Raw genomic sequence first — 70382 nt, forward strand, 5'->3', positions numbered from 1 at the left:
GGGAAGCTGGGGAGGAGATTGCTGAGCCTTTGGCTTTGATCTTTAAGTCATCTTTGTCAACAGGAACAGTGCCAGAAGACTGGAGGATAGCAAATGTTGTCCCCTTGTTCAAGAAGGGGAGTAGAGACAACCCCGGTAACTACAGACCAGTGAGCCTTACTTCTGTTGTGGGCAAAATCTTGGAAAGGTTTATAAGAGATAGGGTGTATAACCATCTGGAAAGGAATAATTTGATTAGACATAGCCAACACGGTTTCATGAAGGGTAGGTTGTGCCTCACAAACCTTATTGAGTTCTTTGAGAAGGTGACCAAACAGGTGGATGAGAGTAAAGCAGTTGATGTGGTGGATGTGGATTTCAGTAAAGCGTTTGATAAGGTTCCCCATGTTAGGCTACTGCAGAAAATACAGAAGCATGGGATTCAGGGAGATTTAGCAGTTTGGATCAGAAATTGGCTAGCTGGAAGAAGACAAAGGGTAGTGGTTGATGGGGAGTGTTCAGACTGGAGTCCAGTTACTCGTGGTGTACCACAAGGATCTGTTTTGGGGCCACTGCTGTTTGTCATTTTTATAAATAACCTGGAGGAGGGCGGAGAAGGATGGGTGAGTAAATCTGCAGATGACACTAAAGTCGGTGGAGTTGTGGACAGTGCGGAAGGATGTTACAAGTTACAGGGGGACATAGATAAGCTGCAGCGCTGGGCTGAGAGGTGGCAAATGGAGTTTAATGCAGAAAAGTGTGAGGTGATTCATTTTGGAAGGAATAGCAGAAGACAGAGTGCTGGGCTAATGGTAAGTTTCTTGGCAGTGTGGATGAGCAGAGAGATCTCGGTGTCCATGTACATAGATCCCTGAAAGTTGCCACTCAGGTTGAGAGGGTTGTTAAGAAGGCGTACGGTGTGTTAGCTTTTATTGGTAGAGGGATTGAGTTTCGGAGCCATGAGGTCATGTTGCAGCTGCACAAAACTCTGGTGCAGCCGAATTTGGAGTATTGCGTGCAATTCTGGTCGCCGCATTATAGGAAGGATATGGAAGCATTGGAAAGGGTGCAGAGGAGATTTACCAGAATGTTGCCTGGTATGGAGGGAAGATCTTATGAGGAAAGGCTGAGGGACTTGAGGCTGTTTTCGTTAGAGAGAAGAAGGTTAAGAGATGACTTAATTGAGGCATACAAGGTGATCAGAGGATTAGATAGGATGGACAGTGAGAGCCTTTTTCCTCGGATGGTGATGGCTAGCATGAGGGGACATAGCTTTAAATTGAGGGGAGATAGATATAAGACAGATATCAGAGGTAGGTTCTTTACTCAGAGAGTAGTAGGAGTGTGGAATGCCCTGCCTGCAACAGTAGTGGACTCGCCAACACTAAGGGTATTCAAATGGTCATTGGATAGACATATGGACGATAACGGAATAGTGTAGAGTGGTTTCACAGGTCGGCGCAACATCGAGGGCTGAAGGGCCTGTACTGCGCTGTAATGTTCTTTGTTCTATGTTCTATATACAGAGAGGTTTAGCTTGCCCTTCGTTTAACTGGCCCTATGTGCATTTCGTTGCCCTCTGGATTGGTCTATGGTTCCCCCTCCTTCCCCAACTTATCCTGAAGTGTTGCCTCAGTTGGGTCCACGTTCTCAGCGTGGCCGCTACCACTGGGCTCGTTGTGTATCTTGTTGAGGAGGATGAGAGTGCTGCTTTGGCCAGGGCCCGGAGGATCATTCCTTTACAGGATGCCTCCTCCATTAGTACCCAATCTGTGTTGGGTTCTTGTACCCATCCCCTCACTCTTTCTGCCGTTGCTGCCCAGTGGTAGTATTGTAGGTTTGGTAAGGCCAAGCCCTCTTTGATTTTCCTTCTTTGCAGTGTCTGTTTGGGAATTCTCGGGTTACCCCCCCCCCCCCCCCCCCGCCCCCCCCCCTCCCCCCCCCCCCCCCCCCCTCCCCACACACAAACGCCATGATTAGACTGTCTACGTTTTGGAAAAAGGCCTTGGGGATGAAGATCGGAATGGATCTAAACAGGAAGAGGAACCTTGGCAGTACGTTCATCTTGATCGTCTGCACTCTCCCCGCCAGGGAGAGTGTGAGTGAGTCCCACCTTTGAAGGTCTCTTCTTACTTCCTCCATCAGGCTGGTCAGGTTCCACTTGTGGATCTGTGTCCAGTCTCTGGCTATCTGGATCCCCAGGTAGCGGAATCTGTTCTGGGCTGTTTTGAACGGGAGCCCCTCCAGCTCTGTCCCTCCCCTGCTTGGGTTCACTGGGAATGCCTCGCTTTTGCCCAGGTTAAGTTTGTAGCCCGAGAAGGTTCCAAACTCTTTCAGTATTTGTAGTATTGCCTTCAGTCCCTCCTGTGGCTTCGAGACATAGAGGAGCAGGTCATCTGCATAGAGTGAGACTCTGTGCTCTCTATCCCCTCTCCAGATTCCCTTCCAGCTTTTCGCGTCCCGCAGGGCTATCGCCAGGGATTTGATCGCTAGCACGAACAAGAGTGGGGACAGGGGGCAGCCCTGTCTTCTTCTATTCAGTCCCAATTTAATGATATACATCATAGCTTCTTATATTTCCATACTATGTTCATATTTATAATGGAATTGTCTTTGCAAGTTTGTCATGCTAATGTAATTATGCCCTCCAACCAGGTTTCCTCCCACAGTCCAATGACGTGCAGGCTAGGTGGATTGGCCATGATAAATTGCCCTTAGTGACCAAAAAGGTTAGGAGGGGTTATTGGGTTACGGGGATAGGGTGGAAGTGAGAGCTTAAGTGGGTCGGTGCAGACTTGATGGCCCGAATGGACTCCTTCTGCACTGTATGTTCTATGTTCTAATGGATGCAGTACAGTGGCAGGGTTATTTTATGATATGACATGTTTATGTAGGCAATTTGCATTACACAAGTTTTTTTTTATTCGTCCAAGGGGTGTGGGTATCACTGGCTGAGCCAGCATTTATTACCCTTAAGAGTCAACCACATTTTTGGAGTGCCCAATTCATTTTTTCCAATTAAGGGGCAATTTAGCGTGGCCAATCCACCTACCCTGCACATTTTTTGGGTTGTGGGGACGAAACTCATGCAAACATGGGGAGAATGTGCAAACTCCACACGGACAGTGACCCAGAGCCGGGATCGAACCTGGGACCTCGGTGCGGTGAGGCAACCGTGCTAACCAATTGCGCCACTGTGCTGCCCAAGAGTCAGCCACATTGCTGTGGATCTGGACTCATATGTAGGCCAGACCAGGTAAAGAACATTAGTGAACCAGATGGGTTTTTATGACAATTGACAATGGTCACCTTTTAGACTTTTATTTCCAGATTTTTTTTAAATTCAAATTTCACCATGTGCCATGACTCTGGGTCTCTGGATTACTCATCCAGAGACACTACCACTGCACCACAGACTCCCCATCTTTACAATTGCAAACATTGACAGGAATTTATGCATGGTTTTAAGACTTTTAATATATTATTGCTATACCTATTGATAATTTTCACTCAGTTGAAGAGATTTCATTTGAGCATGGCAAGGAGTTGGGAGTTTTTTTTAGAAATCAGCCAACGGCTATATAAATATAAAAAGGAAGAGAGTAGCTAAAGTAAACATTGATCCCTTAGGAGCAGAGACAGGTGAAATTTTCACGGGTATTAGGAAATGATAGAGACATTGAACAAATATTTTGTGTCTGTGTTCACAGTGGAAGACTCAAGTTCCATATCAGAAAGAAATGATAACTCGAGGTCTAAGAAGAATGAGGAAATTAATATCAGCGGAGATAAAGTATTGGAGAAACATAAGGGACTAAATTCTGAAGAAAGGCATTTGACAAGGTCCCACATGACAAATTGGGCCAAAAGGTAAAAGCCATGGGACACAGGTTAATGTGGTAAACTGGATAAAAAAGTTGGTTTAGTAACAAGAAACAAAAGGTGGTGGTCAATGGATGCCCTTGTGAATGGAAAGTTGTTTCAAGTGGTGTTCTACAGGGCTCGGTATTGGGATCCTTACTGTTTGTAATATATGGATGTGAACGTAGGTGGTCCGATTGGGAAATTGGCAGATGTCACAAATATTGTACGAGTAGTGGATAATGTAGAGAATGATATAGATGGGTTGGTGGAGTGGGTGATAAAGTGCAGATGGATTTTAACACAGAGAAGTGGGAGGTCATGCATTTAGGGGGGGGTCAAACAGTTATAGGGAGTACCCAATAAATGGGAATATACTAAGAGGGGTAGATGAAGTGAGGGATTTTGCTGGACAGGTACACAGGTCCATAAATGCAGCAGTGCAAGTAGACAAGGTTGTAAAGAAAGCATATGGAATGCTGTCCTTTATTAGCAGAGGTATAGAATATAGAAATAAGGATATAATGTTGGAATTCTATAAAACACTGGTGAGGCCACAACTGGAATATTGTGTGCAGTTCTGGTCACCACATGAATGAAATTAAATGAAATGACATCACAGGAAGGATGTAGTTGCTCTGGAGAGAGAGCAGAGGAAGGTTACAAGAATGTTGCCAGAGCTGGAAAAGTGTGTCTATGAGGAGAGATTGGTTATGTTGGGGTTATATTCCTTGGAACAAAGAAGGCTGAGGGGTGACTTAATTGAAGTGTACAAAATTATGAGGGGAAGAGGTTGAGTGGACAGGATAAAATTGTTTCCCTTGTTGGAGAATTCTAGAACCGGGGACATACAATCAAGATAAGTGGCAGAAAGTGTAGAGGGGACATAAGGAAGAACTTTTTTAAGCAGAGAGTAGCTGAAATTCACTGCCCAAAGTGGTGGTGGAGGAAAAGATGCTAAACTCTTTAAAAAGTACCTGGAGCTGCACCGTAGCTACAGGGCTATGGACAGGGTGCAGGAAGGTAGGATTAGAAAGGGTACCTGGGTATCCTTGGGCTGGTGTGGACAGGATGGGCCAAATTGCCTCCTTCTGTGCTATAACCTTTCTATGGTTCTAATTCCGAGGACCTGATGGCTTTAGGGTTATAAAAGAGATAGCTGCAGAGATATTGGCTGTGCTGGCTATGATTTTCAAAAATTCCTTTGATTCAGGAATGGTCCAACTATATTGGAAGTTGGCAAATGTTACACCACTTTTCAAGAAAGGAGGGGAGAGAAAAAACAGTAAATTACAGGCCTGTTAGCCTAATATCAGTTTCTGGGAAAATGCTGGAATCTAAGATTAAGGAAGTTTTAATAACTTAGAAAATGAATGTATGATTAGTAAAACCATATTAGTTTGTTTTAAAAGGAAATCCTGCTTCACAAATTTATTGAAGTTTTTTTAGGGCAGCAAGGTGGTGCAGTGGTTAGCACTGCTGACTCACGGTGCCCAGAGGTTCAGGTTCAATCCCGGCTCTGGGTCACTGTCCGTGTAGAGTTTCCACATTCTCCCCGTGTTTGCGCGGGTTTCGCTCCAGAACCCAAAGATGTGCAGGGTAGGTGAATTGGCCACACTAAATTGCCCCTTAATTGGAAAAAATGGATTGGGTACTCTAAATTTTATTTTTTTTAAACATTAAAGATTTTTGAGAATGTAACGAAGAGGGTGAATAAAGGGGAACCAGTAGATGTAATATACTTGGATTTCCAAAAGTCATTTGATAAGGTGCTGCACAGAAGGTTAATAGGCAGAACAAGGGCTCTTGCAGTTGGGGGTAATATATTTGCATGAATAGAGAATTAGTTAATGGATAGAAAACAGAGAGTGGACATAAATGGGGCTTTTTTAAGTTGGCAGGCAATGAATAGTGAAGGCTGCAAGGATGATTGCTGGGGCCTCTGCTGTTTAAATCTATATGAATGACTTTGATGAAGATGCAGAGAGTAATATGCCAGTTTGCTGATGATACCAAGCAGGTGGAAAGGTAAGTTGCCGGCACAGTTAGGCTGTAAAGAGATATAGACAGATTAGATAAGTGGGCACTAAGATATTGGGAAAAGTGATTATTCACTTTGTTTGTAAGAATAAAAAAACAGAATATTTTTGAAAAGGTGAGAAACTTGTGAGTATTGATGTTCAAAGAGACTTGGTGTGCTGCTCAAGGAGCGCAGAAAGTTTGCATGCAGGTGCACCAAGAAATTAGGGAGGCAAATATCATATTGGTCTTTATTGCAAGGGGATGGGAGCACAAGAATAAAGAGGTCTTGCTACAGCTCAGGGTTTTGCTGAGACCGCATCTGGAGTACTGTTTTGGTCTCTTCATTTAAGAAAAGATATACTTGCATTGGAGGTGGTATGGCGAAGGTTCACTAAATTGACCCTTGGGATGAGGGGTTGTCCTATGATGAGAGGCTGAGTGTGTAAGCACAGAATTGGGCTTACATTCACTGAAGTTTAGAAAAATGAGAGGTGATCTCATTGAAATCTATAACATTCTGAAGGGGCTTTATAGGGTGGATGCTGTGAGATTGTTTCCATTGGTTAGGGAATCTTAAACACGGGGGTGGGGGGCAGAGTCTCAAGTTAAGGGGCCGATCATTTAGGAGGGAGAGGGGGAGAAATTTTGTCACCCAAAGTGTCGTGAATCTTTTATGATTCTCTCTCTCAGAGGGTTGTGGATGCTCCATTGTTGAATATATTTAAGGCTGGGATAGACAGATTTTTGGGGCTGGATTCTCCGCCGTCGGGATGCTCCGTTTTGCTGGCAGCACCGGGATTTCCCAGCAGCATGGGGCTGCCCCCACAATGGGAAACCCCATTGACCAGCCGGTGAAACAGAGCATCCCGCCAGCGTGCTGAACCAGGAATCTGGTGCGGCGGAATGGAGAATCCAGCCCGTGGTCTCTCAGTGAATTAATGGAATCGGGGAGCGAGCAGGAAAATGCAAATGAAGCCCAAGATCACCGCGATCATATTGAATGGTGCAGCAGGTCGACCCCTGCACCTACATTTCATCTTCTTACGTTCCAGATACATATATCACAGGGTTGATGATTGTTATATTGGTATGATTTATAATCCCTATCTACCTCATTTCCTACCAATAAGAAACATTCATTTGCCGCATATTAGTGAAGCAGTAGAGATTCACCAAGCACAAATAAGTATTTTTTAAGCTTCTTGTCTGTCATTATTTCACTGGCAACCTTCATGTTACAATCCTCACATTAAAAATGCTGGAAAAAATGCCTATTTTTGATTGGTATATTTTCAAATGCCTCCGATAGATCAATAAATTAAAAAACTCCCTATGGTCCAGGTGATGAGTGTATGTCTCAGCTGGTACTGAGCCATGGCCAAGGCTTTATATGTGACTTGGGTGATTAAACAGTCCCACCTGTCTTGGAGCTAGCTTTCAGATTCCACAATTCTGAAGGGGAAACATGAAGCAACTTTCCCATTCCTGTTGACTATCCTGCACGAAAGTGGAAATCAGATGAACATAAGGATAGGTATTGTCCACCCAGTTGAAATGCCTGCCAACACTCCTGTCTAGGCTAGCATATGAAGAATTTCCACTTGGATCAGGAATTGAATGATTGTGGATAACGATGGAGTTGTACCCGAGACTAAATCAGCATTTTAAAATTCGGACAAAACAGTCCAGGATGATCAGCAGTGAATTCCCACATTGGAACAGGGTGAAATAGTGCTGTGGGATATTAAATTATTCAGTAACTGTTAAAATACCAAGGGTTAGAAACTGAGTAAAGCTCCCAGTGCAGATACAATGTCAGTTAGATACAGGGTAAATTCCCTCTACACTGTCACATTCATCACTCCTGGGGTAGGTATAGCAAGGAGTTAGATACAGAGTAAAGCTCCTCCTACACTGTCACACTGTGGGCCGATTCAGCTCAGCTGCCTGGACAGCTGATTCTCATAGAATCCTTACAGTGCAGGAGGAGGCCATTTGGCCCATCGCGTCTGCACCAGCCCTTGGACAGGGCATCCTGCTTAAGCCCATGCCTCCACCCTATCCCCGTAACCCAGTAACCCCACCTAACTTTTTGGAAATTAAGGAGCAATTTAGCATGGCCAATCCACCTAACCTGTACATCTTCGGACTATGAGAGGAAACCGGAGCACCCGGAGAAAACCCACGCAGCCACGGGACAAAGTGCAAACCCCACCCAGAATGTCAGCCGAGGCCAGAATTGAATCCGGCTCCCTGGAGTTGTAAGGCAACAGGGCTAACCACTGTGCCACCGTGTCGCCTCATGATGTAGAGTGAGGCCAACAGTGAGGGTTCAATTCCTGTACTGGCTGAAGTTATTCATGAAGGCCCCGCCTTCTCAACCTTGCCCCTCACCTGAGGTGTGATGAAAGAGGAAAGCAGCCTATGGTCATCTGGGACAATGGCGACTTTGCTTTTCTTTACATTGTCACATGGACAGGCTATAGGTTAATATTCCACATCTCAAGTGCAATCCATATAAATTACAAATATATTTATAGAGATATTTATAGTAGTGAATGTGTGGAAGCTTGCTGCAGAATGCTGTATTCAATCTCTGCTTTGTTGAGATGGGTAATAGCAAAAAGAAGGCAATCTCAAACAATGTTGAAAAGTGTAGGATTTATACACAGAGCCTGATAGCGGATAAAACTGACCAGTTGCCTTGGCCAAAGTCACTAGTCAGAAATATATTCAAATTAGCCTAGCTGGGTTCCTCTAAGCAATTGCACTTATGTTGGATTCTAACTCTATTAATCTGATGATCTATCTATTATAATATGAAATGTAAACTCATATAAAACATAAAGATATGTTTATGATTTTGCTAACAAGAGGAACCTTTCCCCAACTTATAGTAAATGTATGGAAGTATTTAACTTTACAGATAGATCTATCTCTTTCTAATTGTATTTGTGTCTCTTTGACACATATCTATATCTTTATTCTAAATTCACTTTGTAGAGAGAAAGATTATGGAGTGTTAACTGGAATGATCTCCCAAATATCTAATGGAGGTGAAAGTATTAAATACATACTTTGGTTCTGTCTCAGTAAATCAGGACACAAATCAGGTCCCAGAAATGTTGGAGAATGAAAGGTTTAGTGAGAGGGAAGAACTGAGGGAGATCAACATTAGTAGAGAAATGGTGCTGGGAAAACTGATGGGATTGAAGGTGGATAAATCCCCAGGGCCTGAGAATCTGCATCCCAGAGAGCTTAAGGAGGTGGCTCTGGAAATAGTGGATGCATTGGTGGTCATCTTCCGGGATTCTATAGACTCCGGAATTGTCCCTGCAGATTGGAGGGTAGCTCACGTCACTCCGATGTTCAAAAAGGGAGGTAGAGAGAAAGGAGAGAATTATAGACCAGTAAGCCTAACATCGGTAGTGGGGAAAATGCTTGAATCCATTATCAAGGACTTTATAGCGGAACATTTAGAAAGCAGTGGCAGGATCAGTCAGAGTCAGCATGGATTTATGAAGGGAAAATCATGCTTAACAAATCAGTTGGAATTCTTTGAAGAGGTAACCAGTACAGCCGACAAGGGGGAGCCAGTCGATGTAGTATGTTTGGACTTTCAGAAGGCGTTTGACAAAGTGCCACATAAGAGATTATTGTGCAACATTAAAGCGCATGGGATTGGGTGAAAGGTATTGAGGTGGATAGAAAACTGGTTGGCAGAGAGGAAACAAAGAGTAGGGATTAATGGGTCCTTTTCAAATTGGCAGGCAGTAACCAGTGGGGTACCACAGGGATCGGCGCTAGGACCCCAGCTATTCACAATATATCTTAATGATTTGGATGAGGGAACAAAATGTAACATCTCAAAGTGTGCAGATGATATCAAATTAGGTGGGAGGGTGAATTGTGATGAGGATGCAGGGATCCTACAGCAAGATCTGGACAGGTTGGGTGAGTGGGCAAACCAATGGCAGATGCAGTATAATTTGGGTAAGGTTATTCATTTTGGAAGCAAAAACAGGAAGGCAGATTACTACCTGAATGGTTGTAAATTGTAAGAGGGGAGTGTGCAGTGGGACCTGGATGTCCTTGTGCACCATTCGCTGAAGGTAAGCATGCAGGTGCAGCAGGCAGTAGAGAAGGCTAATGGTATGTTGGCCTTCATTGCAAGAGGTTTCGAGTATAGAGGCAGGGATGTATTGCTGCAAGTGTACAGAGCCTTGGTGAGGCCACACTTGGAGTATTGTGAGCAGTTTTGGTCTCCTTCCCTGATGAAGGATGTTCTTGCTCTCGAGGGAGTGCAGCGAAGGTTTACCAGACTGATTCCTGGGATGGCGGGACTGTCATATGAGGAAAGATTGACTAGGTTGGGATTGTCCTCGTTGGAGTGCAGATGAATGAGGGGGGATCTCATAGAGACTTATAAAATTCAAACAGGACTAGACTGGGTAGATGCAGGGAAGATGTTACCAATGATGGATGTGTCCAGAACCAGGGGTCACCTCCTGAGGATTCAGGTTAAACCATTTCAGACAGAGATAAGGAGACATTTCTTCATACAAAGAATGGTGAGTGTGTGGAATTCATTATCACAGGAAGTAGTTGGTGCTAAAACTTTGAATATATTCAAGAGGCGGCTAGATATAGCACTTGGGGAGAATGGGATCAAAGGCTATGGGGAGAAAGCAGGATTAGGCTATTGAGTTGGATGATCAGCCATGATCGTGATGAATGGCGGAGCAGGCTCGAAGGGCCAAAAGGCCTCCTCCTGCTCTTATCTTCTATGTGTCTATGTAAAAGAAATTACTCAAAATACAATAGGATTCTATGATGTGAGGGGTAATGTATGGGGGTGGGGGGTCACTCATTGATGGGCTTTAATGGAATGAGTGGCCTTTCCCATCTCTAACTTTTCTTAACCTCTTCTATCATTCTTCCCTTCTATTTATCTCATTCTATTCAATTTTCCTTGGTCATTATTTTAATCATCTTCTCTCTTTGTTTCCCTCTCTACCTGTGCTTTTTTTCTGTTTTTCTTTCTGTGCTCTCTCGGTTTTTCTGTCTAATTGCTGGTTCATTAACAGCTCACACAACAATCCCTGACACGCTGCGCTATCTTGATTCCAGTGACAGCACACAGAAATTGCTTTCTGTACTCTAATACAAATTTAATACAGTTATTAAATAAATATTTTCATCATTAGAAATTATTTTACACAATTCTCCAAAAGAAAACTGAATACAAAAAGTGTTATGCCAGTTTCTCGGGAACAATACAGTGTTGTACTAAAATAAGTAAATAAAGCAAATGAAGAATTATTAACAAGACAATTAGAGGTGAGTTTATAATCCGTTGCTGTGTGGGTCTCCTCCAAGATTCAGTAAATATAATTGGACAGTGAATGACTGGTAACAACATCCAGCGAAAGAGTTGAAGGAATAAACCCAGGTAGCTCAGATGCATTTTCGGTAACTTTCTTGGCGATTCACTCACTAGGACATCACTGTCAAGTGAAGAGTTCCAAAAGCAGCATTTGAAGAGGATCATGGAAGAATAAAAGTGAACCATCCATCTTTTATTCATCCACTCTAATACCTAATTAACTGATTATATACATTATACCAGCCTCAGACTCTCATCTCAACGTGGGGTCGATGAGCTTCTTAATGGTTTTAATGGCGTCTTAATGATTTTCTCTTCTTCTGTCACGGAATCCATGTGTGTCCTTTTGTTCTCCTCTCTTTGTGAAAACTATTTTAACTTTACTTCTGACTGAATTCCTACCCCCAACGCCTCGTGGTGTAGTCTCATCAATTGGAGTGGAGTAGAAAAATAAAGCATCTCATTTTTTTTAAAAAACGGAGCTGGTTTATCCATCCATTAGCTGTTTCAATTGTTACTGGAGAGAGATGGTGTTGGGACCATGGCTGTTTCTATCGAGGCCTGGAGTGTCTGGTGCGTTTAGTCCTGCTGGAGAAAGGGTAGTTGATGAACTCAAAGTGTCTATGGGTGTCCAAAGAGGACAGGTGGCCCTTGGGCAATCTCTTCATGAAATGCACCTCCCTCTGGTGTTGTCTGGTCTTTGACCCTTTCCTGGGTCTCCCTTTCCGGGTGAAAGCCATGAACCATCCCTCGTACTTGGCATTCTGCAGAGCCGTGTAGTTATTCTCCAGCACAATCTCGGTGAAGACACAATCCTTGCTCTTCCCGCTTCGCTGCCGAGACAAAAAGGACACTGAATAAAGCTTCCATCCAGACTGACCCGCCACGCTCAGTCCCAATGTGAGTAGCTCAGCTGAAAAGCATCTTTCTTTTTTAAAAAAGCATTGGCGACCCGATAGATGAATATCGGTGAGGAATACCGGGGACTGTTCTGACCGCGTTCTCGTTTCCAGCCTTGGGACAACGCATGGATTGCCACTAACACTAGAAAGATTGAATCGGGGAGAGAGTGAGAGAGGGAGAGAGAGAGAGCGGGAAAGGATAGACAGAGAAAGGGGGAAGTTAAGAGAAAAGTGACAGAGAGAGAGAGGGAGCAGAAGGAGAAGAGAGGTGATTTTAAAGAAGTCAGAATTCGGGGAGTTTGGGAACATAGGGTAGGTGTGAGCAGAGGACACATATTCCTGACCCATGCAGTACAGAAGCAGCCGCCTCTCCTTAAGCAGATACCAGTTTCCATCTGCGGAATACACCCCCCTCCTCCTGCAGCCCGTGTGCAGAGCTCCGCGCGGGGCACTGCCAAATACAACTTGTCACAAGGAATAATATCAGCTCCTCGACAAGCAGATGGCGGGGCAAGCGGGGGCGCGGGCTGGCGGGTATCTGTCATTGCTCTTGGTCACAGAGACTCTGCCAGGACTCGCCACTCAGTGTGACACAGGATTAGGCAAGTGGAAGGGGAGAGCGACAAGCCCCCAACTCCAACCGAACACAAGCCTTAACCTTCACATCCCAGCATCTAATTACCCCGTCCCCTCAATATTTAATACATTTCAAAAAACATCATGCCAAGAATTCGTCTCGTGTCCCCACATATTAGCTATTCAACCAACTATCTGTGCAGCTACCGGGATTATATTGTATTAAATGGTCAGTATACCTATTTTATGTCTATAATGTCATTCACAGATATTCCGACCCAGATTAAAATTTAGTATCTAGACATGCATCAGTTTAATAGACATTTCTCAGGAATTGGAAGAAGGATTTGATGCGTTAAAATGACAGACAGCAATATTATTATTGGAAGATTTGCAGTGATAAAGATTGGGACGGAGGGTAGGAGGAGGAGATATATATATCTCCCCACCCCCCACTTTATCTTGACCTGATTGGAGTTTCAGCATCAATTTCTCATTCTCTGGCCTTTCCTATCGCACTATTGTTTCTCACTCCCTCACTATTAATCTCTCACTCAGTGTTTCTCACTCCCTCACTATTAATCTCTCACTCAGTGTTTCTCACTCCCTCACTATTAATCTCTCACCCAGTGTTTCTCACTCAGTGTTTCTCACCCAGTGTTTCTCACTCAGTGTTTCTCACTCAGTGTTTCTCACCCAGTGTTTCTCACTCAGTGTTTCTCACCCAGTGTTTCTCACTCAGTGTTTCTCACTCAGTGTTTCTCACTCAGTGTTTCTCACCCAGTGTTTCTCACTCAGTGTTTCTCACTCAGTGTTTCTCACCCAGTGTTTCTCACCCAGTGTTTCTCACTCAGTGTTTCTCACTCAGTGTTTCTCACCCAGTGTTTCTCACTCAGTGTTTCTCACTCAGTGTTTCTCACTCAGTGTTTCTCACCCAGTGTTTCTCACCCAGTGTTTCTCACTCAGTGTTTCTCACCCAGTGTTTCTCACCCAGTGTATCTCACCCAGTGTTTCTCACTCAGTGTTTCTCACTCAGTGTTTCTCACCCAGTGTTTCTCACTCAGTGTTTCTCACCCAGTGTTTCTCACCCAGTGTTTCTCACCCAGTGTTTCTCACTCAGTGTTTCTCACCCAGTGTTTCTCACCCAGTGTTTCTCACCCAGTGTTTCTCACTCAGTGTTTCTCACCCAGTGTTTCTCACTCAGTGTTTCTCACTCAGTGTTTCTCACCCAGTGTTTCTCACTCAGTGTTTCTCACTCAGTGTTTCTCACTCAGTGTTTCTCACTCAGTGTTTCTCACTCAGTGTTTCTCACCCAGTGTTGCTCACTCAGTGTTTCTCACTCAGTGTTTCTCACCCAGTGTTTCTCACCCAGTGTTTCTCACCCAGTGTTTCTCACTCAGTGTTTCTCACTCAGTGTTTCTCACCCAGTGTTGCTCACTCAGTGTTTCTCACTCAGTGTTTCTCACTCAGTGTTTCTCACCCAGTGTTGCTCACTCAGTGTTTCTCACTCAGTGTTTCTCACCCAGTGTTTCTCACCCAGTGTTTCTCACTCAGTGTTTCTCACTCAGTGTTTCTCACCCAGTGTTTCTCACTCAGTGTTGCTCACTCAGTGTTTCTCACCCAGTGTTTCTCACTCAGTGTTTCTCACTCCCTCACTATTAATCACTCCCTCACTGTTTCTGACTCACTCACTGTCACAGGCTGGATTCTATGATTTTGAGCCGATGTCCCCACACTGGCGTGGAAACGGTGGCGTTTTCCGTCAGAAAAAATGGGGTAAAACGGCCAGCGATCCACCGTTTGGTTGGGAGCTAGCATCAAGGCAGCATAATGTACCCGGCTCCATCTGTGGATATGGCCAGGAGAATTGCCTGCAGCTGCCGCGCCGTGCAACATGGCGGCACCCGTTCGCAGACCCAGCCTGTGAAATAGTGCCCCCGGTTTGGCCGTCTACATGCCCCGGACCACCCCCGCCCAACAGTGCCACCAGCCCCAGGCAAAGTTCCCGCTGCCTGCGGATTGGCCCTCCCCTGACTGTGGCGGCGCTGGACGGAGTCCGCAGCCACCACGCCAAGTTCCCGACGGATGAGACCAGGCGCGACCGACTCTGTCGGGAACCCGGCGGGTCAGGGGTGAAGCATTGGAGGGTGGGCCTCAGGCAATGTCATGAGGCAGTCGATATGCCGCTTTGGAGGGGGCGGAGCATCGTGAAAGTGGCACCGCCCCCAATTCGGTCGTGAACGGTGATTCTCCGGCCGTTTGCCAAACGCGGTTTCACCGTTGGCGTCCGGCGAATCCCGCCGATGGTTTCTTTTCTTTTATATAGAGGAACACCTTTTTTGGGTTTTGTTTTAAATTTAGAGTACCCAATTATTTCTTTTCCAATTAAGGGGCAATTTAGTGTGGCCAATCCACCTAAACTACACATCTTTGAGTTGTGGGGCTGAAACCCACGGAGACACAGAAAGAATGTGCAAACTCCACTCAGACAGTGGCCCAGGGCCGGGATTCGAACCCGGGTCCTCAGCACCGTAGGCAGCAATGCTAACTACTGCGCCACGTGCCGCCCCTCCGCCAATGGCCCGCACCATTTGTCTCTCAGTCATTGTTTCTCACTCTCCTTCATTTCTTTCTCTCTCTCACTGTTTCTTCTTCTCACCTGTGTCTCACTCTCTCACTATTGGTTGCGCTCTCTAGATGTTACTCTCAATGCTTCGCTCGCTGTTACCCCTTCTCTCGCTGTTTCTCCTTCTGTGTTTCTCACTCTATTGCCATTTCTCATAGTCTCGTTATTTCTCACTCTTTTACGCTCTCACTGTTTCTCCATTTCATTGTTCCTTGTTCTCTCCTTGATTCTCGCACAATTGCTGTTTCATACTCTCGTTTCTTACTCTATCACTGTCTCTCTATATCGGTTTCTCACTCACTATATGTCACTCTCACTGTTTCTCACTCACACTGGTTCTCTCTATCTCTTTGTTTCTCATTCTCACTGTTTCTGTGGTCACAGATGAGAATCCAAGATGGTATGTGGTGCTAGGGTCAAGGATGTGTCAGAGCGTCCATAGGACATTCTAGAGGAGGAGGGTCAGCAGTCATGGGGGTGGCACACATTGATACAAACATCAGGCAAGAAAGCGATGAGGGCCTGAAAGCAGAATATTGGGAGTTAGGAAGTAAGTTGAAAAGTAGGATCTCAGAATTACTAATAGTGCCTCGTCCTCGTCAGACCAGAAATAGCAGGATATATCAGATCCATATGTGGCTGAGGAGATGGTGCGAGAAGGAGGGTTTCCGATACCTGGGACTTTGGGACAGGTTCGGGGGGAGGTGGGACCTGTACAAACTGGACAGGTTGCACCTGGCCAGGACCATAGAACATAGAACATAGAACGATACAGCGCAGTACAGGCCCTTCGGCCCACGATGTTGCACCGAAACAGTGCTAATGTCCTTGGGGAGTATTTGCTATAGTGGTTGGGGAGGGTTTAAATTCAAATGGCAAGGGTTTAGGAATCTATGCAAGGAGTCAGAGGAGGGGGAAACAAAGATAAGAACTAAAGACAGAAAGGGGAATAAGAAAAGTGATCGGCAGAAAACCAAGAGCCAAATCAAACAGAAACACAGTGAAAAATAATGGGAATGGGACATTCCTTCACACATGGAGCATTTGCAATAAAGTGGATGAATTAATCACATAAATAGATGTAAATGGGTATGGTAAATTTGGGATAACAGTGACGTGGCTGCAGGGTGACCAGCGATGGGAACTGAACATCCAGGGGTAGTCAGTATTTTAAAAAAAAATTTAGAGTACCCAATTAATTTTTTCCAATTAAGAGGCAATTTAGTGTGGCCAATCCACCTACCCTGCACATCTTTGGGTGGTGGGGATGAAACCCATGCAAGCACGGGCAGAATGTGCAAACTCCACACGGACAGTGACCCAGAGCCTGGATCAAACCTGGGACCTCGGCGCCGTGAGGCAGCAATGCTAACCACTGCGCCACCGTGCTGCCCTCAGGGGTAGTCAGTATTTAGGAAAGAAGACAAAGGCAATGAGGTTGCATTGCTGGTTAAAGAGGAAATTAACGTGATAAAGGATATTAGCTCCGACGATGTGAAGTATGTATGGGTAGAGCTGAGAAACTCCAAGGGGCAAAAATCATTGGTGGTTTGTATATAGACCCTAAAACTGTAGTGGTGATGTTGGTGATTACATTAATTGTAATTGTTGGAAATTAGAAACACATGCGATAAAGGAACATCTGTAATTATGGGTGACTTTAATCTACATGTGGATTTGACAAATCAAATTAGTAACAATACCATAGAGGAGGAATTCTTGGAGTGTGTATGGGATGGTTTTATCGTCGAATATGTTGAAAAACAATTAGAGAAGAAGCCATCCGCAACTGGGTATTGCGCAATGAGAAAGGAATAATTGACAATCTAGTTGCGTGAGGCCCCTTGGGAATGAGCGACCATAATACTAGGGTCCAATCAAGGGACAATTTAGCGTGGCCAATCCATCTACCCTGCACATCTCTGGGTTGTGGGGATGAAACCCACACAAACACGGGGAGAATGTGCAAACTTCACATGGACAGTGACCCAGAGCCGGGATCGAACCTGGGACCTCGGCGCTGAGGCAGCAGTGCTAACCACTGTGCCTTCGTGCTGCCCTCGAATTAGGCAAATTTATAATGGGGAACAAGACATGGCTGATGAACTAAATACATACTTTAGTTCTGTCTTTACAAAGGAGGACACAAATAACGTACCAGAAATGTTGGGGAACACAGGATTTAGTGAGAGGGAGGAACTGAAGGAAATCAGTATTAGCAGTGAAATGGGGAAGTTGATGGGTTTGAAGGCAAATAAAACCCCAGGGCCTGATAATCTACATCCCAGAGTACTCAAGGAAGTGGCCCTAGGAATAGTGGATGCAATGGTGGTCATCTTCCAAGATTCTATAGACTCTGGAACAGTTCCTATGGTTTAGAGGGTAGCTAATATAACCCTTCTATTTAAAAAGGGAGGTAGAGAGAAAATGGGGAATTGTAGACTAGTCAGCCTGACGTTGGTAGTGAGGAAAATTCTAGAGTCCATCATAAAAGATTGAATAGCATAGCACTTGGAAAACAGTGGCTCTCACTGTTTCTCAGTATTGCTGTTCTCCCTCTCTTGCTGATTCTCTCTTTCTCAGTCACTCACTGTTTTTCTCACCGTTTCTTGTTCTCAATGCTTTTCTCACTTTCATTGGTTCTCACTCATTTGCAGTTTCTCGCTCTCAAGCTGTTTGTCACTCTCAGTATTTCTCTTTCTCTCTGTTTCTCACCCTCTTGCTGCTGTTCGCTGATTGTCACTCTCTCACTTTCTCACTCACTCACTATTACTCTCTCTGTTTCTCACTCACTCTTTCTCTGTTTGTCACTCACTATTACTCTTTCTCTGTATCTCACCCATCACCATTTCTATCTCTCAGTTTCTCACTCTGTTTCTATCTCTCCTTGCTGTTTCTCTCACTCTCGCTGCTTCTCACTATTTTGCTGTTAGGCGTTCTCTCACTCTTCGCTGGTTCTCTCTTTTGCTGTTTCTCACTCTCATTGTTTCTCTCACTCTCATCCCGTTTCTCACTCCCTTGCTATTTTCCCCTCTGTCGCTGTTTCTCTGGCTGTGTCTCAGGCTTTTGCTCTTTCATACTCTCTTACTGTATCACTCACTGTTCTCACTCTCATGGTTGTTTGCTTGTTGCTATTTCTCACTCTGAGGCTTCACTCTCATTGTTTCTCACTCACCTTTTCTCTTTCACCGTTTCTCACTCTCACTGGTTTCCCAGTTTATCTCTCATGCTTTCTCACTCTCGCTGTGTCCCACTCTCTCACTATGTCTCTGGCTGTTTCACTATTTCTCTTTCACGTTTTCTCACTCTCGCTGTGTCCCACTCTCTCACTATGTCTCTGGCTGTTTCACTATTTCTCTTTCACGTTTTCTCACTCTCGCTGTGTCGCACTCTCACATTGTTTCCCGGTATCTCTCACTTTCTCACTCACGCTCTTTCTTTCTGTCTCACAATCTGGTTCTCGCACTCTTTTCTTTGTTTCACTTGCTGATTAACCTTTCCCTTCTCACTGTTAAATGTTATCCTCATCCTTTCTATTCCCGTTTCTCTATATCTTTGTGCGCTTGTGTTTCTATGTTGCATTGTTTTCTGTCTCTGTCGGCCTCTCCATTTGGCCTCCTAATTGCTGTAAATTCACTGACTCACTGACTTTCTGCACTCTCTATTCCTGTTTATCTAATTTGCCCTGAAATTAACTAGCACTTAATTCTTCTGATTATTTGGAACACTTCATTGCTTCCATTAAACTATTGGACGGAGAAATGTTACCTGCGAACCTCAATATAATGATTATATATCGCACACAGGCTCTGTATTGACTCTGCCCATTTTGCTACATATCTCGCTGATCTATTTCCCTCAATTTCTCCGTTTGCCCGAACACCTGGGGCGTCATTCTCCGACCCCCCGCCGGGTCGGAGAATGGCCGTTGGCCGCCGTGAATCCCGCCCCCGCCCCCGCCGAAGTCTCCGCTCCCGGAGATTGGGCGGGGGCGGGAATCCGGCCGCGCCGGTTGTCGGGACCCCCCGCTGGATTCTCCGGCCCGGATGGGCCGAAGTCCCGCCCAGGAATTGCCTGTCCCGCCGACGTAAATCAAACCTGGTATTTACCGGCGGGACCAGGTGGCGTGGGCGGGCTCCGGGGTCCTGGGGGGGGGCGCGGGGCGATCTGACCTCGGGGGGTGCCCCCACGGTGGCCTGGCCCGCGATCTGGGCCCACCGATCCGCGGGCGGGCCTGTGCCGTGGGGGCACTCTTTCCCTTCCGCCTCCGCCACGGTCTCCACCATGGCGGAGGCGGAAGTGACTCTCCCCACTGCGCATGCGCGGGAAACTGACAGCGGCCGCTGACGCTCCCGCGCATGCGCTGGGAAACTGACAGCGGCCGCTGCCGCTCCCGCGCATGCGCCGCATTTCCGCGCCAGCTGGCGGGGCAACAAACGCCATTTCCGCCAGCTGGCGGGGCGGAAATCCCTCCGGCGTCGGCCTAGCCCCTCAATGTTGGGGCTCGGCTCCCAAAGATGCGGAGACTTCCGCACCTTTTTGCCGGCGCGAAGCCCGTCTGATTTGCGCCGGCTTTGGCGCCAGTCGGCGGGCATCCCGCCGTTGGGGGAGAATTTCGCCCGAGATTCCAAAATCTTTACAATTTTGTTTTTAAAGTTTCTCCGCCACTCTCAAATTAACCCTTACCTTTCCGATCAGCTTTCCTCGCTTGTTCATACAGATGTAGAACCCAGATTCAGCTCCCTTGATGCGGACTCTGCTGCCAAATGTATCTGTCTCCACAATTAGTTTGGCTGCCTCGAAAACAAAGGGGTGCAGCAGTGAGAGTTTGATCAGCACAGTGTTTTTACATTCACGAAGCAAGCGATTCATTCTCAGCCGTTATCACACTGGTTATTGCACAATATAATGGGTGACTTTTCCCCAGATAAAATTCAAACTCAGTCAGCAGCAAAAGTATCTGGAAGGAGAGAATGGGTAATTTCTGCAGTCAATGAAGTTGTGCAACGTTAGGCCCGGGAATAGAAACATTTTCTTTTTTTTAAAAATTAAATCCCCCCCCCCCCCCCAATTAAAGGGCAATTCAGCGTGGCCAATCCACCTACCGTGCACATCTTTGGGTTGTGGGGGTGAGAGCCATGCAAACAGGAAACCTTTTTTTCCCACCTACCAAGCATCAGTATCATCAAACACAGGTACAGCACGGGGTTAGATACAGAGTAAAGCTCCCTCTACACAGTCCCTATCAAACACTCCCAGGACAGGTACAGCACGGGGTTAGATGCAGAGTAATGCTCCCTCTGCACTGTCCCCATCAAACACTCCCAGGACAGGTTCAGCAAGGGGTTAGATACAGAGTAATGCTCCCTCTACACTGTCCCCATCAAACACTCCCAGGACAGGTACAGCACGGGGTTAGATACAGAGTAAAGCTCCCTCTACACTGTCCCCATCAAACACTCCCAGGACAGGTACAGCACGGGGTTAGATACAGAGTAAAGCTCCCTCTACACTGTCCCCATCAAGCACTCCCAGGACAGGTACAGCACAGGGTTAGATACAGAGTAAAGCTCCCTCTACACTGTCCCCCATCAAACACTTGCAGGACAGGTACAGCACGGGGTTAGATACAGAGTGAAGCTCCCTCTACACTGTTCTCATGAAACACTACCAAGGTAGGTACAGCACGGGGTTAGATACAAAGTAATGCTCCCTGTATAATGTCCCCATCAAACATTTCCAGAGTGGTACAGCACAGGGTTAGATACAGAGTAAAGCTCCCTCTACACTGTTCTCATGAAACACTACCAAGGTAGGTAGAGCATGGGGATAGATACAAAGTAATGCTCCCTGTATAATGTCCCCATCAAACACTCCCAGGATAGGTACAGCACGGGTTTAGATACAGAGTAAAGCTGCCTCTATACTGTCCCCATCAAACACTCCCAGGACAGGGACAGCAAGGGGTTAGATACAGAGTAAAGCTCCCTCTACACTGTCCTCGTCAAACACTCCCAGGACAGGTACAGCACGGGGTTAGATACAGAGTAAAGCTCCCTCTACACTGTCCTCGTCAAACACACCCAGGACAGGTACAGCACGGGGTTAGATACAGATAAAGCTCCCTCCATACTTATCCAACTATTTGTCTCAAGCCCCACCTCAGTGTTTTCATCAAATGCCCTCCAATATGCCTAACACACCCATTCTCTATACAGATACTGCTTAATCTACTAAGTGTTTCCAGCAATTTACTTGTCAGCCTGATTTCACACTGGGCAATTAGAGCCATCAATCTTAGATAAAACTGTATCCAGATTCCTGATCTGATCACACTATGTGCTGGTGGTACAATCCAGGAACATCTCAGGCCCTCCAAATTCTCATCTTAGTCGACCACATAAGTACGTACCATGGGACCTCCAGGCCATTTATCCTATTGTCTCATTGAAACGTATAAAATTCTTAATGAGTTTGACAGGATGATGCTTTCTTTGGCAGTGGCGTCTAGAACTAAAGGCTAGTCTCAGATGTCTGCCTATCAGAGTCTGAAATTCAGAGAAATGTCTTCAGTCAAAGGATTGTGGGTTTTTGAAATTCTCGAGCCCCCAGAGCTGTGGATGCTCCATCACAGTTTGAGATTAATCGATATCTGGATACTAAAGGAATCAGGGGATATTGGGGTAGTGTGTGGGAAGGGGGAAGATCAGCCAGGATCTTCCTGAATGGCAGAAACATCTGGTCTTGTTTCTTATTAAATCCATGTTCTCTTAAGCTCCATGTACCCCACATTGCTTGTGCTAAGAGCACCCAAAAAAATCAACCCCCTTCAAGACAGAACAAGCAGAAAAAACTAAATACACAACGAGAGACAAGTTGTCTCCTCTGATATTGCTAAGACTTGGGTGACACCATTTGAAAACTTCTGCAGCAATACAGCAAAAGGGTTCTCAGCAGCATCACTCAACAGCAAGTGTGTTACCTAGAATTACAATATTAACCTATGTGGTGTTACCAGGGGCTGGCTGTGTGCTGGAAGAAAGGTACTTTCCTCATAAGATTCTCCGGTTTCTTAACAGAGCCAACTTGGTGAATGCAAGGAAGGTGCCTTGGAGAGTGAGAATTTGCTGTGTGCATACCGTATGTTTGTTGCTGACTTCAGACTGTACGAAAACCCTGATGTGGATTGAACTTTTGCCTGTATGAGAACCCATTCTGGTAATCTGACTGTCTGTGTTGAAAAACTATACTATGTTGAGTTTTTCCTGGGAAATGGATTTGCCGTCCAGGTTTAAATAGGGATATGCTGTGTGTAAAGTTAGGCTTAAGGGTGTTTATTTCCATTCTTTTCTGTTTTGCGGAGCATCTGAAGACCTTTAAATAAACGTTCAGTTTGGCTATTTGGAAAACTGCGAGCTATGGAACTGAGTGTTTTCCACCCCGCCTATCACGATCCCCACCCCTGGCAGCATCACGCCTATTAAATAGAAAGGAAATAAATATTTTTTTTATTGATATAGCATCTTTCACAATCTCAGCTTGTCCCAAAGTGCATTACACCAATGATACACGTTTTGTCACTGTCTTAATATGGGAGGCACAGCAATCAATGCTGCACTCGGCAAGATTCAACAAACAACAGGAAGACAAAGGCCGGATAATCTGAATTAGTGATGTTGGTTGAGGGATATATATTGGCCAGGACTCTTAAGGGGAAAAGCTTCAGCAATGTATCAGTCTGACCCATTTCCTTTACACACTTCAACTAATGCTAAGGTGTATATGTGGAGCTCTTCAATGAATTGAGTTTCAGCTTTAGCATTGCTTCATTTTTCCTTCCCCTCCCGAAGCATTTGATTGACTTTTTCGGGCACCATGGGTAGTAGTTGCTGTTTGCCACCTGGGTGTGATGTATGGCTGACTGCTTAACAGCGAAGGACAGCACAGACAGAGCAGACCCTGGCCTTACCTCGTGCCCACACACATGCTCCATCTGACATCAACCAACTCAGCACAAACTGACAATCTAAGTTAAGGTATTCAAAAGCAAACTTTTGCAAATCTGAAGCATAAATCGAGATGCTGGAAATACTCAGCAGGTCTGGGCAGCATGTGTGGAGACCTTTTACTGAGCTCAAAAAATAACAGTTTCTCTCTCCTGTTTTAATCAAGCATTTTCCACAAGTCACTGGAGAAACACAGAGTTACCAGTCACAATAGACATTGCACTAGCAGTTGTGTCAACAATTGCTAAGGTGTCAGCCTAGCCTCAGTGGTTAGTGCTCTTGTTTCTGATCCAGGAAGTTGTGTCTTTAAGCACTACTCCAAAGAGTGGAGCACATAATTCTAGCCTGACATTTCCAATACTGAGGGAGTGCTGCACTGGCAGAGGTGCCACTCTTCTGTCATAGAGTCATAGATGTTTACAGCATGGAAACAGGCCCTTCGGTCCAGCTTGTCCATGCCGCCCAGTTTCTATCACCAAACTAGTCCCACTTGCCCGCATTGGGCCCATATCCCTCTATACCCACCCCTGCCCATGTAACTGTCTAACTGTTTTAAAAAAAATTTAGGGGCAATTTAGAATGGCCAATCCACCTAGCCTGCACATCTTTGGGGTGAAATCCACGCAAACACGGGGAGAATGTGCAAACTCCACACGGACAGTGACCCAGAGCCGGGATCGAACCTGGGACCTCGGCGCCATGAGGCAGCAGGGCTAACCCACTGTGCCACCATGCTGTCCCTAACTGTTTTTTAAAGGAGAACATTGTACCCGCCTCTACCACTGCCTCTGGCAGCTCGTTCCAGATGCTCAGCACCCTCTTGTGTCAACACATTTCCCCTCTGGTCTCTTTTGTATCTCTCCCCTCTCACCTTAAATCTATGCCCTCTCGTTCTAGACCCCTCTACCTTTAGGAAAAGATGTTGACTATCTTTCTTATCTATGCTCCTCATGTGGAGATGCCGGTGTTGGACTGGGGTGAGCACAGTAAGAAGTCTTACAACACCAGGTTAAAGTCCAACAGGTTTGTTTGAAATCACTAGCTTTCGGAGCGCTGCTCCTTCATCAGGTGAATGAAGAGGTGGGTTCCAGAAACATATATATAGACAAAGTCAAAGATGCAAGACGATACTTTGAATGCGAGCATTTGCAGGTAATTAAGTCTTTACAGATCCAGAGCGAGAGGTAATCCCAGGTTAAAGAGGTGTGAATTGTCTCAAGCCAGGACAGTTGGTAGGATTTCGCAAGCCAGGCCAGATGGTGGGGGTGAATGTAATACGACATGAATCCCAGGTCCCGGTTGAGGCCGTACTCATGTGTGCGGAACGTGGCTATAAATTTCTGCTCGCCGATTCTGCGTTGTCACGTGTCCTTGGATTCATGTCGCATTACATTCACCCCCCACCATCTGGCCTGTGGAATTCAGGACAGAAAATAGTTGAAGCCAATAAGCAGCGAGATATAGACTTGGGGAGAAGGGGATCAAAGGATATGGGGAGAAAGTAGGATTAGGCTATTGAGTTGGATGATCAGCCATGTTTATAATGAATGGCGGAGCGGCTTGATGGGCCGAATGGCCTCTTCTTGCTCCTATTTTCTATTTCTCTATGTTCACCACCAAGCTCGACTCGCTGATCTACTAATGTTTGCAAACACATACTTTTAAATTTCGAGTACCCACTTATTTTTTTCCCAATTAAGGGGCAATTTAGCGTGGCCAATCCACCTAACCTGCACATATTTGGGTTGTGGGGGTGAAACCCACGCAGACACAGGGAGAATGTGCAAACTCCACACGCACAGTGACCCAGGGCCGGAATCGAACCTGGGACCTCGGCACCTTGAGGCAGCAGTGCTAACTTCAGTGCTGCCCCTTGCAAACACATACTTAGTGACAGGGAGCACTTGATACAATCTTTATTATTGTCACAACTAGGCTTACATTAACACTGCAATTAAGTTACTGTAAAAATCCCATAGCAGCCACACTACACTCGAAAGAGGATCGAACCTGGGTCCTCAGCGCCTGAGGCAGCAGCGCTAACCATTGCACCACCGTGCCGCCCTAAATGGGTTTCAACATAAGGGGTCTCTCAATGATAGTGGAGGCGAGAAGGAATTTCTTTCCTCTGAGAGCAGTTAATGTTTGGAATCTTTTTCCACAGGGAGCAGCGGAGGCTGGGTCATTAAATATCTTCAAGGTGGAGTAATACAGAATTTTGATTAACAAGGGAGTCAACTATTACATGGGGCATCTGGAAAGTGGTATTAAGGCCACAACTAAATCAGCCATGATCTTATTGAATGGTGGAGCAGACCCAAGGGCCAAGTAGCTATTCCCCCTCCTATTTCTGATGTTCTTATATTAAGAGCAAAACAGAAAGGAGAACACAGCTTGGGCCAGCTGTAGCAAGGACCATGACCAATCATCCCAGCAGGTAGGGAACAACTATCTCATAGCTTCTTGTGTGTTCCAGTAAACCCTGTGCTTGAATGTCCATGTCACGGGGACAGAGCTCCAGGTAACACTACGGCCTGGGAGAAACGTTCATAGGCAAGAGAAACTGGGCATTAAGGTTCACCAGAGGATTCAAAATTCTCCATTCCTGACATCAGGGTATCCCAAATTGTTTCAAGTTTAATCAAGTTCCTTTTAAATTGTGATGCTGTGGTGTAGGAAATTAAGCAGCCAATTTCCACTCAATAAGATCCCATAAAATACAATGGCTAATTCTGCAGTTTCAGTGATTTTGATCAGGAGGTACACAACATCGTAAAAGATTGGCCTAAATCCAGGATTCTGAAACATTGTCATTGAAAGCTCCATTTTCAAATAGATACACAATCACAGACCCCCACTCTGAATTAAAATACCCTGAAATGCCTATAATATGAAGTAAAAGATTGTTTTTAAAGGAGCACAGAGAGAGCAGGAGCGGGGGGAGAGAGAGCAGGAGCGGGGGGAGAGAGGGCAGGAGCGGGGTGGGAGAGAGCAGGAGCGGGGGGAGAGAGAGCAGGAGCGGGGGGAGAGAGAGCAGGAGCGGGGGGGAGAGTGAGCAGGAGCAGGGGGGGGGGAGAGCAGGAGCGGGGGGAAAGAGAGCAGGAGCGGGGGGAGAGGGAGAGCAGGAGCGGGGGGAGAGAGAGCAGAAGCGGGGGGGAGAGAGAGCAGGAGCGGGGGGAGAGAGAGCAGGAGCGGGGGGAGAGAGAGCAGGAGCGGGGGGGAGAGAGAGCAGGAGCAGGGGAGAGAGAGCAGGAGCGGGGGGAGAGAGAGAGCAGGAGCGGGGGGAGAGAGAGCAGGAGCGGGGGGAGAGAGAGCAGGAGCGGGGGGAGAGAGCAGGAGCGGGGGGGGAGAGAGCAGGAGCGGGGGGGGGAGAGAGCGGGAGCAGGGGGGAGAGAGCGGGAGCAGGGGGGAGAGAGCAGGAGCGGGGGGGAGAGAGCAGGAGCGGGGGGGAGAGAGAGCAGGAGCGGGGGGGAGAGAGCAGGAGCGGGGGGAGAGAGAGCAGGAGCGGGGGGAGAGAGAGCAGGAGTGGGGGAGAGAGAGAGCAGGAGCGGGGGGAGAGAGAGCAGGAGCGGGGGGGGAGAGAGAGCAGGAGCGGGGGGGAGAGAGAGCAGGAGCGGGGGGAGAGAGAGCAGGAGCACAGAGAGAAAGAGCAGGAGTGGGGGGGAGAGAGAGCAGGAGCGGGGGAAGAGAGAGCAGGAGCGGGGGGAGAGAGAGCAGGAGCGGGGAGAGAGGGAGCAGGAGCGGGGGGAGAGAGAGCAGGAGCGGGGGGAGAGAGAGCAGGAGCACAGAGAGAAAGAGCAGGAGCGGGGGGGGGAAGAGAGAGCAGGAGCGGGGGGAGAGAGAGCAGGAGCGGGGGGAGAGAGAGCAGGAGTGGGGGGGAGAGAGCAGGAGCGGGGGGGAGAGAGCAGGAGTGGGGGGGGAGAGAGAGCAGGAGCGGGGGGGAGAGAGAGCAGGAGCGGGGGGAGAGAGAGCAGGAGCGGGGGGAGAGAGAGCAGGAGCACAGAGAGAAAGAGCAGGAGTGGGGGGGGAGAGAGAGCAGGAGCGGGGGAAGAGAGAGCAGGAGCGGGGGAGAGAGAGCAGGAGCGGGGGGAGAGAGAGCAGGAGCGGGGAGAGAGAGAGCAGGAGCGGGGGGAGAGAGAGCAGGAGCGGGGGGAGAGAGAGCAGGAGCACAGAGAGAAAGAGCAGGAGCGGGGGGGGAGAGAGAGCAGGAGCGGGGGAAGAGAGAGCAGGAGCGGGGGGAGAGAGAGCAGGAGCGGGGAGAGAGAGAGCAGGAGCGGGGGGAGAGAGAGCAGGAGCGGGGGGAGAGAGAGCAGGAGCGGGGGGAGAGAGAGCAGGAGCGGGGGGAGAGAGAGCAGGAGCACAGAGAGAAAGAGCAGGAGCGGGGGGGAGAGAGAGCAGGAGCGGGGGGAGAGAGAGCAGGAGCGGGGGGAGAGAGAGCAGGAGCGGGGGGGGAGAGAGCAGGAGCGGGGGGGAGAGAGAGCAGGAGCGGGGGGAGAGAGAGCAGGAGCGGGGGAGAGAGAGAGCAGGAGCGGGGGGAGAGAGAGCAGGAGCGGGGGGAGAGAGAGCAGGGACCTAGAGAGAGTTGAAACTCAGAGAACAGATCATGGGAAGAGCAGAAGCATGTGGAGAGCAGAGCACACAAATGATAGTCACTCACTGCTGACTCTTGACCACAGTTCCCTGGGCAGTCACCCATCTGTCAGGCTGACCTGCATTGCACAACCCATAGAAGGTTCCTGTTTAGCTCCAGAGATATGTGGACCCCAGTTTGAGATGTGCTGGCCTGAATGATCAAACTTTAGTTATGCCAATTTCTAATGATTGTTTATTAGCATTATTTTGTTCTTTTGCAGAAATATATTTAGCTTCCTAAAGATCTGGACAACATTTGGACTTGGACTGATAAGTCACAATTAACATTCACGCCACACAAGTGCCAGGCAATGACCATCTCCAGCAAGAGAGAATCTAACCATCTCCCCTTGACCTTCGGTGACATTAGCAATGGTAATCCTAGCGGTTACCATTGACCAGAAACTGAACTGGATTAACTACATAAATACTGTGGCAAGAAGAACAGGTCAGATACTGGGAATTCTGCAGCACAGCCTGACTCCCCTGTGCATTGTCTACAAAGCTCAAGTCAGGAGTGTGATGGAACACTCTCCACTTGCGTGAATGAGTGCAACTCCAGCAACACTCAAGAATCTTAGCAACATCCAGGACAAAGCAGCCTGCTTGACTGGCATCCCATCCATCACCTTCAACATCTGCTCTCTCCACACCGACACACGGTGGTAGCAGTACGCTCTATCTACAAGTTGCACTGCAGGAACCCATCAAGGGTCCTTCGACAGCACTTTCAAAACCTGTAATCTGTATCATCTCGAAGGACAAGGGCAGCCGAGACATGGGAACACCACCATCTGCAAGTTTCTCTCCAATCCACTCACCATCCTGATTTGGAAATATATTGCCTTTTCTTCACTGTCGTTGGGTCAAAATCCTGGAATTCCCTCCCCAACAGCACTGTGGATGTACCTACACCACACGGACTGCAGTGGTTCAAGAAGGCAGCTCACCACCATCTTCTCAAAGGCAATTAGGGATAACCAGTAAATGCCAACAATGCCCACATCCGGTGAACAACTTAAAGCAAAAGCACTGATGCATTCTCCAGCTTTGTTTTACTGAATTCTAACTGGGGAGAGATGCATGTTTGTTTTCAGCAGTGTCCTATATCCAGAGCTGCTTCCTGGTGTTATATCCCCCCCCCACACACACTCACAATCTCTGTTCCAAGCTAGGTTAATATACTCAGGATTCACACCCATTACAATTGTACTTTTAGTATGAGTACTTTAATTTCACATGTTGCAATTTTTTGTTTTATCCATTCAGGGGACGTGGGGGTCGTTGGCTGGGCCAGCATTTATTGCCCATCACCTGAGTGGTTTGCTGGGCCATTTCAGAGGTGCAATTAAGAGTCAACCACAATGCTGTGGGTCTGGAGTCACACGTAGGCCAGACCAGGTAAGGGCGGCAGATTTCCTTCCCGAAAGGACATTAGTGAACCAGATGAGTTTTTACGACAATTGACAATGATTTCATGGTCATCATTAGACTTTTGATTCCAGTTTTTTACTGAATTCAAATTTCACCATCTGCCTTGGTGGGATTTGAACCCAGGTCCCCAGAGCATTGCCCTGGGTCGCTTGATTACTAGTCCAATTATACTATAAATGCAGCTTGACCTGAGTGTCAGGGTCTGATCTGCCTGGAACAAAGTGGTCTGAGACATCCCAAAGGTCGCAGATTCATTCAGCTTCACTTGGGAGTTTGGGCTTCTACACAATTTACACTCTGCACAGCCACTAAATATGTCAAATATGAATGGACCAGCATTGGCTGGTGAAAGGACAATTTTGGTTTAATGTCAGGAAGAATTTTTTTCAGTGAAGGAAACTGAACAATTTGACAAGCAACGTTAGTGGTCATGAAAACATACGGCTCATTCAAGAGACAGTTAGCTAAGGTAACGGAGAATGTAATTTTTTATATCTGTCTAGATGATCTAAGATGTGCTGATTGACTGCTTCATCTGAAATTACTTGCAAACTTGTGATTTCACACACAGGAGCACTTGCAACACATATACACTGACGCATATTCAGCCACTCACACAAATACACTCAGACATTCTCTTAGACACACTCGTACCTTCTTCACACATGCTCCTACCCATTACCTGCTATTTGTGGAGAGCTAAAAATAGCCGGCAGGCTAGATTTATACTGCTAGGTGCCCACCCCCGGGCAAAGTAAACCATAAAAGAATTCCATGTATTTGCCAGGCTTTTATTGTTAGGAACAACAGTGATTTAATAACTTTAGAAATATTTCACCACTTATGTACAGTTTAATGCAGTGATCATCCTGAAAACTTTACACTGGGTGTGAGTTCAATCTGATGTGAGACAGCCCAAGTGGGAACTCACACCTTTAGGTTGCATTCACACAATAACCAGAGCATTTGAGAGAAGTGATTTGCTAAAGTCCCACTTTGCTTCACTCTGGAGACAGGTTCAGCAGTACACCTGGATTTACACTGCGGCTGCAGCAACGGTGTGAAGGGAAACCACCGTGCGATGGTTTTGGTGCAAATGCGACCTTTGTGTGTCGCAGTGTCACTGAGATAGCTCCTTTTGTGTACTTGCACACCTAAAATCATTCTATTCGAAAGTGGAATACAGTGTTAAGAATGGATTTGGTATCTTAGGCTAATAACCTGTAGACAATGCATTGAAATCTGTGTGGTCCCTCAATGCATGTAAATTGTGAATTGGCACCAGGAGCTGTTTAATTGCTGTTACAAACACAATGAGTTTGCTAATTGTCTTCATGGAAGGAAACCTACCACTGCTATCTGGTCTGACCTACAGTCCAATACTAAGACCTCTGAAATTCTTACCAACTCATGCCAACTTGGCATGGGCAATAACCATAACCACTCATACCAACTTGGCTGGGATAATAACTATAACCACTCATGCCAACTTGGCATGGGCAATAACTAAAACCCTGAGACAAGAAAAAACCCTGAAGCTAAATACATCTTCAGTTACCAAACTACTTTTTGTACAAAATAACTTCTGATCTTCGAATATGCTTAAAATGAAATGTAAAATCTTCCAGCTTCTATTTGCATAAATCTTTTAATCTCTAATTAAGAACAATCTGCTTTTGTCAGGGTTACACATTGGCAGATATGGAGCTGGGATCTTTTCTTGGGAGCGGAGGATCAAGATACCATCAATCACTAGCAAGAGTCACCAAAACCATCATCAGGACCACTGACCATAATCAATCGGAGGTTGGAAAGTAAGCAGTGAGTAAGTCTGTGAAGCTACACCACAGTTAAGAGGCCATGGGCTAGACAGCTGGTTTGTAATGCAGAACAAGGCCAGCAGCGCGAGTTCAATTCCCGTACCAGCTTACCCGAACAGGTGCCAGAATGTGGCGACAAGGGGCTTTTCACTGTAACTTCATACTCATGACAATAAAAGATTATTATCAAGGTGGCTGTTGGACTATAATGTGGAGCCGTGTGAAATTACCCAGTTTGGTAATAAGAATGGTAAAGGCAAGAGACTGGTAAACATTGGTATTTTGAGGGGTTTGATTGTCCTTGTGTCACCAAAATGTAACATGTAGATCCAACAAGCAATTAGGAAAACAAATGCTACATTAATCTTTAGTGCAAAGGAGTTTGAGTATGAGGGAGGAAATCTTGCTGCAATTGATCAGGGCTTTGGTGACATCTGGAGCAGTGAATGGCTGTTCTCCTACTGAAGGAAAGATGTGCTTTCCTTAGAGGGGGTGTAACAAAGATTTGTGGACTGATTCCTGGGGATGTGGAAACGTTGAATAGAAAACCTTTTATTGCCTGTAGCTTTGCTGAATGAGAGATGATCTCATTGAAACATAGAAAATTCTTTGATGGCATTTCAGGACAAATGCTGAGAGATTGTTTCCCCCTGGCTGGAGAATCTAGAACCTGCGAGTCATCGCCTCAGGACAAGAGGGTGACCATTTCGGAGTAAGTTGAGAAAGAATTTCTTCACTCAGAGCTGTGAATCTTTGAAATGATCTACCTCAGGGCACTATTGATTCAGTCTTTGAGTATATTTAAATCTGAACTCTAAATTCTCTGTGTCTAAGCTAATCAAAGAAAATGGAAACGAGCTGGAAAGTGGAGTTAGTGTAAAAGTCAAGCCCTGTTTTTAATCGAATGGTGGAGCAGACTCCAACTATTTTGATTAATACAAATAACCACATCCACAAGATAAAATTAACTGAGGGACAAATTAAATGGGAACTGCCATAAACAAAAAAGGAATCACAAAGGAAACTTAAAACATTAAATCAAAATGTGATTAACAGGGCGAATGGGGCACCCCAGCCTTTATGGTGCTCAATGGGTATGGAGGGTGCCCGTGGACACGGCAAGCTTGGAGCAGACTATGACCCATTGCTGTTTTATGTTCAATCACCACCACCAGACACCAGAACCAACCCAGGCAATTAATCAATCACAGACTTAAGCAAGCGCTACAAATAAATACCAACATTAATTACCACAACAAATCAACCAACCAGCATAACCAATAAAACAACCAAACCAAACCAACCAGTAACCCCGAGCACCACAACCATCTGGAAAAGCCATCACCTGGACGAAGGTTCTAGATGGATGAAAGCTGCTGATTAAAAACCGCGAGAGAAGAGAGCAGGCGGACGGAGCGATTCTTTTTAATTAAATAAAGGGGGAAAACAAACATTAATTGAGGGGAGGGGCGGAATCAATCGATCCGTTGGGCAGTAAATAGGGTTGAGTATTGATTTAGTGGATTGTCCAGAGAGACAGGCAGAGAAATTCGCAGATGGAAAAAGCAGACAAGTAACTCCAGGAGGGATTGCACCTCTCTGGGCGAATAGAGACAGACAGAAGCTTCAGTTGCTGAAGCAGGGAGTGGGACAGGAGAGCAAATTTAATTATTGTAACGCGGCTTTGCTCCTCCTCGAATCAAACATTAAATGGATTTAGCCCAGTTCACTGCTGAGATTGTGTTTGTAACTGAATCTATTCAACTGAGCAGAATGTGGAGAACTTGCCCATCTCACAGGCGCTGCTACTCTTTGCAAACTGTGAAATTTGGCACTGATTAGATTATCGCAATGGCCCCGGACAGCCCATCCGCCAGCCCTGTACCCGGGGGCCCTTTCCCCGGGGGCTAGCATGCCTGGGGTTGCTGAGGATTCCCAATCCCCTCTTCCCGTCCCGGTCCATGCAAATCCCGACGCAGCCAGTCAACCGAAAGTAGTTTAAAAACAAGCTGAATATTGTCTCCGGTGTAAGGGAGAGGTCCCAGGGCCGAATATCAAAGCGGGTGTCAGCCCGGGACCCTGACCCTGGCCCGGGACCCCCGAGCCCGGGACCCCCGAGACTGGGTCCCTGACCCTGAGCCCGGGACCCCCGAGCCTGGGACCCTGACCCTGAGCCCGGGACCCCTGAGTCTGGGACCCTGACCCTGAGCCCGGGACCCCGAGCCTGGGACCCTGACCCTGAGCCCGGGACCCCCTATCCTGGGACCCTGACCTTGAGCCCGGGACCCCCGATCCTGGGACCCTGACCCTGAGCCCGGGACCCCCAAGTCTGGGACCCTGAGCCTGGGACCCCCGAGTCTGGGACCCTGACCCTGAGCCCGGGACCCCCGATTCTGAGACCCTGACCCTGAGCCCGGGACCCCCGAGCCTGGGACCCTGGCCTTGAGCCTGGGACCCCCGTGCCTGGGACTCTGACGCTGAGCCCTGACCCTGAGCCTGGAACCCCCGAGCCTGGGACCCTGATCCTGACCCTGAGCCCGGGACCCCCGAGCCTGGGACCCTGACCCTGAGCCCGGGACCCCCGAGCCTGGGACCCTGACCCTGAGCCCGGGACCCCCGAGCCTGGGACCCTGACCCTGAGCCCGGGACCCCCAAGCCTGCGACCCTGACCCTGAGCCCGGGACCCCCGAGCCTGCGACCCTGACCATGAGCCCAGGGTCCCGAGGCCTGGGACCCTGACCCTGAGCCCGTGACCCCCGAGCCTGGGACCCTGACCCTGAGCCCTGACCCTGAGCCCATGACCCCCTATCCTGGGAGCCTGACCCTGAGCCCGGGCCCCCCGAGCCTGGGACCCTGACCCTGAGCCTGGGACCCTGACCCTGAGCCCGGAGCCCCCGTGCCCGGGACCCTGAGCTGGGACCCTGACCCTGAGCCCGGGACCCTGACCTTGAGCCCAGGACCCTGACCCTGTGCCCGGGTCCCCCGAGCCCAGGATCCTGGCCCTGAGCCTGGGACCCTGACCCTGAGCCCGGGACCCCGATCCTGAGCCCAGGACCCTGAGCACGGACTTTGACCCTGAGCTCAGGAGCCCAGGACCCTGACCCGGGATCCTGACCCCGAGCCCGGGACCCCCGAGCCCGGGACCCTGACCCTGAGCCCGTGATCCTGGGACCCTGACCCTGAGCCCAGGACCCTGAGCCCGGACCCTGAGCCCAGGACCCTGACCCTGTGCCCGGGACACCCGAGCCCAGGACCCTGACCCCTGACCCTGAGCCAGGGACCCTGACCCTGGGACCCTGACACTGAGCCCGGGACACTAACCCTGTGTCTGGGATCCTGACCCTGAGCTGGGACCCTGATCCTGAGCCCGGGACCCTGACCCTGAGCCCGGGACCCCCGAGCCCAGGACCCTGAGCACGGGACCCTGACCCTGGGACCCTGACCCTGAGCCCGGGACCCCCAACCCGGGACTCTGACCCTGAGCCCGGGACCCTGAACCCGGGACTCTGACCCTGAGCCCGGGATCCTGACCCTGAGCCCGGGACACTGACCCTGAGCCCGGGACCCAGACCGTGAACCCGGGACCCCTAACCCCAGGAACCTGAGCCCGGGACCCTGACCCTGAGCCCGGGACCCTGTTCTGAGCCCGGGACCTGACTCTGGGCCCAGGACCCTGAGCCCAGGACCCTTACCATGAGCCCAGGACCCAGAGCCCTGGCCCCTGACCCTGAGCACGGGACCCTGACCCTGAGCCCGGGACCCTGACCCTGGGGCCCTGACCCTGAGCCTGGGACGCTGACCCTGAGCCCGGGACCCTGACCCTAAGCCTGGGAACCTGAGCCTGGGACCTGATCCCGGGACCCGGAGCCTGGGACCCTGACTATGAACCCGGGACCCTGATCCCGGGACCCTGACCCTGAGCCTGGGACGCTGACCCTGAGCCCGGGACCCTGACCCTAAGCCCGGGAACCTGAGCCTGGGACCCTGATCCCGGGACCCTGACCCTGGGGCCCTGACCCTGACCCTGAGCCTGGGACGCTGACCCTGATCCCGGGACCCTGACCCTGAGCCTGGGACGCTGACCCTAAGCCCGGGAACCTGAGCCTGGGACCCTGATCCCGGGACCCTGACCCTGGGGCCCTGACCCTGAGCCTGGGACGCTGACCCTGAGCCCGGGACCCTGACCCTAAGCCCGGGAACCTGAGCCTGGGACCTGATCCCGGGACCCTGACCCTGAGCCCGTGACCCAGGACCCTGGGCCCGGGACCCGCTCTCTACCTGAGTGAGGTGACGGAATTGTGATATTTTACTCCCTTTTTACTCAATTGCTATTATTTCTCTGCCAGTCTCTCCTTACACTCCCCCTTTACACTTTCTCTTTCACCATCGGTTTTTGCTCGTCTCGCACACTCCCTGACCCTCATTTATTTAAATGCGTTTATTCCCGCGTTCTACTCTTTTTATTCTCGCACCTATTCTCGCAACTCTTTACCCACTCTCTCCCTGCTATGTGTCCCCCTTTCCATTCAGTCTCTCTCCCTTCCCCTAACCTCTAGTGTCTCCTTCCCCCTCTCCAATGTTTGTCTAATCGTTCTCACGCGTACACACACACACGCCTGTGTCTCTACACACACACACCCGCACTAGCAGTTTCACATACACTTTTATACACCCACACACATTCTCTACCCACTGACACGCAAAGCCTCACGCACAGACCCAGACACACTCTCACATTCACGCACGCTCAGATTCTCTCCCTTCCTCACACTCTCTCCCTCCCTCACTCTCACACACTCACTCTCTCTCAGATTCTCTCTCTCCCTCCCTCACTCTCACACACTCACTCTCTCTCGGATTCTCTCTCCCTTTCTCACGGACACACTCACACTCTCCCAGATTCTCTCTCTCCCTCCCTCACTCTCACACACTCACTCTCTCTCCCTCCCTCACTCTCACACACTCCCAGATTCTCTCTCTCCCTTTCTCACACACTCACTCTCAGATTCTCTCTCTCCCTCCCTCACTCTCACACACTCCCTCTCTCTCGGATTCTCTCTCCCTTTCTCACGGACACACTCACTCTCCCTCAGACTCTCTCTCTCCCTCCCTCACTCTCACACACTCCCTCTCTCTCTTACCGTACTTGTCTCCATCCTCCGCCTTGGCGTTAATCTTCTTGCCCAGGACCTGGACGTGTTTCCCGCTGGTGCGGCTGTAGAGTTGGTAGGTGCGGATTAGCCTCCTGCTGAGCCGGTCTGTCTGCCTGGTCTGCTCCCTAACGTGCTGTGTAAAATTAGGCGGTGACTGATAGGTTACCTTTAAAGAAAATACAATATACAATACACGTGTACATTAAACAATCACAGATCCAGACAGCCGCCTTCAGACCGAGGCACCGTCTGCACAGGAACTTCCTTCGGTCCAAGAATATTTCCTCCTCAATTCTTTGCTTGTTTAAAATATATGTGCTATTAAAAAAAGTTTAATCAATTACCAGAACCCTCGCTCTTAGAATAGTTTCATTTCCATTAACGGGCTCGGTTGTGCCAATGGTTTAATAAAATAAAAGTCAATCCCTCCGGATTCTCCCTTTCTCTTGTTCAGCTATGTGGATATTTTGCTGGTGAAGGGATTCCAGTCAGTCGCTCCCGGAGCTGGGGGCAGGAGGTGCTGGTGCCACCCAGGGAGGGAAGATCTGGAGCCAGCCACAGAGGGAGGGTTTGGTGCCAGCCAAGGATGGTCTGGTGCCAGCCAGGGAGGGTCTGGTGCCAACCAGGGAGGGTCTGGTGCCAGCCAGGGAGGGTTTGGTGCCAGCCAGGGAGGGTCTGGTGCCAGCCAGGGAGGGAGGGACTGCTTTGGGTTCACCCAGCCTGTTGCCCGAGTGTGTTGGGCGCTCTCACATCGCCATTCCTTCAATTGCAGTTGGATTGGTCCCAGAGTTTACACAATGCCATCAATTTATAGACGGGCTGCTAATGACATGAACATATGGAAGAGACCGGGACTGTAATTCCTAACTTGCTCTGCCTTTCTGTGTGCCTGTGAGCGGCTGTGTTACTCAGCCCTCCACCCCATCACATTTTACCTTTTCATTTCCAACTCTTTCCCCTCCAACCCCAACTCCCTTTCATCCAGTTTCTCACTATTTTATCCCCGTTTCTGCCACTCGTTTCCCCTTTCCTCCCTCTGTCTTCTTCCTATCCCTCTCTCGTGCTCCCTCTCATTTTCTGTTCCTCAGCCTGGGCGATGCAGCCGACCATTTCTCATCTACCCCCATCCCGACAGAGTTTATTGCAGATCGATCCTCGTATCCCTGACGCACAGACACATGCAAACGCTCCCAGAAACTGCTCCGGTTTAAAAAACAACCCTCTCTACCAGTTTGAGAGACAAGCCATCAATGTTCACGTTATTTTACTCCACTCAGTAAACCAAGAAAAAAAAGAACAAATAAATAGAGAGAAACATGAAATAGTGACACCGACCTGAGCTTGGAAGCAGAGAGCCAGTAACTGCAGACACCTGAGGATTGAAGGGAAACAGTTAGAGAGCTCGGGATTCATAGCCAGGGGTAGAGTGACTCCAAACTGTGCAACTTCACACAATAACAGCAATATTACTGCCAATGATGTACATTCTAATAAACACAAAGCACCGAGTGATTAACTTACAGGTAACTCAGCCGAGTGGATGGGAGACGCATTCTTGATTTTGGCGGAATCTTGTTGGTTGCAGGTTTTAGTCAGTGATTTAAATGTCAATAGAAGAGGTAGACAAGAAAGCGCAGTATGCCTGTAACGTGCAGAGTGAGTCCCCGGAGCGGGTCCAATCCCCGGCAGGATCCCTGAGCAGGGCAGTGTGGGGGGCCGGAGTGAGGAACCTTCAGGCCGGGCTCACACCTCACGCACTTCCCGCTCTCCTTCTATTTTCGGGGTGGATGTTGAGGGGGAGAGAGAGGATTGTGTGATTCAGGGTACTGGCAGTGGAGATATCTCTGGTAAAACCCTCTCTGGTAAAAGGCAGCAGTCAGATGCCACAATAAGGGACTGGTCCAGGCTGCAGAGACGGGGCAGATTAATGTCCAGAGCTGGATGACATTCGCACAATACTGCCGCCTCTCTCTCTCTCTCTGCTCTTCTGTTTGTCTGGCGATGGGTAAAGGGTGGGGGTTTCTGTGCCCAGCCCCACAGCAGCTCCCTCACACACAGCAGTGTCCAGATGCCGGGTCTCCGCTATTCTGGAATAGTCTGTGTGACACAGCAGCCCGGACTCCCCCACCTTCTCTCTCACACACTCACACCGTCCTCTGCTTAAACAAACATCTTCTTCACTTCGCCTTATTCAACCAGGCAACTGCCTCGCGGCAAATTCCCTCTCAGCGCTGTGAATCCACTCCCAAATCTGGGCACACTGTCTGCTCGGTTCCGCAATCTGCTGGTCACCTTATCACAGCTTCAACCTCCTCACACACTCATAGCAGCAGGAGAAAGCCCCTGGTTCTCCCTCCCCCTCTTCCTCAATTTCACTGTGCCCTCCCTCTCCCACTCCCTCTCAGTCCCTCTCTCCCCCCTCTCTCTCTCACTCACTCCCTTCCACTGCCTCTCTCGCTCCCTCTCTCACTCCCTCCCTCTCTCCAGCTCCCTCTCTCCCTCCCTCTCCCACTCCCTCTCTTCCTCCCTCTCTCACTCCCTCCCTCTCCCTCCCTCTCTCTCTCCCTCTCTCACTCTCTCCCTCCCCTCCCTCACTCTTTCACCCTCCTTCTCCCTCCCTCTCTCTCACTCCCTCTCCCTCTCTCTCCCTCCCTCCCTCTCTCTCTCACTCCCTCTCTCACTCCCTCTATCACACTCCCTCTCTCCCTCCCTCTCTCCCTGCCTCTCTCTCCCACTCCCTCTCTCGCTCCCTGTCTCTCCCCCTCCTTCCTTCCCACTTCCTCTCTACCCCCCTCTCTCACTGTCTGAGCTCTCCGCGGTCTATCCTGCCAGCTACAAGCGGGCAAGTGGCGAGGAGCGGAGCGGAGCTGCCCCTCTGAGGGGACAATGGTTTAAATAGAGCCACACACCTGTCTGCTGCCGGCCGGCCCACACTTCCCTCATTCTGGGAATGACATTTCAGGAGGGGGGGGGGGGGGGGGGATCAATCTCAGCAACAGCTCCAGTGTTGTCCTTTAACAGAAACGTTTCAGGAAATGTGACTTTGAACTGATTATTTGTTGGAATTTCACAGAATGATTGAAAATGTGACAGTTTAACACATTCACACACTCATATGTAGCAATAATATACACGCTGTACTCGGAGGGACATACATGTCGTGTTACAATTAGTAGATTTATTTTATTGGGGTCTCTAAGATCTGACCTTAAGTTTACATTTTTAACATTTGAAAGCCATGCTTCAGATGCCTGTGTATTTGTGCCGGGATTGTGTATGTAAGCGGAACTGTGTGTGTGTGCCTGTGTATTGTGTATTTGTGCCGGGACTGTGTATGTGAGCGGGACTGTGTGTGTGCCTGTGTATTTGTGCCGGGACTGTGTGTGTGAGCGGGACTGTGTGTGTGTGTGCCTGTGTATTTGTGCCGGGATTGTGTATGTAAGCGGGACTGTGTGTGTGTGCCTGTGTATTGTGTATTTGTGCCGGGACTGTGTATGTGAGCGGGACTGTGTGTGTGCCTGTGTATTTGTGCCGGGACTGTGTGTGTGAGCGGGACTGTGTGTGTGTGTGCCTGTGTATTTGTGCCGGGACTGTGAACCCAAGTATTCCTGAATGTAAGCGCGTGTGTATCACACGAGCGTGTCTCAATATTTGAAAGAGCTGGTGAGTTTGTGTGTATATGCGAATTAGTATGTGTGTGTGTAAGTGAGCATTTTATGAGTTATCTCTGAATGTAAGTGGATGTGTATCAGTTCGTGTACCAATGTGAAGGCGTGTGTGTATTCGTGTATGTTTGTATGTAAGAGAGTATGTGACTTTCACCCTCCTTCTCCCTCTCTCTCCCTCTCTCACTCCCTCTATCCCACTTCCTCTCTCCCTGCCTCCCTCTCTCTCTCCCACTCCCTCTTTTCCACTCCCTGAATGTTTGAGAGAACGTGTCTGTATGAGTATATGTGTGAGTGCATGTGCTTGAGTATGAGAAATGTATGGATATGTCTGAGAATATATGAAAGTGTTTGCATGGACATGTGTGTATCCATCCTATGTTTGTAAGTGTGTCTGAATATGTGTATACGTGAGTGTGTGTGAGGGTGTGCATGATGTGTATTTGTATGTATGAGTGTGTATGTGAGAGTGTGTTGGTGTGTGTGTATGTGAGTATGCGTGTATCTATGTGAGTGCATATGTGCGTATGTTTGCATGTGTGAGTATGAGTGTGTATATGAGAGTGAGTATGTAAGAGTGTGCCGAGTGTGTATTTGTATGTATGAGTGTGTGTGTATGTGAGAGTGTGTCGATGTGTGTGTATACGTCTGTGTGGATGTATGCATGTGTGGATGTGTGTCTGCATGTGTGTATGAGTGCGTGTGTGCGTAGATGTGAATATGCGTGTATGTCAGTGTGTGTCTGTATGTGAGTGTGTGTATGTGAGTGTGAGTGTGTGAGTGTACGAGTGTGTAATGGTATATAAATGTGTGTATGTGTGTGTATGTGTATATAAGTCTGAGTGTGTGAGTATGTGTATATGAGTGTGTGTGTATGAGTGTGTGAGTATATGAGTGTGTGTGTGATGTGTGAGCATGTGAGTGTGTGTACATGTGTATATGAGTGTGTGTATGAGTATATGAGCGTGTGTGAGTGTATATGAGTGTGTGTGATGTGGGAGTATGTGAGTGTGTGTATTTATGTGCATATAAGTGTGCGTGAGTGTGTGTGAGTGTGTGAGTATACGAGTGTGTGTGAGTTGTTGGGAGATGCGGGGCGGCGGGTCAGATACACCGTAAACACCACATACCAATATTCCTGTAATCCTTTCTGAAAGAGGGCGAGATCCTGCACGAATTCTAATATTATTGAATGTTCTATCGGGAAGGTTTAACTGAAAGAAAAGACTTGTAAATAAATCGGAAAACGAAAATACACGAATTAAAACAAATTAAGGACTAAGTTTCTCGAGATCCAAACACTGACGTTGGAAGGCAATAATATTTAATTTCTATGGTTCGAACTCTCTGTAGCGCGGATTCATAATTGAAACTGCCGGGGACACTCAAACGGAAAGGAAACATTTTAAAACAGGCCAGATAGGAGCGCAGAGCCAGTCCAGGCTCTTCCCGCGATTATTTCACCAGAAGACGGGCATTAACCCAGTCTACATTCTCTGCACTCTGCGTTTAACGCACAGGATCTGGTAAAGACTCGGAAACCCATTGAATTTTGTCAATATGGGTCGGAGATTATATATTCACTGCATATCTCACAGGGAGGTTCACTCTCTGCATATCTCACAGGGAGATATATTCTCTGCATATCTCACAGAGAGGTTCACTCTCTGCATATCTCACAGGGAGATATATTCTCTGCATATCTCACAGAGAGGTTCACTCACTGCGTATCTCACAGGGAGATATATTCTCTGCATATCTCACAGAGAGGTTCACTCACTGCGTATCTCACAGGGAGGTTCACTCTCTGCATATCTCACAGGGAGGTATATTCTCTGCGTATCTCACAGGGAGGTTCACTCACTGCGTATCTCACAGGGAGGTTCACTCACTGTGTATCTCACAGAGAGGTTCACTCACTGCGTATCACACAGGGAGGTTTACTCTCTGCATATCTCAGAGAGGTTCACTCACTGCGTATCTCACAGAGAGGTTCACTCACTACGTATCTCACAGAGAGGTTCACTCACTACGTATCTCACAGGGAGATTTACTCTCTGCGTATCTCACAGGGAGGTATATTCTCTGCATATCTCACAGAGAGGTTCACTCACTGCGTATCTCACAGGGAGGTACACTCTCTGCATATCTCACAGAGAGGTTCACTCACTGCGTATCACACAGGGAGGTTTACTCTCTGCATATCTCAGAGAGGTTCACTCACTGCGTATCTCACAGAGAGGTTCACTCACTACGTATCTCACAGGGAGGTTTACTCTCTGCGTATCTCACAGGGAGGTATATTCTCTGCATATCTCACAGAGAGGTTCACTCACTGCGTATCTCACAGGGAGGTACACTCACTGCATATCTCACAGAGAGGTTCACTCACTGCGTATCTTACAGGGAGGTTCACTCACTGCATATCTCAGAGAGGTTCACTCAATGCGTATCTCACAGAGAGGTTCACTCACTACGTATCTCACAGGGAGGTTTACTCTCTGCGTATCTCACAGGGAGGTATATTCTCTGCATATCTCACAGAGAGTTTCACTCACTGCGTATCTCACAGGGAGGTACACTCACTGCATATCTCACAGAGAGGTTCACTCACTGCGTATCTCACAGGGAGGTTCACTCACTGCATATCTCAGAGAGGTTCACTCACTGCGTATCTCACAGAGAGGTTCTCTCAATGCATATCTCACAGGGAGGTTCACTCACTACGTATCTCACAGGGAGGTTCACTCACTGCGTATCTCACAGAGAGGTTCACTCACTGCATACCTCACAGGGAGATATATTCACTGCATATCTCACAGAGAGGTTCACTCACTGCGTATCTCACAGGGAGGTTCACTCACTGCATATCTCACAGGGAAGTTCACTCACTGCATATCTCACAGGGAGGTTCACTCACTGCATATCTCACAGAGAGGTTCACTCTCTGCATATCTCACAGAGAGGTTAACTCACTGTGTATCTCACATGGAGATATATTCACTACATATCTCACAGAGAGGTTCACTCACTGCGTATCTCACAGGGAGGTTCACTCACTGCGTATCTCACAGAGAGGTTCACTCACTGCGTATCTCACAGGGAGGTTCACTCTCTGCATATCTCACAGAGAGGTTCACTCACTGCATATCTCACAGGGAGGTTCACTCACTGCATATCTCACAGGGAGATATGTTCACTGCATATCTCACAGGCAGGTTCACTCACTGCATATCTCACAGGGAGGTATATTCACTGCATATCTCATAGGGAGGTTCACTCACTGCATATCTCACAGGGAGATATATTCACTGCATATCTCACAGGCAGGTTCACTCACTGCATATCTCACAGGGAGATATATTCACTGCATATCTCACAGGGAGGTTCATTCACTGCATCTCTCACAAGGAGGTATATTCACTGCATATCTCACAGGGAGGTATATTCACTGCAGCTGATTTTAGGGGAGGATTTCAACTGTGTTTTGGATCCAAGGTTAGGTCCAGGCCAAGGGTCCTGTCTCTTTCGGAGATGGCGAAGGTGTTGGCTGCATTTATGGAGGAGATGGGAGGGGAGGATGTGTGGCGGTTTGTGAATCCGGGGGGTGGGGGATGAGGAGTTTTTGTCTCTTTCGCCGGTGCACAAGGTATACTCGAGGATTGACTTCTTTGTTATGGGTAAGACTTTGCTCCCTGGGATAAAAAGTGCATGTTGGCAGTGGTCATTTCAGACCATGCGCCGCATTGGGTAGATTTAAAGCTGGGGGAGGATTGAGCACAGTGTACAGTGCTGGAGGAGGATTGAGCGCTCTGTACAGTGCTGGAGGAGTGTTGAGTGCAGTGTACAGTGCTGGAGGAGGGTTGAGCGCATTGTACAGTGCTGGAGGAGGATTGTGCGCACTGTACAGTGCTGGAGGAGGGTTGAGCGCAGTATACAGTGCTGGAGGAGGGTTGATCGCAGTGTACAGTGCTGGAGGAGGGTTGATCGCTGTGTACAGTGCTGGAGGAGGATTGAGCGCAGTGTACAGTGCTGGAGGGGGATTGAGCACAGGGTACAGTGCTGGTGGAGGGTTGAGCGCAGTGTACAGTGCTGGAGGAGGGGTGCGCGCAGTGTACAGTGCTGGAGGAGGGTTGAGCGCAGTGTACAGTGCTGGAGGAGGGTTGAGCGCAGTGTATAGTGCTGGAGGAAGGTTGATCGCAGTGTACAGTGCTGGAGGAGGATTGAGCGCAGTGTACAGTGCTGGAGGGGGATTGAGCACAGGGTAGAGTGCTGGTGGAGGGTTGAGCGCAGTGTACAGTGCTGGAGGAGGGTTGAGCGCAGTGTACAGTGCTGGAGGAAGGTTGAGCGCTGTGTACAGTGCTGGAGGAGAATTGAGCGCAGTGTACAGTGCTGGAGGAGGGTTGAGCGCAGTGTACAGTGCTGGAGCAGGGTTGATCGCAGGGTACAGTGCTGGAGGAGGGTTGAGCACAGTGCACAGTGCTGGAGGAGGGTTGATCGCAGGGTACAGTGCTGGAGGAGGATTGAGCGCAGTGTACAGTGCTGGAGGAGGGTTGAGCGCAGTGTACAGTGCTGAAGGAGGGTTGAGCGCAGTGTACAGTGCTGGAGGAGGGTTGAGCGCAGTGTACAGTGCTGGAGGAGGGTTGAGCGCAGTGTACAGTGCTGGTGGAGGGTTGATCGCACTGTACAGTGCTGGAGGAGGGTTGAGCGCAGTGTACAGTGCTGGAGGAGGATTGAGCGTACTGTACAGTGCTGGAGCAGGATTGAGCGCAGTGTACAGTGCTGGAGGAGGATTGAGCGCAGTGTACAGTGCTGGAGGAGGGTTGAGCGCAGTGTACAGTGCTGATGGAGGATTGAGCGCTGTGTACAATGCTGGAGGAGGGTTGAGCGCACTGTACAGTGCTGGAGGAGGGTTGAGCGCAGTGTACAGTGCTGGAGGAGGATTGAGCGCACTGTACAGTGCTGGAGGAGGATTGAGCGCAGTGTACAGTGCTGGAGGAGGATTGAGCGCAGTGTACAGTGCTGGAGGAGGATTGAGCGCAGTGTACAGTGCTGGAGGAGGATTGAGCGCACTGTACAGTGCTGGAGGAGGATTGAGCACAGTGTACAGTGCTGGAGGAGGGTTGAGCGCAGTGTACAGTGCTGGAGGAGGGTTGAGCGCAGTATACAGTGCTGAAGGAGGATTGAGCGCAGTGTACAGTGCTGGAGGAGGGTTGAGTGCAGTGTACAGTGCTGGAGGAGGATTGAGCGCACGGTACAGTGCTGGAGGAGGATTGAGCGCAGTGTACAGTGCTGGGGGAGGGTTGAGCGCAGTGTACAGTGCTGGAGGAGGATTGAGCGCACGGTACAGTGCTGGAGGAAGGTTGAGCGCAGTGTACAGTGCTGGAGGAGGGTTGGGCGCAGTGTACAGTGCTGGAGGAGGATTGAGCGCAGTGTACAGTGCTGGAGGAAGATTGAATGCAGTGTACAGTGCTGGAGGAGGATTGAGCGCAGTGCACAGTGCTGCAGGAGGATTGAGCGCAGTGTACAGTGCTGGAGGAGGGTTCAGCGCATTGTACAGTGCTGGAGGAGGATTGAGCGCTCTGTACAGTGCTGGAGGAGTGTTGAGCGCAGTGTACAGTGCTGGAGGAGGATTGAGCGCAGTGTACAGTGCTGGAGGAGGGTTGAGCGCAGTGTACAGTGCTGGAGGAGGATTGAACGCAGTGTACAGTGCTGGAGGAGGATTGAGCGCAGTGTACAGTGCTGGAGGAGGGTTGATCGCAGTGTACAGTGCTGGAGGAGGATTGAGCGCAGTGTGCAGTGCTGGAGGAGGATTGAACGCAGTGTACAGTGCTGGAGGAGGGTTGAGCACAGTGCACAGTGCTGGAGGAGGGTTGATCGCAGGGTACAGTGCTGGAGGAGGATTGAGCGCAGCGTACAGTGCTGGAGGAGGGTTGAGCGCAGTATACAGTGCTGGAGGAGGGTTGAGCGCAGTGTACAGTGCTGGAGGAGGGTTGAGCGCAGTGTACAGTGCTGGAGGAGGATTGAGCGCAGTGTGCAGAGCTGGAGGAGGATTGAGCGCAGTGTACAGTGCTGGAGGAGGGTTGATCGCAGTGTACAGTGCTGGAGGAGGATTGAGCGCAGTGTACAGTGCTGGAGGAGGGTTGATCGCAGTGTACAATGCTGGAAGAGGGTTGATCGCAGTGTACAGTGCTGGAGGTGGGTTGAGCACAGTGTACAGTGCTGGAGGAGGGTTGAACGCAGTGTACAGTGCTGGAGGAGGATTGAGCGCAGCGTACAGTGCTGGAGGAGGATTGAGCGCAGTGTACAGTGCTGGAGGAGTGTTGAGCGCAGTGTACAGTGCTGGAGAAGGGTTGAGCGCACTGTACAGTGCTGGAGGAGGATTGAGCGCTCTGTACAGTGCTGGAGGAGTGTTGAGCGCAGTGTACTGTGCTGGAGGAGGGTTGAGCGCAGTGTACAGTGCTGGAGGAGGGTTGAGCGCAGTGTACATTGCTGGAGGAGGATTGAACGCAGTGTACAGTGCTGGAGGAGGGTTGAGCGCACTGTACCCTGCTGGAGGAGTGTTGAGCGCAGTGTACAGTGCTGGAGGAGGGTTGATCGCAGTGTACAGTGCTGGAGGAGGTTTGATCGCAGTGTACAGTGCTGGAGGAGGGTTGAGCGCAGTGTACAGTGCTGGAGGAAGGTTGAGCGCTGTGTACAGTGCTGGAGGAGAATTGAGCGCAGTGTACAGTGCTGGAGGAGGGTTGAGCGCAGTGTACAGTGCTGGAGCAGGGTTGATCGCAGGGTACAGTGCTGGAGGAGGGTTGAGCACAGTGCACAGTGCTGGAGGAGGGTTAATCGCAGGGTACAGTGCTGGAGGAGAATTGAGCGCAGCGTACAGTGCTGGAGGAGGGTTGAGCGCAGTATACAGAGCTGGAGGAGGGTTGAGCGGAGTGTACAGTGCTGGAGGAGGGTTGAGCGCAGTGTACAGTGCTGGAGGAGGGTTGAGCGCAGTGTACAGTGCTGGAGGAGGATTGAGCGCAGTGTGCAGAGCTGGAGGAGGGCTGAGCGCAGTGTACAGTGCTGGAGGAGGGTTGATCGCAGTGTACAGTGCTGGTGGTGGGTTGAGCACAGTGTACAGTGCTGGAGGAGGATTGAGCGCAGTGTACAGTGCTGGAGGAGTGTTGAGCGCAGTGTACAGTGCTGGAGAAGGGTTGAGCGCACTGTACAGTGCTGGAGGAGGATTGAGCGCTGTGTACAGTGCTGGAGGAGTGTTGAGCGCAGTGTACAGTGCTGGAGGAGGGTTGAGCGCAGTGTACAGTGCTGGAGGAGGGTTGAGCGCAGTGTACATTGCTGGAGGAGGATTGAACGCAGTGTACAGTGCTGGAGGAGGGTTGGGCGCACTGTACCCTGCTGGAGGAGTGTTGAGCGCAGTGTACAGTGCTGGAGGAGGGTTGATCGCAGTGTACAGTGCTGGAGGAGGGTTGAGCGCAGTGTACAGTGCTGGAGGAGGGTTGAGCGCACTGTACCCTGCTGGAGGAGGGTTGATCGCAGTGTACAGTGCTGGAGGAGGGTTGAGCGCAGTGTACAGTGCTGGAGGAGGATTGAGCGCAGTGTACAGTGCTGGAGGAGGATTGAGCGCAGTGTACAGTGCTGGAAGAGTGTTGAGCGCAGTGTACAGTGCTGGAGAAGGGTTGAGCGCACTGTATAGTGCTGGAGGAGGATTGAGCGCAGTGTGCAGAGCTGGAGGAGGATTGAGCGCAGTGTACAGTGCTGGAGGAGGGTTGAACGCAGTCTACAGTGCTGGAGGAGGATTGAGCGCAGTGTACAGTGCTGGATGAGGATTGAGCGCAGTGTACAGTGCTGGAGGAGGATTGAGCGCAGTGTACAGTGCTGGATGAGGATTGAGCGCAGTGTACAGTGCTGGAGGAGGGTTGAACGCAGTGTACAGTGCTGGAGGAGGATTGAGCGCAGTGTACAGTGCTGGATGAGGATTGAGCGCAGTGTACAGTGTTGGAGGAGGATTGAGCGCAGTGTACAGTGCTGGATGAGGATTGAGCGCAGTGTACAGTGCTGGAGGAGGATTGAGCGCAGTGTACAGTGCTGGAAGAGTGTTGAGCGCAGCGTACAGTGCTGGAGAATGGTTGAGCGCACTGTACAGTACTGGAGGAGGATTGAGCGCTCTGTACAGTGCTGGAGGAGTGTTGAGCGCAGTGTACAGTGCTGGAGGAGGGTTGAGCGCAGTGTACAGTGCTGGAGGAGTGTTGAGCGCAGTGTACAGTGCTGGAGGAGGGTTGAGCACAGTATACAGTGCTGGAGGAGGGTTGAGCGCAGCGTACAGTGCTGGAGGAGGATTGAGCGCAGCGTACAGTGCTGGAGGAGGGTTGAGCGCAGTATACAGTGCTGGAGGAGGGTTGAGCGCAGTGTACAGTGCTGGAGGAGGGTTGAGCGCAGTGTACAGTGCTGGAGGAGGATTGAGCGCAGTTTACAGTGCTGGAGGAGGATTGAGCGCAGTGTACAGTGCTGGAGGAGGATTGAGCGCAGTGTACAGTGCTGGAGGAGAGTTGAGCGCAGTGTACAGTGCTGGAGGAGGATTGAGCGCAGTGTGCAGTGCTGGAGGAGGATTGAACGCAGTGTACAGTGCTGGAGCAGGGTTGATCGCAGGGTACAGTGCTGGAGGAGGGTTGAGCACAGTGCACAGTGCTGGAGGAGGGTTGATCGCAGGGTACAGTGCTGGAGGAGGATTGAGCGCAGCGTACAGTGCTGGAGGAGGGTTGAGCGCAGTATACAGTGCTGGAGGAGGGTTGAGCGCAGTGTACAGTGCTGGAGGAGGGTTGAGCGCAGTGTACAGTGCTGGAGGAGGATTGAGCGCAGTGTGCAGAGCTGGAGGAGGATTGAGCGCAGTGTACAGTGCTGGAGGAGGGTTGATCGCAGTTTACAGTGCTGGAGGAGGGCTGAGCGCAGTGTACAGTGCTGGAGGAGGATTGAGCGCAGTGTACAGTGCTGGAGGAGGATTGAACGCAGTGTACAGTGCTGGAGGAGGGTTGAGCGCAGTGTACAGTGCTGGAGCAGGGTTGATCGCAGTGTACAGTGCTGGAGCAGGGTTGAGCGCAGTGTACAATGCTGGAGGAGGGTTGATCGCAGTGTACAGTGCTGGAGGTGGGTTGAGCACAGTGTACAGTGCTGGAGTAGGATTGAGCGCAGTGTACAGTGCTGGAGGAGTGTTGAGCGCAGTGTACAGTGCTGGAGAAGGGCTGAGCGCACTGTACAGTGCTGGAGGAGGATTGAGCGCTCTGTACAGTGCTGGAGGAGTGTTGAGCGCAGTGTACAGTGCTGGAGGAGGGTTGAGCGCAGTGTACAGTGCTGGAGGAGGGTTGAGCGCAGTGTACATTGCTGGAGGAGGATTGAACGCAGTGTACAGTGCTGGAGGAGGGTTGAGCGCACTGTACCCTGTTGGAGGAGTGTTGAGCGCAGTGTACAGTGCTGGAGGAGGGTTGATCGCAGTGTACAGTGCTGGAGGAGGGTTGATCGCAGTGTACAGTGCTGGAGGAGGGTTGAGCGCAGTGTACAGTGCTGGAGGAAGGTTGAGCGCTGTGTACAGTGCTGGAGGAGAATTGAGCGCAGTGTACAGTGCTGGAGGAGGGTTGAGCGCAGTGTACAGTGCTGGAGCAGGGTTGATCGCAGGGTACAGTGCTGGAGGAGGGTTGAGCACAGTGCACAGTGCTGGAGGAGGGTTGAGCACAGTGTACAGTGCTGGAGGAGGGTTGAGTGCACTGTACAGTGCTGGAGGAGGGTTGATCACAGGGCACAGTGCTGGAGGAGGATTGAGCGCAGCGTACAGTGCTGGAGGAGGGTTGAGCGCAGTATACAATGCTGGAGGAGGGTTGAGCGCAGTGTACAGTGCTGGAGGAGGGTTGAGCGCAGTGTACAGTGCTGGAGGAGGATTGAGCGCAGTGTACAGTGCTGGAGGAGGATTGAGCGCAGTGTGCAGAGCTGGAGGAGGGCTGAGCGCAGTGTACAGTGCTGGAGGAGGGTTGATCGCAGTGTACAGTGCTGGAGGAGGATTGATCGCAGTGTACAGTGCTGGTGGTGGGTTGAGCACAGTGTACAGTGCTGGAGGAGGGTTGAGCGCAGTGTACATTGCTGGAGGAGTGTTGAGCGCAGTGTACAGTGCTGGAGGAGGGTTGAGCGCACTGTACAGTGCTGGAGGAGGATTGAGCGCTCTGTACAGTGCTGGAGGAGTGTTGAGCGCAGTGTACAGTGCTGGAGGAGGGTTGATCGCAGTGTACAGTGCTGGAGGAGGGTTGATCGCAGTGTACAGTGCTGGAGGAGGATTGAGCGCAGTGTGCAGAGCTGGAGGAGGATTGAGCGCAGTGTACAGTGCTGGAGGAGGATTGAGCGCACTGTACCCTGCTGGAGGAGGGTTGATCGCAGTGTACAGTGCTGGAGGAGGGTTGAGCGCAGTGTACAGTGCTGGAGGAGGGTTGAGCGCAGTGTACAGTGCTGGAGGAGGGTTGAGCGCACTGTACCCTGCTGGAGGAGGGTTGATCGCAGTGTACAGTGCTGGAGGAGGGTTGAGCGCAGTGTACAGTGCTGGAGGAGGATTGAGCGCACTGTACAGTGCTGGAGGAGGATTGAGCGCTCTGTACAGTGCTGGAGGAGTGTTGAGCGCAGTGTACAGTGCTGGAGGAGGGTTGAGCGCAGTGTACAGTGCTGGAGGAGGGTTGAGCGCAGTGTACATTGCTGGAGGAGGATTGAACGCAGTGTACAGTGCTGGAGGAGGGTTGAGCGCACTGTACCCTGCTGGAGGAGTGTTGAGCGCAGTGTACAGTGCTGGAGGAGGGTTGATCGCAGTGTACAGTGCTGGAGGAGGGTTGATCGCAGTGTACAGTGCTGGAGGAGGGTTGATCGCAGTGTACAGTGCTGGAGGAGGATTGAGCGCAGTGTACAGTGCTGGAGGAGGGTTGAGCGCAGTGTACAGTGCTGGAGCAGGGTTGATCGCAGGGTACAGTGCTGGAGGAGGGTTGAGCACAGTGCACAGTGCTGGAGGAGGGTTGATCGCAGGGTACAGTGCTGGAGGAGGATTGAGCGCAGCGTACAGTGCTGGAGGAGGGTTGAGCGCAGTATACAGTGCTGGAGGAGGGTTGAGCGCAGTGTACAGTGCTGGAGGAGGTTTGAGCGCAGTGTACAGTGCTGGAGGAGGGTTGAGCCTAGTGTACAGTGCTGGAGGAGGATTGAGCGCAGTGTGCAGAGCTGGAGGAGGGCTGAGCGCAGTGTACAGTGCTGGAGGAGGGTTGACCGCAGTGTACAGTGCTGGTGGTGGGTTGAGCACAGTGTACAGTGCTGGAGGAGGATTGAGCGCAGTGTACAGTGCTGGAGGAGTGTTGAGCGCAGTGTACAGTGCTGGAGAAGGGTTGAGCGCACTGTACAGTGCTGGAGGAGGATTGAGCGCTCTGTACAGTGCTGGAGGAGTGTTGAGCGCAGTGTACAGTGTTGGAGGAGGGTTGAGCGCAGTGTACAGTGCTGGAGGAGGGTTGAGCGCAGTGTACATTGCTGGAGGAGGATTGAACGCAGTGTACAGTGCTGGAGGAGGGTTGAGCGCACTGTACCCTGCTGGAGGAGTGTTGAGCGCAGTGTACAGTGCTGGAGAAGGGTTGATCGCAGTGTACAGTGCTGGAGGAGGGTTGAGCGCAGTGTACAGTGCTGGAGGAGGGTTGAGCGCACTGTACCTTGCTGGAGGAGGGTTGGTCGCAGTGTACAGTGCTGGAGGAGGGTTGAGCGCAGTGTACAGTGCTGGAGGAGGATTGAGCGCAGTGTACAGTGCTGGAGGAGGATTGAGCGCAGTGTACAGTGCTGGAAGAGTGTTGAGCGCAGTGTACAGTGCTGGAGAAGGGTTGAGCGCACTGTACAGTGCTGGAGGAGGATTGAGCGCAGTGTGCAGAGCTGGAGGAGGATTGAGCGCAGTGTACAGTGCTGGAGGAGGGTTGAACGCAGTCTACAGTGCTGGAGGAGGATTGAGCGCAGTGTACAGTGCTGGATGAGGATTGAGATAGTGTACAGTGCTGGAGGAGGATTGAGCGCAGTGTACAGTGCTGGATGAGGATTGAGCGCAGTGTACAGTGCTGGAAGAGGGTTGAACGCAGTGTACAGTGCTGGAGGAGGATTGAGCGCAGTGTACAGTGCTGGAGGAGGATTGAGCGCAGTGTACAGTGCTGGAAGAGTGTTGAGCGCAGCGTACAGTGCTGGAGAAGCGTTGAGCGCACTGTACAGTGCTGGAGGAGGATTGAGCGCTCTGTACAGTGCTGGAGGAGTGTTGAGCGCAGTGAACAGTGCTGGAGGAGGGTTGAGCGCAGTGTACAGTGCTGGAGGAGGGTTGTGCGCAGTGTACAGTGCTGGAGGAGGGTTGAGCGCAGTATACAGTGCTGGAGGTGGGTTGAGCGCAGCGTACAGTGCTGGAGGAGGATTGAGTGCAGCGTACAGTGCTGGAGGAGGGTTGAGCGCAGTATACAGTGCTGAAGGAGGGTTGAGCGCAGTGTACAGTGCTGGAGGAGGGTTGAGCGCAGTGTACAGTGCTGGAGGAGGATTGAGCGCAGTGTACAGTGCTGGAGGAGGATTGAGCGCAGTGTACAGTGCTGGAGGAGGATTGAGCGCAGTGTACAGTGCTGGAGGAGGGTTGAGCGCAGTGTACAGTGCTGGAGGAGGATTGAGCGCAGTGTGCAGTGCTGGAGGAGGATTGAACGCAGTGTACAGTGCTGGAGCAGGGTTGATCGCAGGGTACAGTGCTGGAGGAGGGTTGAGCACAGTGCACAGTGCTGGAGGAGAGTTGATCGCAGGGTACAGTGCTGGAGGAGGATTGAGCGCAGCGTACAGTGCTGGAGGAGGGTTGAGCGCAGTATGCAGTGCTGGAGGAGGGTTGAGCGCAGTGTACAGTGCTGGAGGAGGGTTGAGCGCAGTGTACAGTGCTGGAGGAGAATTGAGCGCAGTGTGCAGAGCTGGAGGAGGATTGAGCGCAGTGTACAGTGCTGGAGGAGGGTTGATCGCAGTTTACAGTGCTGGAGGAGGGCTGAGCGCAGGGTACAGTGCTGGAGGAGGATTGAGCGCAGTGTACAGTGCTGGAGGAGGATTGAACGCAGTGTACAGTGCTGGAGGAGGGTTGATCGCAGTGTACAATGCTGGAGGAGGCTTGATCGCAGTGTACAGTGCTGGAGGTGGGTTGAGCACAGTGTACAGTGCTGGAGGAGGATTGAGCGCAGTGTACAGTGCTGGAGGAGGATTGAGCGCAGTGTACAGTGCTGGAAGAGTGTTGAGCGCAGTGTACAGTGCTGGAGAAGGGTTGAGCGCACTGTACAGTGCTGGAGGAGGATTGAGCGCAGTGTGCAGAGCTGGAGGAGGATTGAGCGCAGTGTACAGTGCTGGAGGAGGGTTGAACGCAGTCTACAGTGCTGGAGGAGGATTGAGCGCAGTGTACAGTGCTGGATGAGGATTGAGATAGTGTACAGTGCTGGAGGAGGATTGAGCGCAGTGTACAGTGCTGGATGAGGATTGAGCGCAGTGTACAGTGCTGGAAGAGGGTTGAACGCAGTGTACAGTGCTGGAGGAGGATTGAGCGCAGTGTACAGTGCTGGAGGAGGATTGAGCGCAGTGTACAGTGCTGGAAGAGTGTTGAGCGCAGCGTACAGTGCTGGAGAAGCGTTGAGCGCACTGTACAGTGCTGGAGGAGGATTGAGCGCTCTGTACAGTGCTGGAGGAGTGTTGAGCGCAATGAACAGTGCTGGAGGAGGGTTGAGCGCAGTGTACAGTGCTGGAGGAGGGTTGTGCGCAGTGTACAGTGCTGGAGGAGGGTTGAGCGCAGTATACAGTGCTGGAGGTGGGTTGAGCGCAGCGTACAGTGCTGGAGGAGGATTGAGTGCAGCGTACAGTGCTGGAGGAGGGTTGAGCGCAGTATACAGTGCTGAAGGAGGGTTGAGCGCAGTGTACAGTGCTGGAGGAGGGTTGAGCGCAGTGTACAGTGCTGGAGGAGGATTGAGCGCAGTGTACAGTGCTGGAGGAGGATTGAGCGCAGTGTACAGTGCTGGAGGAGGATTGAGCGCAGTGTACAGTGCTGGAGGAGGGTTGAGCGCAGTGTACAGTGCTGGAGGAGGATTGAGCGCAGTGTGCAGTGCTGGAGGAGGATTGAACGCAGTGTACAGTGCTGGAGCAGGGTTGATCGCAGGGTACAGTGCTGGAGGAGGGTTGAGCACAGTGCACAGTGCTGGAGGAGAGTTGATCGCAGGGTACAGTGCTGGAGGAGGATTGAGCGCAGCGTACAGTGCTGGAGGAGGGTTGAGCGCAGTATGCAGTGCTGGAGGAGGGTTGAGCGCAGTGTACAGTGCTGGAGGAGGGTTGAGCGCAGTGTACAGTGCTGGAGGAGAATTGAGCGCAGTGTGCAGAGCTGGAGGAGGATTGAGCGCAGTGTACAGTGCTGGAGGAGGGTTGATCGCAGTTTACAGTGCTGGAGGAGGGCTGAGCGCAGGGTACAGTGCTGGAGGAGGATTGAGCGCAGTGTACAGTGCTGGAGGAGGATTGAACGCAGTGTACAGTGCTGGAGGAGGGTTGATCGCAGTGTACAATGCTGGAGGAGGCTTGATCGCAGTGTACAGTGCTGGAGGTGGGTTGAGCACAGTGTACAGTGCTGGAGGAGGATTGAGCGCAGTGTACAGTGCTGGAGGAGTGTTGAGCGCAGTGTACAGTGCTGGAGAAGGGTTGAGCGCACTGTACAGTGCTGGAGGAGGATTGAGCGCTCTCTACAGTGCTGGAGGAGTGTTGAGCGCAGTGTACAGTGCTTGAGGAGGGTTGAGCGCAGTGTACAGTGCTGGAGGAGGGTTGAGCGCAGTGTACATTGCTGGAGGAGGATTGAACGCAGTGTACAGTGCTGGAGGAGGGTTGAGCGCACTGTACCCTGCTGGAGGAGTGTTGAGCGCAGTGTACAGTGCTGGAGGAGTGTTGATCGCAGTGTACAGTGCTGGAGGAGGGTTGATCGCAGTGTACAGTGCTGGAGGAGGGTTGAGCGCAGTGTACAGTGCTGGAGGAAGGTTGAGCGCTGTGTACAGTGCTGGAGGAGAATTGAGCGCAGTGTACAGTGCTGGAGGAGGGTTGAGCGCAGTGTACAGTGCTGGAGCAGGGTTGATCGCAGGGTACAGTGCTGGAGGAGGGTTGAGCACAGTGCACAGTGCTGGAGGAGGGTTGAGCACAGTGTACAGTGCTGGAGGAGGGTTGAGTGCACTGTACAGTGCTGGAGGAGGGTTGATCGCAGGGTACAGTGCTGGAGGAGGATTGAGCGCAGCGTACAGTGCTGGAGGAGGGTTGAGCGCAGTATACAGTGCTGGAGGAGGGTTGAGCGCAGTGTACAGTGCTGGAGGAGGGTTGAGCGCAGTGTACAGTGCTGGAGGAGGATTGAGCGCAGTGTACAGTGCTGGAGGAGGATTGAGCGCAGTGTGCAGAGATGGAGGAGGGCTGAGCGCAGTGTACAGTGCTGGAGGAGGGTTGATCGCAGTGTACAGTGCTGGTGGTGGGTTGAGCACAGTGTACAGTGCTGGAGGAGGATTGAGCGCAGTGTACAGTGCTGGAGGAGTGTTGAGCGCAGTGTACAGTGCTGGAGAAGGGTTGAGCGCACTGTACAGTGCTGGAGGAGGATTGAGCGCTCTGTACAGTGCTGGAGGAGTGTTGAGCGCAGTGTACAGGGTTGGAGGAGGGTTGAGCGCAGTGTACAGTGCTGGAGGAGGGTTGAGCGCAGTGTACATTGCTGGAGGAGGATTGAACGCAGTGTACAGTGCTGGAGGAGGGTTGAGCGCACTGTACCCTGCTGGAGGAGTGTTGATCGCAGTGTACAGTGCTGGAGGAGGGTTGATCGCAGTGTACAGTGCTGGAGGAGGATTGAGCGCAGTGTGCAGAGCTGGAGGAGGATTGAGCGCAGTGTACAGTGCTGGAGGAGGGTTGAGCGCACTGTACCCTGCTGGAGGAGGGTTGATCGCAGTGTACAGTGCTGGAGGAGGGTTGAGCGCAGTGTACAGTGCTGGAGGAGGATTGAGCGCAGTGTACAGTGCTGGAAGAGTGTTGAGCGCAGTGTACAGTGCTGGAGAAGGGTTGAGCGCACTGTACAGTGTTGGAGGAGGATTGAGCGCAGTGTGCAGAGCTGGAGGAGGATTGAGCGCAGTGCACAGTGCTGGAGGAGGGTTGAGCGCACTGTACCCTGCTGGAGGAGGGTTGATCGCAGTGTACAGTGCTGGAGGAGGATTGGGCGCAGTGTACAGTGCTGGATGAGGATTGAGCGCAGTGTACAGTGCTGGAGGAGGATTGAGCGCAGTGTGCAGTGCTGGATGAGGATTGAGCGCAGTGTACAGTGCTGGAGGAGGATTGAGCGCAGTGTACAGTGCTGGATGAGGATTGAGCGCAGTGTACAGTGCTTGAGGAGGGTTGAGCGCAGTGTACAGTGCTGGAGGAGGGTTGAGCGCAGTGTACATTGCTGGAGGAGGATTGAACGCAGTGTACAGTGCTGGAGGAGGGTTGAGCGCACTGTACCCTGCTGGAGGAGTGTTGAGCGCAGTGTACAGTGCTGGAGGAGTGTTGATCGCAGTGTACAGTGCTGGAGGAGGGTTGATCGCAGTGTACAGTGCTGGAGGAGGGTTGAGCGCAGTGTACAGTGCTGGAGGAAGGTTGAGCGCTGTGTACAGTGCTGGAGGAGAATTGAGCGCAGTGTACAGTGCTGGAGGAGGGTTGAGCGCAGTGTACAGTGCTGGAGCAGGGTTGATCGCAGGGTACAGTGCTGGAGGAGGGTTGAGCACAGTGCACAGTGCTGGAGGAGGGTTGAGCACAGTGTACAGTGCTGGAGGAGGGTTGAGTGCACTGTACAGTGCTGGAGGAGGGTTGATCGCAGGGTACAGTGCTGGAGGAGGATTGAGCGCAGCGTACAGTGCTGGAGGAGGGTTGAGCGCAGTATACAGTGCTGGAGGAGGGTTGAGCGCAGTGTACAGTGCTGGAGGAGGGTTGAGCGCAGTGTACAGTGCTGGAGGAGGATTGAGCGCAGTGTACAGTGCTGGAGGAGGATTGAGCGCAGTGTGCAGAGATGGAGGAGGGCTGAGCGCAGTGTACAGTGCTGGAGGAGGGTTGATCGCAGTGTACAGTGCTGGTGGTGGGTTGAGCACAGTGTACAGTGCTGGAGGAGGATTGAGCGCAGTGTACAGTGCTGGAGGAGTGTTGAGCGCAGTGTACAGTGCTGGAGAAGGGTTGAGCGCACTGTACAGTGCTGGAGGAGGATTGAGCGCTCTGTACAGTGCTGGAGGAGTGTTGAGCGCAGTGTACAGGGTTGGAGGAGGGTTGAGCGCAGTGTACAGTGCTGGAGGAGGGTTGAGCGCAGTGTACATTGCTGGAGGAGGATTGAACGCAGTGTACAGTGCTGGAGGAGGGTTGAGCGCACTGTACCCTGCTGGAGGAGTGTTGATCGCAGTGTACAGTGCTGGAGGAGGGTTGATCGCAGTGTACAGTGCTGGAGGAGGATTGAGCGCAGTGTGCAGAGCTGGAGGAGGATTGAGCGCAGTGTACAGTGCTGGAGGAGGGTTGAGCGCACTGTACCCTGCTGGAGGAGGGTTGATCGCAGTGTACAGTGCTGGAGGAGGGTTGAGCGCAGTGTACAGTGCTGGAGGAGGATTGAGCGCAGTGTACAGTGCTGGAAGAGTGTTGAGCGCAGTGTACAGTGCTGGAGAAGGGTTGAGCGCACTGTACAGTGTTGGAGGAGGATTGAGCGCAGTGTGCAGAGCTGGAGGAGGATTGAGCGCAGTGCACAGTGCTGGAGGAGGGTTGAGCGCACTGTACCCTGCTGGAGGAGGGTTGATCGCAGTGTACAGTGCTGGAGGAGGATTGAGCGCAGTGTACAGTGCTGGATGAGGATTGAGCGCAGTGTACAGTGCTGGAGGAGGATTGAGCGCAGTGTGCAGTGCTGGATGAGGATTGAGCGCAGTGTACAGTGCTGGAGGAGGATTGAGCGCAGTGTACAGTGCTGGATGAGGATTGAGCGCAGTGTACAGTGCTGGAGGAGGGTTGAACGCAGTGTACAGTGCTGGAGGAGGATTGAGCGCAGTGTACAGTGCTGGATGAGGATTGAGCGCAGTGTACAGTGCTGGAGGAGGATTGAGCGCAGTGTACAGTGCTGGATGAGGATTGAGCGCAGTGTACTGTGCTGGAGGAGGATTGAGCGCAGTGTACAGTGCTGGAAGAGTGTTGAGCGCAGTGTACAGTGCTGGAGAAGGGTTGAGCGCACTGTACAGTGCTGGAGGAGGATTGAGCGCTCTGTACAGTGCTGGAGGAGTGTTGAGCGCAGTGTACAGTGCTGGAGGAGGGTTGAGCGCAGTGTACAGTGCTGGAGGAGGGTTGAGCGCAGTGTACAGTGCTGGAGGAGGGTTGAGCGCAGTATACAGTGCTGGAGGAGGGTTGAGCGCAGCGTAAAGTGCTGGAGGAGGATTGAGCGCAGCGTACAGTGCTGGAGGACGATTGAGTGCAGTGTACAGTGCTGGTGGAGTGTTGAGCCCAGTGTACAGTGCGGGAGGAGGGTTGAACGCAGTCTACAGTGCTGGAGGAGTATTGAGCGCAGTGTACAGTGCTGGATGAGGATTGAGCGCAGTGTACAGTGCTGGAGGAGGATTGAGCGCAGTGTACTGTGCTGGATGAGGATTGAGGGCAATGTACAGTGCTGGAGGAGGGTTGAACGCAGTGTACAGTGAAGGAGGAGGATTGAGCGCAGTGTACAGTGCTGGATGAGGATTGAGCGCAGTGTACAGTGCTGGAGGAGGATTGAGCGCAGTGTACAGTGCTGGATGAGGATTGAGCGCAGTGTACAGTGCTGGAGGAGGATTGAGCGCAGTGTACAGTGCTGGAAGAGTGTTGAGCGCAGTGTACAGTATTTGAGAAGGGTTGAGCGCACTGTACAGTGCTGGAGGAGGATTGAGCGCTCTGTATAGTGCTGGAGGAGTGTTGAGCGCAGTGTACAGTGCTGGAGGAGGGTTGAGCGCAGTGTACAGTGCTGGAGGAGGGTTGAGCGCAGTGTACAGTGCTGGAGGAGGGTTGAGCGCAGTATACAGTGCTGGAGGAGGGTTGAGCGCAGCGTACAGTGCTGGAGGAGGATTGAGCGCAGCGTACAGTGCTGGAGGAGGGTTGAGCGCAGTATACAGTGCTGGAGGAGGGTTGAGCGCAGTGTACAGTGCTGGAGGAGGGTTGAGCGCAGTGTACAGTGCTGGAGGAGGGTTGAGCGCAGTGTACAGTGCTGGAGGAGGATTGAGCGCAGTGTACAGTGCTGGAGGAGGATTGAGGGCAGTGTGCAGAGCTGGAGGAGGATAGAGCGCAGTGTACAGTGCTGGAGGAGGGTTGATCGCAGTGTACAGTGCTGGTGGTGGGTTGAGCACAGTGTACAGTGCTGGAGGAGGATTGAGCGCAGTGTACAGTGCTGGAGGAGTGTTGAGCGCAGTGTACAGTGCTGGAGAAGGGTTGAGCGCTCTGTACAGTGCTGGAGGAGTGTTGAGCACAGTGTACAGTCCTGGAGGAGGATTGAGCTCAGTGTACAGTGCTGGAGGAGTGTTGAGCGCAGTGTACAGTGCTGGAGGAGGATTGAGCGCTCTGTACAGTGCTGGAGGAGTGTTGAGCGCAGTGTACAGTGCTGGAGGAGGGTTGAGCGCAGTGTACAGTGCTGGAGGAGGGTTGAGCGCAGTGTAAATTGCTGGAGGAGGATTGAACGCAGTGTACAGTGCTGGAGGAGGGTTGAGCAGAGTGTACAGTGCTGGAGGAGGGTTGATCGCAGTGTACAGTGCTGGAGGAGGGTTGATCGCAGTGTACAGTGGTGGAGGAGGATTGAGCGCAGTGTGCAGAGCTGGAGGAGGATTGAGCGCAGTGTACAGTGCTGGAGGAGGGTTGAGCGCACTGTACCCTGCTGGAGGAGGGTTGATCGCAGTGTACAGTGCTGGCGGAGGGTTGAGCGCAGTGTACAGTGCTGGAGGAGGATTGAGCGCAGTGTACAGTGCTGGAGGAGGATTGAGCGCAGTGTACAGTGCTGGAAGAGTGTTGAGCGCAGTGTACAGTGCTGGAGGAGGGTTGAACGCAGTCCACAGTGCCGGAGGAGGATTGAGCGCAGTGTACAGTGCTGGATGAGGATTGAGCGCAGTGTACAGTGCTGGAGGAGGGTTGAGCGCAGTGTACAGTGCTGGAGGAGGATTGAGCGCAGTGTGCAGTGCTGGAGGAGGATTGAACGCAGTGTACAGTGCTGGAGCAGGGTTGATCGCAGGGTACAGTGCTGGAGGAGGGTTGAGCACAGTGCACAGTGCTGGAGGAGAGTTGATCGCAGGGTACAGTGCTGGAGGAGGATTGAGAGCAGCGTACAGTGCTGGAGGAGGGTTGAGCGCAGTATGCAGTGCTGGAGGAGGGTTGAGCGCAGTGTACAGTGCTGGAGGAGGGTTGAGCGCAGTGTACAGTGCTGGAGGAGGATTGAGCGCAGTGTGCAGAGCTGGAGGAGGATTGAGCGCATTGTACAGTGCTGGAGGAGGGTTGATCGCAGTTTACAGTGCTGGAGGAGGGCTGAGCGCAGGGTACAGTGCTGGAGGAGGATTGAGCGCAGTGTACAGTGCTGGAGGAGGATTGAACGCAGTGTACAGTGCTGGAGGAGGGTTGATCGCAGTGTACAATGCTGGAGGAGGCTTGATCGCAGTGTACAGTGCTGGAGGTGGGTTGAGCACAGTGTACAGTGCTGGAGGAGGATTGAGCGCAGTGTACAGTGCTGGAGGAGTGTTGAGCGCAGTGTACAGTGCTGGAGAAGGGTTGAGCGCACTGTACAGTGCTGGAGGAGGATTGAGCGCTCTGGACAGTGCTGGAGGAGTGTTGAGCGCAGTGTACAGTGCTTGAGGAGGGTTGAGCGCAGTGTACAGTGCTGGAGGAGGGTTGAGCGCAGTGTACATTGCTGGAGGAGGATTGAACGCAGTGTACAGTGCTGGAGGAGGATTGAGCGCAGTGTACAGTGCTGGATGAGGATTGAGCGCAGTGTACAGTGCTGGAGGAGGATTGAGCGCAGTGTACAGTGCTGGAAGAGTGTTGAGCGCAGTGTACAGTGCTGCAGGAGTGTTGAGCGCAGTGTACAGTGCTGGAGGAGGGTTGAGCGCAGTGTACAGTGCTGGAGGAGGGTTGAGCGCAGTGTACAGTGCTGGAGGAGGATTGAACGCAGTGTACAGTGCTGGAGGAGGGTTGAGCGCACTGTACCCTGCTGGAGGAGTGTTGAGCGCAGTGTACAGTGCTGGAGGAGGATTGAGCGCAGTGTACAGTGTTGGAAGAGTGTTGAGCGCAGTGTACAGTGCTGGAGAAGGGTTGAGCGCACTGTACAGTGCTGGAGGAGGATTGAGCGCTCTGGACAGTGCTGGAGGAGTGTTGAGCGCAGTGTACAGTGCTGGGGGAGTGTTGAGCGCAGTGTACAGTGCTGGAGGAGGGTTGAGCGCAGTGTACAGTGCTGGAGCAGGGTTGATCGCAGGGTACAGTGCTGGAGGAGGGTTGAGCACAGTGCACAGTGCTGGAGGAGGGTTGATCGCAGGGTACAGTGCTGGAGGAGGGTTGAGCGCAGTGTACAGTGCTGGAGGTGGGTTGAGCGCAGTGTACAGTGCTGGAGGAGGATTGAGCGCAGTGTACAGTGCTGGAGGAGGGTTGAGCGCACTGTACAGTGCTGGAGGTGGGTTGATCGCACTGTACAGTGCTGGAGGAGGGTTGAGCGCACTGTACAGTGCTGGAGGAGGATTGAGCGTACTGTACAGTGCTGGAGCAGGATTGAGCGCAGTGTACAGTGCTGGAGGAGGATTGAGCGCAGTGTACAGTGCTGGAGGAGTGTTGAGCGCAGTGTACAGTGCTGGAGGAGGATTGAGCGCAGTGTACAGTGCTGGTGGAGGATTGAGCGCTGTGTACAGTGCTGGAGGAGGGTTGAGCGCAGTGTACAGTGCTGGAGGAGGGTTGAGCGCAGTGTACAGTGCTGGAGCAGGGTTGATCGCAGGGTACAGTGCTGGAGGAGGATTGAGCGCAGTGTACAGTGCTGGTGGAGGATTGAGCGCTGTGTACAGTGCAGGAGGAGGGTTGAGCGCACTGTACAGTGCTGGAGGAGGGTTGAGCGCAGTGTACAGTGCTGGAGGAGCATTGAGCGAACTGTACAGTGCTGGAGGAGGATTGAGCTCAGTGTACAGTGCTGGAGGAGGATTGAGCGCAGTGTACACTGCAGGAGGAGGATTGAGCGCAGTGTACAGTGCTGGAGGAGGATTGAGCGCAGTGTACAGTGCTGGAGGAGGATTGAGCACAGTGTACAGTGCTGGAGGATGGTTGACCGCAGTGTACAGTGCTGGAGGAGGATTGAGCGCAGTGTACAGTGCTGGAGGAGGGTTGAGCGCAGTGTACAGTGCTGGAGGAGGATTGAGCGCACGGCACAGTGCTGGAGGAGGATTGAGCGCAGTGTACAGTGCTGGGGGAGGGTTGAGCGCAGTGTACAGTGCTGGAGGAGGATTGAGCGCAGTGTACAGTGCTGGAAGAGTGTTGAGCGCAGTGTACAGTGCTGGAGAAGGGTTGAGCGCAGTGTACAGTGCTGGATGAGGATTGAGCGCAGTGTACAGTGCTGGAGGAGGATTGAGCGCAGTGTACAGTGCTGGATGAGGATTGAGCGCAGTGTACAGTGCTGGAGGAGGGTTGAACGCAGTGTACAGTGCTGGAGGAGGATTGAGCGCAGTGTACAGTGCTGGATGAGGATTGAGCGCAGTGTACAGTGCTGGAGGAGGATTGAGCGCAGTGTACAGTGCTGGATGAGGATTGAGCGCAGTGTACAGTGCTGGAGGAGGATTGAGCGCAGTGTACAGTGCTGGAAGAGTGTTGAGCGCAGTGTACAGTGCTGGAGGAGTGTTGAGCGCAGTGTACAGTGCTGGAGGAGGGTTGAGCGCAGTGTACAGTGCTGGAGGAGGGTTGAGCGCAGTGTACAGTGCTGGAGGAGGATTGAACGCAGTGTACAGTGCTGGAGGAGGGTTGAGCGCACTGTACCCTGCTGGAGGAGTGTTGAGCGCAGTGTACAGTGCTGGAGGAGGATTGAGCGCAGTGTACAGTGCTGGAAGAGTGTTGAGCGCAGTGTACAGTGCTGGAGAAGGGTTGAGCGCACTGTACAGTGCTGGAGGAGGATTGAGCGCTCTGTACAGTGCTGGAGGAGTGTTGAGCGCAGTGTACAGTGCTGGGGGAGTGTTGAGCGCAGTGTACAGTGCTGGAGGAGGGTTGAGCGCAGTGTACAGTGCTGGAGCAGGGTTGATCGCAGGGTACAGTGCTGGAGGAGGGTTGAGCACAGTGCACAGTGCTGGAGGAGGGTTGATCGCAGGGTACAGTGCTGGAGGAGGGTTGAGCGCAGTGTACAGTGCTGGAGGTGGGTTGAGCGCAGTGTACAGTGCTGGAGGAGGATTGAGCGCAGTGTAAAGTGCTGGAGGAGGGTTGAGCGCACTGTACAGTGCTGGAGGAGGGTTGATCGCACTGTACAGTGCTGGAGGAGGGTTGAGCGCACTGTACAGTGCTGGAGGAGGATTGAGCGTACTGTACAGTGCTGGAGCAGGATTGAGCGCAGTGTACAGTGCTGGAGGAGAATTGAGCGCAGTGTACAGTGCTGGAGGAGTGTTGAGCGCAGTGTACAGTGCTGGAGGAGGATTGAGCGCAGTGTACAGTGCTGGTGGAGGATTGAGCGCTGTGTACAGTGCTGGAGGAGGGTTGAGCGCAGTGTACAGTGCTGGAGGAGGGTTGAGCGCAGTGTACAGTGCTGGAGCAGGGTTGATCGCAGGGTACAGTGCTGGAGGAGGATTGAGCGCAGTGTACAGTGCTGGTGGAGGATTGAGCGCTGTGTACAGTGCTGGAGGAGGGTTGAGCGCACTGTACAGTGCTGGAGGAGGGTTGAGCGCAGTGTACAGTGCTGGAGGAGCATTGAGCGCACTGTACAGTGCTGGAGGAGGATTGAGCTCAGTGTACAGTCCTGGAGGAGGATTGAGCGCAGTGTACACTGCAGGAGGAGGATTGAGCGCAGTGTACAGTGCTGGAGGAGGATTGAGCGCACTGTACAGTGCTGGAGGAGGATTGAGCACAGTGTACAGTGCTGGAGGATGGTTGACCGCAGTGTACAGTGCTGGAGGAGGATTGAGCGCAGTGTACAGTGCTGGAGGAGGGTTGAGCGCAGTGTACAGTGCTGGAGGAGGATTGAGCGCACGGCACAGTGCTGGAGGAGGATTAAGCGCAGTGTACAGTGCTGGGGGAGGGTTGAGCGCAGTGTACAGTGCTGGAGGAGGATTGAGCGCAGTGTACAGTGCTGGAAGAGTGTTGAGCGCAGTGTACAGTGCTGGAGAAGGGTTGAGCGCAGTGTACAGTGCTGGAGGAGGATTGAGCGCAGTGTACAGTGCTGGAGGAGGGTTGAGCGCAGTATACAGTGCTGGAGGAGGGTTGAGCGCAGCGTACAGTGCTGGAGGAGGATTGAGCGCAGCGTACAGTGCTGGAGGAGGGTTGAGCGCAGTATACAGTGCTGGAGGAGGGTTGAGCGCAGTGTACAGTGCTGGAGGAGGGTTGAGCGCAGTGTACAGTGCTGGAGGAGGGTTGAGCGCAGTGTACAGTGCTGGAGGAGGATTGAGCGCAGTGTACAGTGCTGGAGCAGGATTGAGGGCAGTGTGCAGAGCTGGAGGAGGATTGAGCGCAGTGTACAGTGCTGGAGGAGGGTTGATCGCAGTGTACAGTGCTGGTGGTGGGTTGAGCACAGTGTACAGTGCTGGAGGATGGTTGACCGCAGTGTACAGTGCTGGAGGAGGATTGAGCGCAGTGTACAGTGCTGGAGGAGTGTTGAGCGCAGTGTACAGTGCTGGAGAAGGGTTGAGCGCTCTGTACAGTGCTGGAGGAGTGTTGAGCACAGTGTACAGTCCTGGAGGAGGATTGAGCGCAGTGTACAGTGCTGGAGGAGTGTTGAGCGCAGTGTACAGTGCTGGAGGAGGATTGAGCGCTCTGTACAGTGCTGGAGGAGTGTTGAGCGCAGTGTACAGTGCTGGAGGAGTGTTGAGCGCAGTGTACAGTGCTGGAGGAGGGTTGAGCGCAGTGTAAATTGCTGGAGGAGGATTGAACGCAGTGTACAGTGCTGGAGGAGGGTTGAGCGCAATGTACAGTGCTGGAGGAGGGTTGATCGCAGTGTACAGTGCTGGAGGAGGGTTGATCGCAGTGTACAGTGCTGGAGGAGGATTGAGCGCAGTGTGCAGAGCTGGAGGAGTATTGAGCGCAGTGTACAGTGCTGGAGGAGGGTTGAGCGCACTGTACCCTGCTGGAGGAGGGTTGATCGCAGTATACAGTGCTGGAGGAGGGTTGAGCGCAGTGTACAGTGCTGGAGGAGGATTGAGCGCAGTGTACAGTGCTGGAGGAGGATTGAGCGCAGTGTACAGTGCTGGAAGAGTGTTGAGCGCAGTGTACAGTGCTGGAGGAGGGTTGAACGCAGTCCACAGTGCTGGAGGAGGATTGAGCGAAGTGTACAGTGCTGGATGAGGATTGAGCGCAGTGTACAGTGCTGGAGGAGGATTGAACGCAGTGTACAGTGCTGGATGAGGATTGAGCGCAGTGTACAGTGCTGGAGGAGGGTTGAACGCAGTGTACAGTGCTGGAGGAGGATTGAGCGCAGTGTACAGTGCTGGATGAGGATTGAGCGCAGTGTACAGTGCTGGAGGAGGATTGAGCGCAGTGTACTGTGCTGGATGAGGATTGAGCGCAGTGTACAGTGCTGGAGGAGGATTGAGCGCAGTGTACAGTGCTGGAAGAGTGTTGAGCGCAGTGTACAGTGCTGGAGGAGTGTTGAGCGCAGTGTACAGTGCTGGAGGAGGGTTGAGCGCAGTGTACAGTGCTGGAGGAGGGTTGAGCGCAGTGTACAGTGCTGGAGGAGGATTGAACGCAGTGTACAGTGCTGGAGGAGCGTTGAGCGCACTGTGCCCTGCTGGAGGAGTGTTGAGCGCAGTGTACAGTGCTGGAGGAGGATTGAGCGCAGTGTACAGTGCTGGAAGAGTGTTGAGCGCAGTGTACAGTGCTGGAGAAGGGTTGAGCGCACTGTACAGTGCTGGAGGAGGATTGAGCGCTCTGTACAGTGCTGGAGGAGTGTTGAGCGCAGTGTACAGTGCTGGGGGAGTGTTGAGCGCAGTGTACAGTGCTGGAGGAGGGTTGAGCGCAGTGTACAGTGCTGGAGCAGGGTTGATCGCAGGGTACAGTGCTGGAGGAGGGTTGAGCACAGTGCACAGTGCTGGAGGAGGGTTGATCGCAGGGTACAGTGCTGGAGGAGGGTTGAGCGCAGTGTACAGTGCTGGAGGTGGGTTGAGCGCAGTGTACAGTGCTGGAGGAGGATTGAGCGCAGTGTACAGTGCTGGAGGAGGGTTGAGCGCACTGTACAGTGCTGGAGGAGGGTTGATCGCACTGTACAGTGCTGGAGGAGGGTTGAGCGCACTGTACAGTGCTGGAGGAGGATTGAGCGTACTGTACAGTGCTGGAGCAGGATTGAGCGCAGTGTACAGTGCTGGAGGAGGATTGAGCGCAGTGTACAGTGCTGGAGGAGTGTTGAGCGCAGTGTACAGTGCTGGAGGAGGTTTGAGCGCAGTGTACAGTGCTGGTGGAGGATTGAGCGCTGTGTACAGTGCTGGAGGAGGGTTGAGCGCAGTGTACAGTGCTGGAGGAGGGTTGAGCGCAGTGTACAGTGCTGGAGCAGGGTTGATCGCAGGGTACAGTGCTGGAGGAGGATTGAGCGCAGTGTACAGTGCTGGTGGAGGATTGAGCGCGGTGTACAGTGCTGGAGGAGGGTTGAGCGCACTGTACAGTGCTGGAGGAGGGTTGAGCGCAGTGTACAGTGCTGGAGGAGCATTGAGCGCACTGTACAGTGCTGGAGGAGGATTGAGCTCAGTGTACAGTGCTGGAGGAGGATTGAGCGCAGTGTACACTGCAGGAGGAGGATTGAGCGCAGTGTACAGTGCTGGAGGAGGATTGAGCGCACTGTACAGTGCTGGAGGAGGATTCAGCACAGTGTACAGTGCTGGAGGATGGTTGACCGCAGTGTACAGTGCTGGAGGAGGATTGAGCGCAGTGTACAGTGCTGGAGGAGGGTTGAGCGCAGTGTACAGTGCTGGAGGAGGATTGAGCGCACGGCACAGTGCTGGAGGAGGATTGAGCGCAGTGTACAGTGCTGGAGAAGGGTTGAGCGCAGTGTACAGTGCTGGAGGAGGATTGAGCGCTCTGTACAGTGCTGGAGGAGTGTTGAGCGCAGTGTACAGTGCTGGAGGAGGATTGAACGCAGTGTGCAGAGCTGGAGGAGGATTGAGCGCAGTGTACAGTGCTGGAGGAGGATTGAGCGCAGTGTACAGTGCTGGAAGAGTGTTGAGAACAGTGTACAGTGCTGGAGGAGGATTGAACGCAGTGTGCAGAGCTGGAGGAGGATTGAGCGCAGTGTACAGTGCTGGAGGAGGATTGAGCGCAGTTTACAGTGCTGGATGAGGATTGAGCGCAGTGTACAGTGCTGGAGGAGGATTGAGCGCTCTGTACAGTGCTGGAGGAGTGTTGAGCCCAGTGTACAGTGCTGGAGGAGGGTTGAGCGCAGTGTACAGTGCTGGAGGAGGGTTGAGCGCAGTGTACAGTGCTGGAGGAGGGTTGAGCGCAGTATACAGTGTTGGAGGAGGGTTGAGCGCAGCGTACAGTGCTGGAGGAGGATTGAGCGCAGCGTACAGTGCTGGAGGAGGGTTGAGCGCAGTATACAGTGCTGGAGGAGGGTTGAGCGCAGTGTACAGTGCTGGAGGAGGGTTGAGCGCAGTGTACAGTGCTTTAGGAGGATTGAGCGCAGTGTACAGTGCTGGAGGAGGATTGAGCGCAGTGTGCAGAGCTGGAGGAGGATTGAGCGCAGTGTACAGTGCTGGAGGAGGGTTGATCGCAGTTTACAGTGCTGGAGGAGGGCTGAGCGCAGTGTACAGTGCTGGTGGTGGGTTGAGCACAGTGTACAGTGCTGGAGGAGGATTGAGCGCAGTGTACAGTGCTGGAGGAGTGTTGAGCGCAGTGTACAGTGCTGGAGAAGGGTTGAGCGCACTGTACAGTGCTGGAGGAGGACTGAGCGCTCTGTACAGTGCTGGAGGAGTGTTGAGCGCAGTGTACAGTGCTGGAGGAGGGTTGAGCGCAATGTACAGGGCTGGAGGAGGGTTGAGCGCAGTGTACATTGCTGGAGGAGGATTGAACGCTGCGTACAGTGCTGGAGGAGGGTTGAGCGCACTGTACCCTGCTGGAGGAGTGTTGAGCGCAGTGTACAGTGCTGGAGGAGGGTTGTTCGCAGTGTACAGTGCTGGAGGAGGGTTGATCGCAGTGTACAGTGCTGGAGGAGGATTGAGCGCAGTGTGCAGAGCTGGAGGAGGATTGAGCGCAGTGTACAGTGCTGGCGGAGGGTTGAGCGCACTGTACCCTGCTGGAGGAGGGTTGATCGCAGTGTACAGTGCTGGAGGAGGGTTGAGCGCAGTGTACAGTGCTGGAGGAGGATTGAGCGCAGTGTACAGTGCTGGAGGAGGATTGAGCGCAGTGTACAGTGCTGGAAGAGTGTTGAGCGCAGTGTACAGTGCTGGAGAAGGGTTGAGCGCACTGTACAGTGCTGGAGGAGGATTGAGCGCAGTGTGCAGAGCTGGAGGAGGATTGGGCGCAGTGTACAGTGCTGGAGGAGGATTGAGCGCAGTGTACAGTGCTGGAGGAGGGTTGAACGCAGTGTACAGTGCTGGAGGAGGATTGAGCGCAGTTTACAGTGCTGGATGAGGATTGAGCGCAGTGTACAGTGCTGGAGGAGGATTGAGCGCAGCATACAGTGCTGGATGAGGATTGAGCGCAGTGTACAGTGCTGGAGGAGGATTGAGCGCAGTGTACAGTGCTGGAAGAGTGTTGAGCGCAGTGTACAGTGCTGGAGAAGGGTTGAGCGCACTGTACAGTGCTGGAGGAGGATTGAGCGCTCTGTACAGTGCTGGAGGAGCGTTGAGCGCAGTGTACAGTGCTGGAGGAGGGTTGAGCGCAGTGTACAGTGCTGGAGGAGGGTTGAGCGCAGTGTACAGTGCTGGAGGAGGATTGAACGCAGTGTACAGTGCTGGAGGAGTGTTGAGCGCACGGTACCCTGCTGGAGGAGTGTTGAGCGCAGTGTACAGTGCTGGAGGAGGGTTGAGCGCAGTGTACAGTGCTGGAGCATGGTTGATCGCAGGGTACAGTGCTGGAGGAGGGTTGAGCACAGTGCACAGTGCTGGAGGAGGGTTGATCGCAGGGTACAGTGCTGGAGGAGGATTGAGCGCAGTGTACAGTGCTGGAGGAGGGTTGAGCGCAGTGTACAGTGCTGGAGGAGGGTTGAGCGCAGTGTACAGTGCTGGAGGAGGATTGAGCGCAGTGTACAGTGCTGGAGGAGGGTTGAGCGCAGTGTACAGTGCTGGAGGAGGGTTGATCGCACTGTACAGTGCTGGAGGAGGGTTGAGCGCACTGTACAGTGCTGGAGGAGGATTGAGCGTACTGTACAGTGCTGGAGCAGGATTGAGCGCAGTGTACAGTGCTGGAGGAGGGTTGAGCGCAGTGTACAGTGCTGGAGGAGGATTGAGTGCAGTGTACAGTGCTGGAGGAGGGTTGAGCGCAGTGTACAGTGCTGGTGGAGGATTGAGCGCTGTGTACAGTGCTGGAGGAGGGTTGAGCGCACTGTACAGTGCTGGAGGAGGGTTGAGCGCAGTGTACAGTGCTGGAGGAGGATTGAGCGCACTGTACAGTGCTGGAGGAGGATTGAGCTCAGTGTACAGTGCTGGAGGAGGATTGAGCGCAGTGTACACTGCAGGAGGAGGATTGAGCGCAGTGTACAGTGCTGGAGGAGGATTGAGCGCACTGTACAGTGCTGGAGGAGGATTGAGCGCAGTGTACAGTGCTGGGGGAGGATTGAGCGCAGTGTACAGTGCTGGAGGAGGGTTGAGCGCAGTGTCCAGTGCTGGAGGAGGGTTGAGCGCAGTGTACAGTGCTGAAGGAGGATTGAGCGCAGTGTACAGTGCTGGAGGAGGGTTAAGCGTAGTGTACAGTGCTGGAGGAGGATTGAGCGCATGGTACAGTGCTGGAGGAGGATTGAGCGCAGCGTACAGTGCTGGGGGAGGATTGAGCGCAGTGTACAGTGCTGGAGGAGGGTTGAGCGCAGTGTACAGTGCTGGAGGAGGATTGAGCGCACGGTACAGTGCTGGAGGAGGGTTGAGCGCAGTGTACAGTGCTGGAGGAGGGTTGGGCGCAGTGTACAGTGCTGGAGGAGG

At 51.6% G+C, this 70382-nt stretch overlaps 1 protein-coding gene across 2 annotated transcripts; it reads right to left on the reverse strand.

Moving 5' to 3' along the window:
• Nucleotides 1-8508: 8508 nt before the first annotated feature.
• fgf8b (fibroblast growth factor 8b) lies at nt 8509-38741 on the reverse strand. Of its 2 annotated transcripts, none has more exons than XM_072479742.1 (5): nt 37919-38741; nt 37733-37769; nt 36386-36530; nt 20039-20145; nt 8509-12081 (listed from the first exon to the last, which is right to left on the reverse strand). In XM_072479742.1, the coding sequence occupies exons 1-5, from the start codon at nt 37948-37950 to the stop codon at nt 11800-11802; spliced, it is 603 nt and encodes a 200-aa protein (XP_072335843.1). In that variant the 5' UTR covers nt 37951-38741; the 3' UTR covers nt 8509-11799. The 2 variants fall into 2 exon arrangements, with proteins under 2 accessions (XP_072335843.1, XP_072335842.1); XM_072479741.1 differs by having other exon boundaries at nt 36386-36563.
• Nucleotides 38742-70382: the final 31641 nt, after the last annotated feature.

The sequence above is a fragment of the Scyliorhinus torazame genome, chromosome 16 (assembly GCF_047496885.1).
Source record: "Scyliorhinus torazame isolate Kashiwa2021f chromosome 16, sScyTor2.1, whole genome shotgun sequence".
NCBI lineage: Eukaryota > Metazoa > Chordata > Chondrichthyes > Carcharhiniformes > Scyliorhinidae > Scyliorhinus > Scyliorhinus torazame.

Bases quoted from the DNA above. Each gene is read 5' to 3' on its own strand.
- fgf8b (XM_072479741.1), bottom strand. From the start codon at position 37,950: ATGCGTCTCCCATCCACTCGGCTGAGTTACCT. The intron at 36,564-37,732 runs GTCGGTGTCACT...TTTTCTTTAAAG, and splicing joins CTCTCTGCTTCCAAGCTCAG to GTAACCTATCAGTCACCGCC. The intron at 12,082-20,038 runs GTAAGGGTTAAT...TTGTCTCGGCAG, and splicing joins GAGGAAAGCTGATCGGAAAG to CGAAGCGGGAAGAGCAAGGA.